General features: G+C 37.4%; 1 pseudogene across 1 annotated transcript; it reads right to left on the bottom strand.

Annotated features, from left to right (window-relative positions):
• Positions 1–21,476: 21,476 nt before the first annotated feature.
• Positions 21,477–53,528, bottom strand: LOC143434861 (E3 ubiquitin-protein ligase CCNB1IP1 pseudogene; annotated as a pseudogene). The gene is made up of 4 exons (XR_013104682.1): positions 53,367–53,528; positions 51,810–51,886; positions 28,887–28,973; positions 21,477–27,325 (listed from the first exon to the last, which is right to left on the bottom strand). The product of XR_013104682.1 is annotated as an E3 ubiquitin-protein ligase CCNB1IP1 pseudogene (transcript).
• Positions 53,529–72,089: the final 18,561 nt, after the last annotated feature.

Here is a 72,089-nt window from a genome sequence, read left to right as displayed (position 1 = left end):
CTATGTTTAGATATGGGCCTTGAATTCCTGATCTTTCCAAGACTTTTAACATGAAGGGATGTTGAATTTTGTCAAATGCTTTCTCAGCGTCTAGTGAGATGACCATGTGGTTTTTCTCTTTGAGTTTATGTAGTGGATTACATTGATGGATTTCCGAATATTGAACCATCCCTGCATTCCTGGGATAAAGCCTACTTGATCTTGATGAATAATTGTTTTGATGTGTTGTTGGATTCAGTTTGCGAGAATATTATTGAGTATTTTTGCATCAATATTCATAAGAGAAATTGGTCTGTAGTTCTCTTTCTTTGTTGGGTCTTTCTGTGGTTTAGGTATGAGTGTAATGGTAGCTTCATAGCATGAATTGGGTAGTGTTCCTTCTGTTTCTATTCCATGGAATAGATTGAAGAGGATTGGTATTAGGTCTTCCTTGAAGTTCTGGAAGAATTCTTCACTGAAACCATCTGGCCCCAGACATTTTTTGGTGGGAAGATTTTTAATGACTGTGTCTATTTCTTTAGGCATTATGGGACTGTTTAGATGGTTTATCTGCTCCTCGTTTAACTTTGGTACCTGGTATCTATCTAGAAAATTGTGCATTTCCTCCAGATTTTCCAATTTAGTTGAGTATAGGCCTTTGTAGTAGGATCTGATGATTTTTTTAATTTCCTCTGTTTCTGTTGTTATGTCTTCCTTTTCAGTTCTGATTTTATTGATTTGAATGCTGTCTCTGTGCCCTTTGGTTAGTCTGGCTAAGGGTTTGTCTATCTTGTTGATTTTCTCAAAGAACCAGCTCCTGGTTTTGTTGATATTTTGTATAGTTCTTTTTGTTTCGACTTGGTTGATTTCAGCCCTGAGTTTGATTATTTCCTGCCGTCTACTCCTCTTGGGTATATTAGCTTCTTTTTGTTCTAACTCTTTCAGGTGTGCTGTCAATTTTTTAATGTACGTTCTTTCCAGTTTCTTTTTGTGGGCACTTAGAGCTATGATTTTTCCTCTTAGTACTGCTTTCAATGAGTCCCACATGTTTTGATATGATGTGTCCTTATTTTCATTTAAATAAAAAAAGTCTTCAATTTCTTTCTTAATTTCTTCCTTGACCAAGTTATCATTGACTAGAGCATTGTTCAGTTGCCAAGTGTATGTGGGCTTTCTGTTGTTTTTGTCCATGTCAAAGACAAGTCTTAATCCATGGTGGTCTGATAAGGTACTAGGGATTATTTTTATCTTTTTGTATCTGTTGAGGTCTGTTTTGTGACCAATTATGTGGTCTATTTTGGAGAAGGTACCATGAGGTGCTGAGGATAAGGTATATTCTTTTGTTTTACGATGAAATGTTCTATAGATGTCAGTTCAGTCCAATTGGTTCATAACTTCTGTTAGTTTCATTGTGTCTTGGTTTAGTTTCTGTTTCCATGATCTGTCCATAGCTGAGAGTGGGGTGTTGAAATCTCCCACTATTATTGTGTAGGGTGCAATATATGCCTTAAGTTTCAGTAAAGTATCTTTTATGTATGTGGGTGCCCTTACATTTGGGGCATAGATGTTGAGAATTGCGAGTTCCTCTTGGTACATTTTTCCTTTGATGAATATGAAGTGTCCTTCTTTATCTTTTTTGATTACTTCTGGTTAAAAACTGATTTTATTTCATATTAGAATGGCTACTCCAGCTTGTTTCTTGGCACCATTTGCTTGGAAGATTGTTTTCCAACCTTTTACTCTGAGGTAGTGTCTGTCCTTTCCACAAAGGTGCGTTTCCTGAATGCAGCAAAATGTTGGGTCCTGTTTAAGTATCCAGTCTGATAGTCTATGTCTTTTTACTGGAGAATTGAGTCCATTGATATTAAGAGATATTAAGGAAAAATGAGTGTTGTTTCCTGTTATTTTTGTTGTTGGCAGTGGAGATATGGTTGTGTAGCTACCTTCTTTTACGGTTTTTGGAAGATTACTTTCCTGCTTTTTCTAGGTTGTAGTTTTCCTCCTTGTGATGGAGTTTTCCACCAATTATCCTTTGAAGTGCTGGGTTTGTGTTGAGATACTGTGTAAATTTGGATTTGTGATGGAATATTTGGTTTCTCCATCAATAATGATTGACAGTTTTGCTTGGTATAGTAGTCTGGGCTGACATTTATGTTCTTTTAGGGTCCGTATGATATCTGTCCAGGATCTTCTGGCTTTTATGGTCTCTGGTAAGAAGTCTGGTGTAATTCTTATAGGTCTGCCTTTATATGTTACTTTGCCTTTTTCCCTTACTGCTTTTAGTATTTTTTCTTTGTTTTGTACATTTGATGTTTTGACTATTATGTGGCAGGAATTATTTCTTTTCTGGTCTAAACTATTTGGAGTTCTGTAGGCTTCTTGCATATTTATGGACATCTCTTTCTTTAGGTTAGGGAAGTTTTCCTCTATAATTTTGTTGAGAATATTTACTGGTCCTTTAAGTTTGGAGTCTTCCCCCTCATCTATTCCTATTATCCTTAGGTTTGGCCTTCTCATTGTCTCTTGGATTTCTTGTGTATTTTGGGTTAGTAGATTTTTGTATTTTGCATTTTCTTTGACAGTTGTGTCAATGTTTTCCATGGTATCTTCTGCACATGAGATTCTCTCTTCCATCTCTTGTATTCTGTTGGTAATACTTGTGTCTATGACTCCTGATCGTTTTTTTAAGTTTTCTATCTCCAGGGTATTCTCCCTTTGTGATTTCTTTATTGTTTCTACTTCCATTTTTAGATCCTGCATGGTTTTGTTTAATTCCTTCTCCTGTTTGTTTGCATTTTCTTGCAATTCCTTAAGGGATTTTTGTGTTTCCTCTTTAAGGGTTTCTATCTGTTCTTTGAGAGTGTTATTTATGTCTTTCTTAAAGTCCTCTATCATCATCATGAGAAGTGATTTTAATTTTGAATCCTGGTTTTCTGGTGTGATGGGGTGTTCAGGGCTTGCTCTGATGGGGGAACTGGGTTCTGCTGATGCCATGTAACTTTGGTTTCTGTTGCTTGCGTTTCTGCGCTTGCCTTTTGCCATCTGGTTAAATCTAGTGCTGCCTGTACTTGCTGTCTCTGACTGAAGCCTGTCTTTCTAGTTATCTAGCTTGTGTTTGGTCTTCTAGAGGTCCAGATGTCTCTGTGATTTTTTCCAGCTGCACTGATTACTGTGGTATCTCTAGGATGCCTCAGGATATGGTGCCTCCAAGGTAGCAGTCCAGCTAGTTGTCTGATGTTCTGGGTGCAGAACAGCACAGATCCAGAGGTGTCTCCTCTTGGATATCTCCGGATATGTTGTCTGACACTCTGAGTTCAGTTGTTCCTCTGTGGCTCTGGGTTGAGTGGACCTTCTAGTATGTCTCAGGCGGAATCCAGTGTCCACACAATTGCAGACCTGGCAGAGGTCTGGTACAGGCCTCAGACCTGGGAGATGGGCAGAAGGGGGTGCTAGCAGGCAGGGGCGTGGGAGGGGTATCTGCTGGATTCTGAGCACTCAGGGCACCCAGGTATGAGCTCAGGGTAGTATGTGGGTTTTCCTACCTAAAGCTGGTTGTGGGATCTGTGGGTCCCCCAGAATGTGTCTCGCGGTATCCGGGGTACACTCACCAACAGGCCTCAGAGCAGAAGAGGGGCGAGCAGAGGAGGAAGGGGAGTGCTAGCGCTGGCTATGGGTTCTATGGATCCCCCAGAATGTGTCTGGTGGTATCCGGGGTGCACTCACAGGCTGGCTGGGCATAGGTCCGGCCCATGCCTCAGAGCAGAAGAGGGGCGAGCAGAGGAGGAAGGGGAGTGCTAACGCTGGCTATGGGTTCTATGGATCCCCCAGAATGTGTCTGGCGGTATCGGGGTGCACTCACCAACAGGCCTCAGAGCGGAAGGCAAAGCAGCCTTCTTAAGCTCTACTCCTTTCGATTTTTCTGCTTAACTTGTCCCAAAACCTGGAAATTTATAGTCTCTAAACTGAGAACTTATCCTTGTCCCACTTACCTGGGAACTTTATAGTCTCTTCCGAGAGCCTGACTTGTCCCATGAACCGGGAACCTACTTCCACTTTTAACTGTCACTTTCAACTGTCACTTTCAACTCTCACTTTCACTTTCAACTGTCACTTTCACTTTCAACTTTTCCCAATACCGGGAACTTATCTTGTCTCCTACCCGAGAACCTAACTTGTCCCACTTACCTGGGAACTTATCTTGTCTCCTACCTGAGAACCTAACTTGTCCCACTTACCTGGGAAATTACCCAGTCGACTGTCCTGAAGCTGCAAGAAGTTCTGAACAAGCCCCGAGAGGTTTCAATGAATCCCGGGTTTTGGCACCACTTGTTGCTACCCATGCCCGACCCGCAGAATAAGGCAATGGCAACCGTGTTCTTCTTCAAGTGGTTTATTCAGCTATCCCTGTACAGCAAGTTCCTTCTCTCTCCCTTCTTCTCTTGTCTCTCCTCCCCAGCTCCCACAGCCCCTTATAAGCATTGCCTTGATCCTATCAGCAACTGCCATGAAGTCACTGGTGATTGGCCATTCTCAATGATGTGAGGTAGGGTGATCAGGTAACCACACCTCTCAGTGCACACAACTCCATATATGGAGTAGTCTTTTCTCTCAAGCAATGCCTATGCCAAATGCGACCTTGTAATGGAGAGAGCGGAGCCGCTTCCCACAGTTGCCGCCAGACACTCCCACCGTGATTTTTTCCCACACATAAATATACACAATTTCACCACCAACATCAAAGTAAATGGAATTAACAACATTTGAACATTAGTATCTATCAACATTAATAGATTCAATGTTGGACCCTGCTCCTGATGGGTCCCACAAAGTCTCCAGCTTGGCAGAGGATAGGGTATAAACAGCCTGTTGTCTCTGTAGCTGCCCCTGCCCATGGGTGGTCCAGGGTAGAGTGTCAGCAGGGAAGGTCTGCTGCTGCCTGTTGCTCTCTCTGCAGCAGAGAGAGGAGAATGCCAAAGGCTCTGTGGGAGAGCTGGCATCTTCTGAAGTGTTACAGATCTTTGCTAAGCTGGGAAGTGCCAACTATGTAGCAGGGAAAGAGAGCAGATCTCTTGCCCAGTGTTAACAGCTCTGGAGCTGGTAAGAGGCCCCCCCGGCTAACTGGCGAAGAGGGGAGGGTCCACGACAGAAGCTCTAGATCAACACAGGATGATTCTTGCATGCGCCTTTACGTCTCAATTAGGCTCAATATATACAGTTTGGGGTGGGTGAAGGTTTTAGCAGCAGGTGATCGTATTGACTTGGTCTGAGGTTTTGGGGGATGCCTCATATGTATGAGGGGAGTCTGGGGCACTATTCCTATGTGACCCAATGGTCATAAACCTCTCTCTGTGAGAGGAGCTGTGAAGGGCAGAAGCTGAGAGAGCCAGGGGACCAGGAACAGAGTTGAATGCCTGCAGTCCCAAAGGGTATCTGGGGTTCAGAAGCTCATTCAACCAGGCGCCTGGTTGTCTCTCATAGCTCAGCGCCCCACAATTCAAATCCTCAATAAAAAGATACAAGTGAACAGATTGGATTCATTAACATCATCCTTCAGTCTACTGTATATAAGAGATATAAGGAATAAAAACCACATAGCAAAGCATAATAAAGGCAATATATGACAAGCAAATAGCTAATATCAAATTAGATGGATAGAAACTTATAGCTATTCTACTTATTTCTGGGATAAAATTGGGATATCCATTCTCATACTAATTCTCCAGTATAGTGTTTGAAGTTCTAAATAGAGAAATAAGACAACTAAAGTAAATCAAAGGGATACAAATTAGAAATAGATAAGTAAAAATATCAGAGTTGGCAGATGATATGACATTTTATACATCAGTGACTATTTAATTTTACTAGAGAATTTCTACAGCAGATAACTTCAGCAAAGTGATTGACTTATAATTTAACTAAAAGAATATTCAGTAGCTCTCCATTATTCAAGTGGCAATAGGAAGAAAAAAGAATTTGGGGAGACAATACACTTCACAATAGCTATAGATAATATAAAAATACCTTTCTTTGACTAAAAAAAAAGTAAAAGAAATATCTGTATGACAAGGACTTCAAAACTGTGAAGTAAGAAATTGAGAAAGATGTCAAAACATGAAAAGAACCCGCATGATCATGAGTAGGTAGGATAAATATAGTGAAAATGGCCATCTGACCAATTACCATCTACAGACTCAATGGAATCACCATCAAAACTCCAACACAATTTTTACAGGTCACGAAATAATACTTCATACCAATATGAAAAACCTAGAAACCCAGGATAGCTAAAACAATAAAAGAAATTCTAAAGGATTTACCACCTCTGACTTTAACAACAAGTACCTTGACAACAACTTATTCAAGTTTTGAGAGAACTCAATTGACTTGAATAAATATGAGCATCCAATAGTTTTTGAAAGAGTCAAGTTTTGTCATTGTTGCCTAACAAGAGTCCCTTGATTAGGCCATGCTAATGTACCTCACTGTTTCCAGTATTTGTTGTAGCAAAATAGTTCTTGAATATTCAAAGCAATGCATATGTTCTACAAGAATTGATATTACCAGATATGTTTGTCTTCAAACAATATTTTGTCATTGTGTGAATCAGCTATTATCTCATCAACATCATGCAAGTCATTTCTTATATTCTTGTGTCAAGAGCCATCATAGAATAAACTAATTACTAGGAGGTTATCTTCCTGAGATGGTCTTTATTAGATTATAATCTATAACAGATATTCCCCATTGGCTAGGACCGGAAGAAATTCATTTTTAAACATATTCCTGTTATTCACACAAATGTCTGTTTATATATATGTAATATATATGTGTAATATATATATATATATGTGTGTGTGTGTGTGTGTATGTGTCTGTGTGTGTGTGTGTGTGTGTGTGTGTGTGTGTGTGTGACCCAGCCAGCAGGTTCTAGATTATTCGTGAGGGACGAGGAGGATTACAACCTGGAAGAAGAACAGGCGAGAGAGAGAATAAACTCAAGGAAGCAAATGCTTGTCAAGAGTCATATATTTGGGCGCAAAGTGCTTATTTATAATACATTTTGTAAAGGGAGGGGTAAGAGGGATCCAGGTGATGGGAAAGTATAGAATCTTCTTGGTCTGTACCCTGAAACAATGGCGGTCTAACTGCTTACTCAAAAGATAAGGTACACTGCTTTAAGTCTATAAGTCTATCTGTAACTGTCAAGCCGAACCTTGTGGTTGCTAGGGAGATGAAGCTGCAGGGGACATTGTGCAGGTGGGGAGAAGTAGGGGGTGAGGGTAAGAGGCGAGGGTCCTGGCTTCTGACATGTGTGTGTATCACTAGGTATTAAACCACTATTTTGAGCAGATATCTGTAGATCTACAAAGATGTAGGATCTGATAATGATGCTATATAGACAAATAGATGATGACATAATTCTTAATGATTATCCTATAAGAATTACTGAAAATAAATCAGTGATTATTGACCTCTTTTATAGTAGGACTGCTATTAGATACTTTTCTGATTATAAGGAGAATGCAGAGTGGCATAACTTAGATACTGTAGGTAACATAAATACTAATAAATAATCTGTAGAATGCAGAGGAAAAGAGAAAAAGAGAAGAAGCTGCAGAGAGCAGGAGCAAGCAGGCTTCTCCATACCATGGGGCAGAATAGGTCTTTTCTTAATAGGAAGACAGGCTTAGATTCATTCAAGGAACAAAGCTTTCTTATTACATTCTTTGGTTTAATTTATTTAGAATTAAAATGGCAGAAGCATTTTTTTCTCACTATTCAATAAAGTTTGAAGCTCATTTTTCATCCAAAATGTGTGAGTTCTTTCTGAACTGGTATGTGGTCATTTGTTCCATATGCATATGTAAGTGTGGATGTGTGGGATGTGTGCTTGTAAGTCTATGATTGTGAGAATGTATGCATATGTGTGTGTCTAAGTATGCGATTATGACAATGCATATAAGATAGACACAACTGCATTGAATGGAAATGCATAAGTTTATATGCATGAATCTGTATATAAATTTATATGAGTTTATAAATGCTTATGTAAAAGGTTTTTCTTTTTCTTCTGGGAGCTTTATTCTCTTCTTCTGGTTCAATACAAGATTATTGCTCCAAACTTGCCCCTAGCCTGAAAATAAAGAGGCATTCTGCAAAAAAGGGAAAAGAACCTAGCAAGCAGTCCTTTACTTAATCTCCTGCTATGCAGTTTCTGGCCTCAGAAAAACACAGAAGTCAGGTGAGATACAGTACCAACGTAACTAAGACTTCGATAAGTAAATGTTCATTATTATACAGCATCCCTAAATATCACTTAAGACATAATCTTATCACCATATATCATAAGACAAAGTCTTTCTCTCCACCAATAGTCTTCCTTCTCCTCTCCCTCAAGATGATCTGACAGGAAATAAGATCCAGCTGGAGCTGGTCCCCTATATTTTGACAATCTACCAAGGCAGTTGGGTGATAAGCAGATGTAGTAAGTTTGTTCTGAGTCTGTTTCTGAACCAGAGGAAGAAAAAAGTATTTTAACAAGATTAGGAGTAAGAAATAAAAAACGTATCCAATTGTATTTGTATAGGATAAAATAGGATAAACAGAGGCTGTGAGCTTAAGACTAATGAACTCTAGACCTCCAAGGTACACTCATTTCCTGTTACCTAATGTCAATGAGAGTTTAATTCAAGGGATCATTCCAAGTTGTGGTCATTACTCACAACATTAACAGGAAAATTTTCACATATGTAGAGCAAATTTTCCAGGAATTTTCAACATCCAAATTTCTGATAGTAACACTAGAATATATTTTAGTCTATTTGAAAAAGTAAATTGATGTAGTGAAATGATATATTTTTGTTTTGTTTAGGTTAGTGACAGTAATATAAGTGATCAGCAATTTATGCATTACCCATAGAAATATCCATGTTTGTATCATATACAGAGATAGTACAATTCTCATAAATTGTCTGATATGAATCTAAGCTTAAATTTCAGCAACATTTTGGTGGCATATGAGTAAGTGCAATATTGAAGCTCTTGTAAAAACCATGGTACATTCATTATACATTTTCTGATATTTCAAGTTGAATTATTCACATAACAATGAAGAAATATTCATTTTCTTACATACATCTCATATATTTCAACATATATCTTCATGTAAATATACCTTCATATTTCTCAACATATGCTATGTCCTAATATGTCTAAATTTTTACTTATTTTATATTCCTATAACAGGAATTGTTAGAATGTGCTTAAATAAATAGACCAAACTCATAAATATCTTATAGAAAGAAATCATATACTACAGATATGTTACAGTCATTTCCTTTTATCTAAGCTAGCACTGTCATCCCAATTCCATTTCTATTAAACTCAAAATAAAATATAAATCAAATTTCTGTCAAAACTCAATATGAACTCATAGCAGGTAAGGTAATAATAATATTTTGGTCTTTGTAGGTAAAATATCTTCTTAAGTTTTAAATATTTCAAATGATAATTAGTAGACTATTTATTAGGAGAAAAAATTTAAGTATTATTGAGAATAATTCATAAAATACACCATTTTAACATGGTTCATATTTAGTGAACATAATATCAGCAGCCATATTTAAATTTTATATATGCTACACAGCAAAGTAGGATATATTTATCTCTTGATATTGAAGTAAATCCTTTATGCTAGAGTGGCTTTCCACCATGTATCATCTTTTGTTTTAATACTCTCTGTTTATAGCATTCTATACTACACATGATTAAGTGTGTCGAGGTTATGATTATGCAGGTAAAAACATACAAAGACCTTAAAAACACATAGTGTGAAGAACAACTGTAAGTTATGCTATTATTTTTACTAGCATCAAATTTCATTTTGCTCCTTCAGATGAAATTGTAAACATAATTGATTTTATTTGATTTAATATCATATAATCCATCCTTTGACATATGGGAGATTTCAAATTTTATTTAGATTAAAATATGCCTGTTCAATCTCACCTTGTTCATTCTCAGTTGTTACCAAATTGTACATCCTTTAGATGCTGGTAAAACTTCTTACTGTGGATACATTAGCATTCCTGCTGAAACTCACACAAAAGTTTTTCATCTAAATTGAAAGTGTAATACCTTATTTTGTATACGCTGTATATATTGTGCAATTTCAAAATATATTTTAAAATTGTTATTAGCTTCAAATTGTTATTAGTCTCAAAGTTAACACAGAGTAATTATCACCAACAACCTAGTATATTTTATATTTTGAATATCATTTACCCTTATTCTTTATTCAAACCCTTTCATATATTCCACAATACTTCCTTTCATACTGGTGCCTACTTTTTCTTTGAAAATTACGGCTAAAATTTTAGTCAGAACCTCTCCATGCATAACTGTAATATCATTTTCTCCCTTATACGTCATACAAGCAGATAACTACAAATGACATAAAAACATTCTGGTAAAACTGAATCATCTTACACTTATTGCCTATACCTTACAGAATAATGACATTAACTCCTCTACTCACTGGACCAATAAATAGGGAATTGCAAATAAGGCTTGTGTTTCCTTTGACACTTTAAGGTAAATACTATCTTCCTAGTATAGAGTACTAATGAAGAAATACATGGAAATTGAGTTTCTAGCAACCAGTGTGGTGGTGTGTTGCTACATATTACTTTCTACTTGACTAAGTTTCTATGTGAAGATAGCTGAGCAGTCCCATGACTTCCATGTAATTTCAAAGTCTGAGGCTCTCATGTGTCTCTAGCTACTGTATTGTTCGCATCTTAGCAACTGACATCTTATCATGAAATTTATTTATGTCCTAAATTCTTAACACTAATTGCTTGTTTCATATGCTTTCCATTCAGTTCAACTCATGTTTAAAGCTCCTTTGCTTCTGTAGTTCACTGGGTATTCTCTTTTCCTGGTGAAGGGGTGAGTTTTAGAGATGTTAAGTCAGATGTGGCTGTGCTACATTGTCTGCTCTTCTAAGCAAGTCATTTGATAGATGAGTTTCTCTTGAGTTCTGATTCTTGAGTATTAAACTATTGAAGAGTTGAGGTTGGATAGCAGCCCTGAGGACTGTCCCTCCATGTGACTGTTGTGTCAACAATCTACTGTTTGTTTTTACTTCTGGAGATTTCCATTTTATTCCTTTTCAATTAAGCAATAGGAGGAAGACTCATGTCTATTTTCACAGTGTAAGTTTACCGTTTCGATTCACAGATTTAGTTTTTTGTTGTTTTCTTCGTGCTCATATTAACCATATTAAAATATATATCTGTATTTTTTCCTGTTTCTTTATATGTTGTCTTCTTTTACTTTTGGTATCTTTTGTATTTTTTCTTCCCTTCACATTCCTAACAAATATTCTCCTCCCTCCTTTCCTCACAATCTTCTATTTCAATTTTCTGTCATTTTCCCTTTGACTTCTCCTCAGAGAAGTAGAAACAACACTTTGGTTACCACTCCACCCTGGAGCATCTAATTCCAGAAGGATTATACACATTCTCTCCCACTGTGTCCTAAAGACTGAGTCCAGGAGTCTGTGAGGGATTGAACAGAAATGAACATAGATATAGACTGCCTCACTCTGCTTGTTCGGGTTCCTAAGCAGAACATTATCAGTAAGTCTCTAGGAATCAGGTTCCAGCCTTTGCATGTTCATTGCTGATTGGTTCAGTCTGTATTTGCCCCTAGGGACAATAGTTAGTTGGCATTGTAAGTCTTTTTGTGTCTTGGAACCTAAGTTTTGCTCAGTACTATATCCCAAGAGATTGAGCCACCAACCAAAGAGTGCAGGCTGGTCCAAGGGCCCTGGCACATTTTTCAGATAAGACACTATTGCTTATTCTCAGTGGATCAGGATGTGTTAAATTTTTTATAGACATGATGCCCCAGGAAGGGAGAATTATTTGAGTACATCTTCTCAGAGGTGAAGGTGAGGGCACTGAGGGAAAAGCTATCCAAGTTTGTCAGAGTGTGGCAAGATATGATATGTAAATAAATTGAATAATAATAATAATGATAAAACATGTATAAATAAGAAACTGACTTCTCCAGTCATTTTTATTTTTTACTCATGTAGCAACCTAAGATAACAGTATATATCTACTGTGACCCCTGATGCCTGTGTGTATTTGATATAGAAAGATTTGACATGAATCAGGACTTTGAATATGTTTGCTCTCTTCTGAAAGTTAATTTATTTCACAGATGGCTCTATTCTTCAGGAGAAAATTAATCCATTTGATATCATATGAAGAACAGTGCAGGTATATAAACAAGGAAGAAGATGATGACTATTCTTAAAACAGTGTTCTTGTTATGAATATTTTTCTTTTTGCAATGTCAGACACACTGCAGTTTCACCAATTATTATTGACTCAGAGAGATCCAGTAAAAGGAATATAGCTTCTTCATCTGATACTGAACTTGTGTCAGGAATGTAATTTGGCGATTGTAAGGAGGAAGTGCTCTTGCCCGAATCTATGGATGAGTCTGTGGCAAGAAAACTATGGGATATCAGGGAAGTGATGGTTGGCATTTAAAAAAAATAAAGATAACCAGTCTATGTATAAGACTATCCATTATAATCATAGTCAGGAATGGTATGTTTGTGAGCATTAGCAAATTGAAAAGAGTTTTGAAATAATCCTGCTGAGAAATGCACATGGATATTTGAGGGCAGTGCTGTTATTTGGGGCTGAGACAAAGTTGACCAAAGATGCTATAAATATGGATCATAACTAGAATGTGCAAGAAAATTCTGTTTTAATAAATAGACTTTGGCAATTGTAACTGTTAAAGATACTAGTAACTTAATGTTGTGGCCAGAGCTGCCAAAAGCCTTGGGACTCAATTGTCCCACACTGTCCCAAGCAGCTCAGGTCCACAGCTCGGGGTTCAGCAAGAGAGGGTGTGAGGAGAAAATCGAAGAATGTAGACCAGACAGAGTGTGATTCAATACCATTTATTCTTCAGTCTCTCTTGTTAGTCTAAGTCCCAAGTTTTGAGTTCCTAGTCCCTAGTTCCTAGTCCCTAGTGCCTCCAAGTTCCAAGTTACTCCTTCCAAGTGCTAAGTGCCTAATGTCTCATAACTACTCCAAGTTGTTCTCTCCTAATGCCTAATTCCTACTCCAAGTTGTACTGTAAGTTGTACTCATAATGCCTAATTCTTACTTCCAAGTTGGACTGTCTAACATCTAATTCCTACTCCAAGTTGTTCCAAGTTGTTCTGTCTAACATCTAATTCCTACTCCCTAGTTGTACTGTAAGTTGTACTGTCTTAATGCCTAATTTCTACTTCCAAGTTGTACTGAGTTGTACTCTTCCAGGTGTCTAATGTCTACTACTTTCTTCTGTCTGCCTCACACCTTTTATAAGTCTCACTTCTAAGCCATGCCTTCAAGGCATGCCTTTAATCATGCCCTTGGGTCTTTTCTCTAAATCAGATCTCTAAGTCACACTCTTAAGTCACACACCTTTAAGTCTCACACACCCGAGGGAAAATCCTGGGTATCTAAAGCAAGATGTTATCAGAGTGTGGTCAGCTGTTGTAGGCTATTGCAATCAAATCTCTTATCAGAGTATATGGCTCAAGATGGCTGCAAGGATGATAGCCGCCTTTTGTAGGCTCTCCGCAACTTAAAAGTCATCTTAAGAGAGTTTTCAAAAAAAAAATTGAGTTTTATGGCACAAGTGTTCAGGACTAGAAAATAATCTGAGTGAAGTAACCCAGTTACAAAAAACATACATATTGTGTACTCACTGATAAGTGAATATTAGGCAAAAATTTTGGAATACCTACAATGCAACTCAAAGGCTTTATGAACCATAAAAAGTATTAAGTTCTAGGTCTGGGTGCTTTAGTACTACTTAGAATGGGGAAGAAAGAAATCAAGGGAAATAGATGGTTAGAGGGACTTGGCAGGAAGAGAGGAGGGAAAGGGGAAAAGAGGATCAGATTTTGGAGGAGACAGGAGAGATGTACAGAGTGACAGGAAACGGAACAGAGGTGTGTACAATGGGGGATGAAGAACTGAGAATATCCAACAAAAAGTCCCAAATGCCAAGAAAGAGAGAGGCTCTTGGGTCCCAATTGGGATGACAATAGCTAAAATACCCCCCCAAAAAAAGAGGAAAAAGAACCTGTAAAGACCATATCCAATGGTTAGACACAGGCCCTAGTTGACAGATGGAGCCATCCGCCCATCTGAATAATTTTAACCCAGAATTTGTTCTGTCTAAAGGAAATACAGGGACAAAGAATAGAGCAGAGACTGAAGGAAAAGCCATCCAGAGATTGCCCCCCTATGCAAGCCACTAAACAAAGACACTATTGCTGATGCCAAGAAGAACTTACTGACAGGATTATGATGTAGCTATCTCATGAGAGACCACGCCAGAGTCTTGTTGCGCGCACCTCTTCTGTGTCCCCTTCGCCCGCGAATAAGGACACAGAGGCAGTAATCGGGTATCACTACAGACGAGGCTTTACTTCTTGTAACAGCAAAAGCGGAAAAGACCCCAAGCCCGGGAAAGGCACTGCTATATATACCCTAGAGTGGCGTGTTTACTTCTGATTGGCTGTTCACTCATCACCCCATATTACGCCCCGGGATGGGCAGTGACTTTGGCGCGCCTTTTGCCTTTTGCACCTGCGCAGTCAGTTGTTTACAAGTGGGAGGACAGGATGTCCGCGCCATCTTAGCACTGCGGCTCCCAACATCTCCCCCTATCTATATATTTAAGATGGAACAGCCTATTGCCTATCAAGCGCGGCACCAACTCAGTGAGGGAAAGCAGAGGCCTGATCCCCTGTGCAAAATGAGATATTGTAATGGGTTTACTTCCCATACCCATCTCGATGCCTTTTGTCGGGGAAAGGGAGCCTCCACCCTGGGGCGCCACCAGGGGAGGTTTCTTGGCATCAAACCTTTGTGCAATCAGGCATACTTTCGGGAAATCTATCCATACTTGTGGAACATTCCCTGTCGAGTGCCCACTCGCAAACACCTCTAAATATTCAGGTACCAGTTATTCAGGCAAGGGCTGGCTGGACTTAGACCTCTCATTGACCCAGTGCAATGGGCTGAACCCTTGGGGTGCATCGACTGAGGGTCTCAGTCATCAGCTACTTTCTTGGCCCAGATAGCCAAATTTCAGGGGGAGATGCTTGCTCCAAGACTACTAGTGCTTGGGCGATAGCGACCTTGTCACGTTTTTGTTGGGCTCTGAGCTTACAGACCAACCATCATGAACACTAATCCACAACATAGGGCTGCACCAAGCAGGCCTATTCCCACCCTTTAAGAAAGAGAGAAAGAAAGAAGGAAAAGGCGGAGGTAGGCCAAGAAGTAAAATCACCAGGGGTAACAGGGTCCACTCGAGTTCCATCAAGGCTCGAAATCCGGATCTGCAATTGTTGTTGCACCTGGTCCAGCTCCCCAGTCCACTTTTCTTTTAAATAAGCAGAAAGATTATGGCTTTAAATAAATGTATCATTCACAAATCTCAGAGGTGTAATACCTGGATGTGGGGTTGCTGACACTCAGCTTATTTGAACCACATCTGTGAGCTGCTCCACATGGGCTTGGAGCAAATCAACTCTCTGATTGACCAAAGTTTCTTTTAAGTCTCCATAACGATGTACTGAGATGGGCACAAAGGTAGGCACATGCACAACCAAGGCTAGGTCTAGTGATCCATTCCAGCATTGTGCTAAAAAGCATGTAACATTCTTACAATCCAAGATATCAGAATTATGCTGAAAGTTGGATAACATAAAGAAAAATGAAGGGTCTACACACACCAACACCGATTGTGCAGATGTATTCCCAAAACACCTTATTAAATTTTTAATGTTATTTAAATGGCTAGAGATATTAAATCTTGTAGCTGAAACATTCTGCACTTCATGAAACATATTTAACAAGACAAAGGCAGATACACCCTTTTTTAACATTCTAAACAGTGGCTACAACACATAATTTAATTGTGTTGAAGCAGGGTAAACTCAAGAAAATACACATATGATCTAATTTAGGACTTACATCCCTTTGAAAACATCAAACAGAGGTTTAAATCCTCCTATGGTAAGCTTAAAATGAGGTTTTAGCCAAATAATATCTCTTAACAACTTTTAAAAATCACTAAGAGCAAATCAAGATTAAAAGTAAATTATTTTCTTTTTGCATGTACACTCACAAGCCAGAAGATGGCGTTAGATCCCCACCACAAATGGTTGTGAGCTACCATGTGGTTGCTGGGAGTTCAGCCTTTATTTTTTAAAAATCTAGCCTTTAACGGCTGACCCATCTCTCTAGCCCCAACTGATTAGGATATAATTGAGGTCTCAAATATTGAAAGACACTGTCTTTGAATCCTTTTTTGGAGTAACAAGTACTCTAAAAAATTTTAAAGCTCGTTATATTGGAGCAATGGCTTGCAGAAAAAAATTTCTTTAGAGAAATCCACTAATAAAGTATCACACAATGAATAATATACACTAAAAGATTTAACCTCTTAATTTTTTGTATTAAAGCAACAACAATATTTGTATATATAAAATGTAAAACGATTAACCATTTTCTGAAGCAATTATTTTTAACAAATATCGCTTCCTGGGCTCTTAAAAATTATGAATAAATTTACTAATTGTAAACCTTTTACCTTTACCAGAAATGTAAAGAGATGGTAAAAAACATCTTTTACATCTATAAAATTCTATAAGCATTCACTGAAATGGCAGCTGGAGTAGACAAGTTAGGCTGTATAAATCTTAAATTTGAACTTTATATTGGATTATTTTAATAACCAATCTTTTTTATCCAATGAATATATCGGATAAAAGCCAATCTTATTCTCTAATAATTGTTATACACATTAAAGGAATCCAAAGCATCTCATCCTCAACAATTCCAAATACAGAGGAATTAAAACAACCTGAACCATATTCTATCAGCAGGCACAGCTATACTCATGGAGGGAAGCAGGCATAATTTTAATTTCTGCAGTACAATCATAACCTTTAGCCCACAGACTGTTGTAAAATCTTTGGGTCTTAGGTTTACCCCTCCTCTCACAAGAAACAATGAGAACAAAAGACAAATTCCCTTAAGCACATTTCTAGGGCCTGGTCTAAAGACCCAGAACAAAAGGAGCTTTTAACACCTGAGCTTCTGCAGCTCAGTCTTAATTCAAATGTAAATGTAACCTCCCTCAGGCCTGTTCTCTGAGGCTTGGCTAAGCCGAATTGTGTATTTTGGCTTTAGCTTTGAACCTTAAATTTAAACTGTAAACCTTAAAAGACACATGTTGTATCTTTTCTCTATAAACATAGGCAAATCAAAAAACCAATCTTTAATGATGTAAGCAATTATTTTCTCTCAAATCAACACCAAGTGAATTACCTTTATGTTATAAAGTTTGCTGCCACAAAACAAAGTGTAAATTCTAATGGAAAACTTGTAGCATTTATGACCCAGGCTTTTGGCGGATCCGCCTGAGGCCAGGGCAACCAAGTAACTCTCAATAGCTTTGAACTAGGCAGTACTTCAGCATTTGAATATACTGGCAAGAGAACTGTTTAAGATCTGATGATGGCCCACAGTGGTATACTTATCACCAACTCAGAACCCTAATCTTGCAACCTAGCTTCATTCTTCACAATCTGCACCAGCCTCGTAGGGACCCAAATTGAATTGTTTTCACCTGTGGAATAAGCACAAACAGCCCCCCTCCCTGGGCCACAGCAGGCCCTTAGCCAATCTTGTAGCCTCTTGTTCTTACGAGGGACAATGGCTGCACGGCACCCAGCCATGACATCCTCAAAGATCATCTGTTCCATCACTGGCATTGCTTGCTCTGAGCTCGCGGGACACTCCCTGTGTGCCCGCTGCGCTTCCCAGGGCAGACTATCTCCCTCCTCTGCCTGCCTTTCCCGCCACGCTCTCTTGCTCTGCCTTGTTGCAAGCCTCTGCAGGTAGCAGAGCGCAGACGCCTCTGCAACTGGTCTGACCCAGGCCCCATCGCAGGGACTCTGTTCCCACAGCCCAAGGCCAGAAGCACGGCAGGGGACCCTCCAGCCCGAGCGAGCTGCTGACACCGGCCAAGGTTGGTGGGGCTGGGCTGAGTGACTTAAGATCTTTCTTAGTCTTATCTCAGAACGGCTATCCTTTGCACAAGCGGCTACTTCCTCTCTATGCTCTCCTCCTCGGAGCTGCCCAGTTCTATGGAGTCAGGCTCCTTAATGAAGTACAGGGGGGTCCTTTTGACCTCCGTTCTCTCTCCACCATCCGGTGGAGGGTCCTCAAGCTTAATGGACTCTGCAGTAGCCCTTGTTCCTTTTGAGTACTCTATCTCTCCAGGCTCTTTGGCCTGACCTCCAGGCTCCTTGGCCTGACTTCCAGGCTCCTTGGCCTGATTTCCAGGCTCCTTGGCCTGATGCCGGCTAACACTAACACACTCTGGTTCTGATAGCCTGGAGCTGACCTCTCTTGAAACCTCTTGACTTGCCCTAATAGCTGAAAGCAACACAATCAAGAAGCTAGCTATTGCTGCGGTGGCAATGGGTGAATATCCACCCGCAACGAAGGTTTCTACCCCAAGCATACCTTCCAAAGGTGTACCTCGTATCCTTTAGTTTTTTAACCCGCCCCAAAACTTGGGGGGTCTTCCGCGGTGCCGTGAAATTCCAGGGTTTCGGCTCCAGTTGTTGCACGCACCTCTTCTGTGTCCCCTTCGCCCGCGAATAAGGACACGGAGGCAGTAATCGGGTATCACTACAGACGAGGCTTTACTTCTTGTAACAGCAAAAGCGGAAAATACCCCAAGCCCAGGAAAGGCACTGCTATATATACCCTAGAGTGGTGTGTTCACTTCTGATTGGCTGTTCACTCATCACCCCATATTACGCCCCGGGATGGGCAGTGACTTTGGCGCGCCTTTTGCCTTTTGCACCTGCGCAGTCAGTTGTTTACAAGTGGGAGGACAGGATGTCCGCGCCATCTTATCACTGCGGCTCCCAACAGAGTCTGACAAATACAGATGTGGATTCTTGCAACAAACCAGTAGACTGACGAAAGGGACACCAATGGATGAGTTAGTGCAAGGAATGAATGTGCTGAAGGAGCTTGCAACCTCATAGGAAGAACAATAATGTCAACCAACTAGACCCTCCAAAGCACCCAGTACTAAGACACCAACCCAAAAATACACATGGAAGGACCCATGACTCCATAAGCATATGGAGAAGAGGATGGCCTTATCTGAGACTAGAGACCTTGGTCCTGTAAAATTCGATGTCCAACATTGGAGAATGTTATTGTGGTGAGATCAGAGTCTTTATGTAAGTTGAGGAGCACCTCATAGGATCATGGGTTGGGGAGGATATTATAGGAGTCTTGTGGAGGTTAAACACGGATAACATTTGTGATGTAAATAAATAAAATAATCAATAAAAAGAGTTTTGGCATGAGAAAGTATTGTTATTGTTGCCTAACATAAGTCCCTTGATTAAGCCAAGCTAATGAAGGTCTATTACTTGAAGTAACAACATAATTCTTGGATAATCAGGGCAATACATAAGTTCTACGAGCATTGAATATCATTAGGTAGGTTCCCAAACAATATTTCATCTTTGTTGGAGTCATATAATATCTCATCAACCTCTTGTAAATCATTTATTATACTCTAGTGTTAGGGGCCATTATAGGACAAGTTAATAAGTAGCAGGTGATCTGCCTGAGATGATCTGCTTTAGATCATAGTACACAACAGATATGCTCCATAGGCCTTGGATGAGGTAACTTCATTTAACCTGCCACCTTTAGTCATGTAGGACACAGGTATAGGGCTTGATTAACAAGTCTCTACCTCCAGAGATTTAAATATTAATGAATTATCAAAAGGCCAGGGGAGTAGCTAATTAAGTTATTCCCTCCCCTTTCTCCCTTCCCTATAAGATTGGTCTCCCCTGGCTTTTGGCGGGGGAAGCCCGTACCACCTGCATCCATTTACCATGTCATGAAAAATAAAGCTTTGGAAAACCGGACTCCACATGTTGCCTGATCTGCCACTGCCAGGTTCCCAGCCTTTGGAAAGTTGAGCCGCCCACCGCCAGCCCGCGGTGGCTGTATCAATGTGGGATCCTCCCCTGGCAGCGTGGGAAGCCCGCCCGGGACCCTGATGCCGGACTGCCCTGGGACCCTGCCACCAGACTCCCTCCCCCCGCCCGTGAGATTTCTTCCCCACATATACATATATATGATATTAAATGAATAATATTAAATGAATTAAACATGTTTCAAGAAGAAGAAAACTTTGTTCTTTTAATAAAAGTATGCCTTTCTAGTTATTAAGAAAAATAAGATGTGTCCCATGGTAAGGAGAAGCCTGCCTGCTCCTTCGGCTCTCTGCAACTTCTACTTTTCCCCCTTTCCTTCTACATTCTGCACTTTGCAATACATACACACACACACACACACATATGTGTGTGTGTGTGTGTGTGTGTGTGTGTGTGTGTGTGTGTGTTTGGGAGCCAAAATGTCTCGGACCCTTCTGTCAATGTCTGAACCCTCACTGCCAAAAGCCTTGGGGGCTAAATTGTCCCGCACTGCCCCAAGCAGCTCTGGTCTGCGGGTCAGTGTTCGGCAAGAGAGAGAGTGAGGATGTACTTGAGGAATGGAGACCAGACAGAGAGTGATTCAATCCTGTTTATTCTTCAGTCTCTCTCCTTCTCTCCAAGTGCCAAGTGCCTAATTCCTAATTCTCTGTTCCAAGTTGTACTCTAAGTTGTACTTTTCTGAAGTGTCTGATTCCTCTGATACACTCTTCTGTCTGCCTCTCACCTTTTATATATCTCACTTCTAAGCCACGCCTTCAAGTCATGCCTTTAATCATGCCCTTGGGTCTTGTCTCTAAATCAGATCTCTAAGTCATGCCCTTAAGTCACACACCATTAAGTCTCACACACCCAAGGGAAGATTCTGGGTATCTAAACCAAGATGTTATCAGAGTGTGCTCAGCTGTTATAGGCTATTGTAATCAAATCTCTTATCAGGGTATATGGCTCAAGATGGCTGAAAGGATGATAGCCACCTTCTGTCAGCTCCCCACATATATGTATGTGTATGTATACATATATATGTATGTATATAAACAACAATTATTATGGATTAGCCCTCCATTTTGAGCAAATCTATGCAGGTTTGCAGAGAAAGTCTGAATAGTAACCAGACTTTCTACCACTCAGCACAATCCAGAGATGGTAAAACAATTCCTCAAAGGTCATAAGAAAGTAACTAATGATCTCTTATAGGTGTTAGAAGACAAGATAAAATATTGACTGGGTTAATCTATGCAGAACTTTACTAATAACTTAGTTATTGTTTTCAGCTGTCAATGAACCTGTGGAGCTGTGACATTTGATGGATCTTTAGCCAGATAATTACTCTTTTTTTTAAGATAAAAAAGCAGTTTTATTTTTAAAATACCAATGAAATCAACAAATAACTTTATCAGTAGAAATTATTTTTAAATAGAAACAACACATATGAATCAAATTGCACTTTCATTTACTGGCATAAGTACACCCCCAAAACAATGTAATACAAATGAAAATACATGACTGTAAAATACATGCTAATAGCAAGCCAAAATTTTCCAAGACCATCATTTTTGGCCATCATTTTACAAGACCATAATTTTTACAGAAATATACTAGCCGAGAAAAATCAATGCATACAGTTAACATACACATGCTAGAATGAATCCAAATCTCCATGTAAACATAAAACTGGTGCTCACATGAGCATAAACAAAGATTGTTCTGAAATAGGATTTGTGCAACAATGTGACTGTGTGAGCAATGACAAACGTAGAGACTGAGATTCATGAAATGCCCATACCCCAATCAAACAGAGAAGAAACCAAACAAGAAGCCATACATCCTACTGCAAGACAATTTTTTCTAAGGTCAAAATGTGACGACAACTCAAGGATGCAGGAATGAACATTCTGCTAAATTCTTTTTTCTTTAAAGGCTCTGCTGCATACTTGCTGCTCTACTTCATGGCTTTGAGACGCAAAACTAAAGAAGTTGTTAATGGGTTCAGGTGCTGTGGGAGAACACATATAAAACAGTCTGAATTAAACATCTTCATTTCCACTATATTTATTTCCAGCTGGTGTGAGGTCTAAAGAAAACTTTGTTATTATTCCCTGATGGGAAGCCAAAGACTCCAAACTGTGGGATAATAGCTGGTTCCAGGGCACCTTCTTGGCTGGCAATAGTGATATTTCTTAGCCTAAGGCTATCATAAAGGCCTTGGAGCTTTTTGTACTGGTGGTTGTGCTCCATAAGTTTTTCAGAGATATCACTAAACATTTTCTTCTATTCTTCTAAAACTTTCTTCGTGGAGGTAACATCCCCTTTCATAGAGGTCAATTCTATATTTTTGCCCTGTATTTACTGTGTATATATCTTTTCCATATGTTTTAAGTGGTACTCAGCCTTGCTGAAATGATATTCTTGATAGAGACGTTTCTGGTGTACCTGGTATGTCCAGAAGGCCAATGCTCGAGAGCTAATATCCAAAACAACCTCTGGTTGAAGCCCTGCCAACACCATAGCTTTGTATTCCTCTGATTGGCTGAGTTCTGTTCAGGCAATATCTAGCTTTCCAGAAAGGATACTGTTGCAAGCAGGGAAGATAACTGGTGAACTACTAAACTCATCACTGCCATGCAGATCACAGAAGATGTGAGAGCAGGCAGTGACCCAAGCATAACCAGAGCTTGATACGACACTTCAGATAATTGCAAAGCAACATGTCTTCACACAAAGACATGATGAATCTCCACAAGAATACATTGACACTACAACTATCATTTTTCATAAAACTATGGTTTATAGCATGAACGTCCAGGCAGGAAATGTGACTGGTATCAACCTGCTATTCTCTCCTAAATGTTAAGTATTTGTACTTCTTGTATTTCATCCTTCATTTCTGTTGCCAAATGAAACCAGTTTAATCTAGGAATCCAAATTAAAATACTAGCGCCAACTGCTTATCATTATCTGCATTTATAGTCCCATCAGCCTTGAATCCTTCCTCCTGAGAATGTCCAAACCCACTTTATAGATATTCTGGAGTTTTCACAGGGCCTCTGGACCTGTGTTGGACTAGACTCAGCCACTGGACTGAATGCTACAGACCCAGCTCTTCCCTGGACACATTTCATCTTTAGCCTGAAACTGTATTAATCCCAGCACTCAAGAGTCAGAGAGGCTGATGTTTTGAGTTCTGAATGAAGCCAATCTGGTATACAGATTGAGTTCCAGAACAGCCATAATCCCTGTCAGACCACCAGAATCAAGAGATAGAGCCAGATAATTACTCCTAATGAATATGCATGTAAACATTCTCTGTTGTAAACTTTTATTTAATTTTATAATTTAAATTTTATGTGTGAACTTGTGACAAACTTTTCAATATGTGATCATGTATTCTGCAAGTATGTATAAGTGCAGAAGAAAAAGCAGAAATTCGAAGGAATTGAGGTGAGGAGAAATTTTTAGACAGAACACTGTTTAGATGAAATTGAACTCAAGAAGAACTTAGTAGTATAGTCATGGCATTGGAATAAAAGACATTGAGAGTAAGAGCATCATTGTGACATCAGAGCAGGAGAGAGCAAGATTAGAAGGAGTATGCAGAGTGGAATCACATAGAAACTGTAGATAATATAAAAAAACTAAAAGAGCAATGTGCAGAATGCAGAGGGAATGAAGGAAAAGTAGAACCTGCAGAGAGCAGAAGGAGCAGGCAGGCTTCTCCTTACCATGGGACAGAACAGGTCTTTTCTTAACAACAAGGAAGGTCTGGTCTTATTAAAAGAATAAAGTTATTTACTTACAAACTTGGGTTAAATTCATTTAGCATTAAAAGGGTAGAAGCTTTTGCTTTTGCTATGCAATAAAAATTGGTCTTTTGCTCCATATGCATATTTAAGTATGGATATGTGTGTGTAAGTAAGTAATTATGAGAATGTATGCAAGCTGTACCCAACTTCTTCGAATGGAAATGTATAAATATGCACTCATGAATCTGTATATGAATTTATATGAGTTTATTAATACTTGTTTATGTAAAATTTTTCCTTCTGTGCTCATTCTCTTCATCTGATTCAATAACATTTTATTGCTCCAAACTTTCCCATAATTAGACAATCAAGAGTCATCTAGACAAAAGGAAAAAGGCACTAGTAATTAATCCTTTCAATAATTTCCTGATGTTTTAAGATGAGGTGCTAAGAGCCTAATACTGCAGATTTTTGCCTCAGAGGAACACAGAAGGTAGGACAGCTACAGTAAAAAAGTACTTGCTATTTTTTTGTTTAATTTTCCTTCACTTTGCATTCCATTCAAAACCCACTCTTTCTTTTTATCACAATCTCCTCTTTCAATTCCTTCTCCTTTTTTTCCAATGACTGTTCCTTAGAGAATAAGAGCAAAATTTTGGGTACCACCACACAGTGAAGCATCTATTTGCAGAAGGAATATATACAATCTCTCCCACTGTCACCCAACCATGGAGTCCAGGGAGGAGAAAAGTGGTTGAAGAGCAGGCAACTCAGACACTCACTCTCTTTGTTATTGTTCCCATATGATGACCAAGCAGAACATTTGCTGCTAGATTGTAGGCAGTCACATTGCTGTCCTTGAATGATCATTGTTTGGTTGCTTAGTCTCTGTGACTCCCCCGTGGACACAAGTTAGTTGACACTATATCTTCTTGTGTGTCCTTGGACCTTAAGACTTGCTCAGTACTTTATCCATCTTTTCTACAAGACTCTCTAAGTTCTGCTTAGTGTTTGATTTTGGATGTAACTCTGCACCCATTCTTTGCTGAATAATGCCTCTGAAGAGAAAGTTATGTAAGGCTTTTGTGTGCAAGATTGCTGTGTATCATCAATAGTGTCAGAGGTTCGTTCTATCACATGTGATGGGTCACAAGTTGCACCAGTCATTATTGGACTGTTGCCACAGTCTCTGCACTGTCTTTATCCTTCACAACTTAAGGCATGAAAATTTTGGGTTGAAGAATTTGTGGATGTATTGATATCCTCAACTTTCTTCTGCAGATCTTGCCTAGCCAAATGCATTATTCGCTTCAGTCCCTATACCTCCTCTTATAGAACTCCCAGCTAGATTCACCCACATAGATTCTTTGTATTTTTTTTCCAGTCCCAGGCCTTTAACTATATCAAGAGATGCATCTGACAGGTTTCTATTATGACTCCCGGCCTTCTCATGCCACCCCTTTTCCCAAACCTAATCACCATCTCCTTTCCCCTTCTCACCTGTTCTCATACCCAGCTGTTTTTCTATCAAACACTGATGATGTATAAGTTTGACCTTCTTAGTTAGATTCAAACATTCTCATTTACATAGCCCCAACTTACTAACATGTTTCTTTGTGTTTGTGGATACTGGCATGTTTATCTTGCACTGCAAGGCTAATTACTATGTATATGTAAGTAGATACCATATCTGCATTTCTAGCTCTGTGTTACCTCACTCAAGATGTTATTAAAATTTTTGATTACTTTGTATTTATAGCTGAATAAGATTCCACTTTGCAGAAATACCACATCTTCTTTATCCGTACTTCAGTTATTGGACATCTTGTTTGTTTCAAGTTTCTGGCTACTACAAATAAAGCTGTTATGGACATAGATGAGAAAGTGATCACGTGGTATAATTGGGTATCTTATGGGTATATGCCCAGAACAGGTATAAATATGTCTAAAAGTAAAACAATTCCCAGTTTTCAGAGAAGGTACCAAACTGATTTTCAAACTGGTTGTACACGTTTGCACTTCCACTAATGGTAGAGGGTTGCTCCTTTGATCCAAATCAAATTCAACATGTGCTGTTACATGAATTCTTTAACTTAGTCATTCTGAGAGTTTTAAGATGGTATCACAAGATCATTTTATTTGCCTTATTCGAATTACGAAACAAATGGAATATTTATGTAAATGCTTTCTGGCCATTACTTATTACTCTCTTAATTATTATCTGATTACTTCTGTTCCCCCTTTTTAAATTGGGTTGTTTTGTTGAGTACTATGTTCACTTTTTAAATCATCCCATTTTTAGAAGTGATCTTAGTGAAGATATTTTCCCAATGTTAGGTAGTTATTTTGTCCTATTGATAGTGTCATTTGCCTTAAAGTAACTATTCATTTTCCTGTGGTTTAATTTGACAATTGTTGATCATACAGCATGAGCTATTTGTGTTGTGTTCAGAAAATTATCTCCTGTACCAATTCACTCAAGGCTATTCTCTATCTTCTCTTCTACTAGATTTTGTGTATCTGTTTTTATTTTTATATGTTTGATCCACTCGGGCTTGAGTTTTTTAGGGGTAATAATCATGAATGAATTTGCATTCTTCTACATGGAGACATTTAGTTAGAGTTGCTCCAATTTCTGAATATGCTTCCATTGTTTTCCATTGTATGCTATTGACTTCTTTGCCAAAATTCAAATATGCGTAGTTGTGGTGTGTGAGTTTATTTATTGGTCTTGATTCAAGTCCATTGAACAATCTGTTTGTGTCTGTACCAATAACATACAATTTTATTTCTATTGTTCTGAAGTACATTTTGAGTTGACAAATGATGATACTTCCGGATGCTCTTTTATTCTACAGGAATTATTTACTTATATATTTATTTATACTCCAGATTTTATTCCCTGGCACCATCAAGCCTCTGACTGTTTCATATTCAATACCTCTTCCTTAATCCCCTGTCTGCACGAGGAGGTCCCCATACCCCATCCCTCACCCCACCTCTAAACTCCCTGAGGCCTCCAGTCTCTTGAGAGTTAGGTGCATCATCTCTGATTGAACACAGACCCAGCAGTAGTCTGATGTATATGTGTTGGGGCACTCATATCAGCTGGTGTATGCTGCCTTTGTGGTGCTTCAGTATTTGAGAGATATCAGGGGTTCAGATTAACTAAGAATGCTGGTCCTCCTAAAGGGTTGACCTGCCCCTCAGCTTCTTTCAGCCTTTCTCTAATTTAACCACAGGGGTCAGCAGCTTTTGTTTATTGGTTAGTTGCAAATATTTGCATCTGTCTCCTTCACTTGCTTTTTGGGTCTTCCAGAGGTCTGTGGTGATAGTTACCATTTTGTGTGCATTCCATAGCCTCAGTAATAATGTCAGGCCATAGGATCTCACCTTGAGCTGGATCCCACTTTGGGTCTGTCACAGGACCTTCTTTTCCTCAGGCTCCTTTTTATTTCCATAGCTACAGTTTTCCAGAGAGGAAATATTTTGGGTCAGAGTTTTGACTGTGGAATAGAAACCTCTTCCCTCACTTGATGCCCTGTCTTCCTGCTGGAGTTGGGCTCTATAAGTTCTCTTTTCCTACTGTCAGGCATTTCATCTAAGGTCTTTATCTTTGAGTCCTGAGGGTCTCTCACTTCCCAGGTCTGTGATGCATTCTTGAGGGTCCCCCAACCCCATAAACTACCTAGGTTACCTGTTTCCATTTTTTCTGCTTCCCCTCAGGGCTTCAGTCCTTTTTCCTCACACAATACCAGATCAAGTTCCCCGCTCCCCCGAACCCTGTCCATGTTCCCTCCTAACTTTCTTTCTTCCTCCCTACTTGTGATTGATTTCTTCTCCTTCCACAGTCGGACAGAGGTGTCTTCACTGAGCCCTTTAACTTGTTGATCTTTTTGAGTTCTGTGGACTGTATCTTGGGTGTTACTTACTTCTATTTTTGGCTAATAGCCACTTATTAGTGAGTACATATCATGCATTTTCTTTTGAGTCTGGGTTACCTCAATCAGGATGATATTTTTATTGTATAAATGAACCACATTTTTTTGTATCTATTATTTTGTTGTGTGACATCTGGGTTGTTACCAGCTTGTGGTTATCACAAAGAGGGCCACTATGATGATAGTGGAACACGTGACCTTACGGCATGATGGAGCATTTTTATTCAAAATTAATTGTAGAAGATGAGTCAAATGTATTGTTTCTCAAATTACACATCCAAATTTCTGTTATTTTTGTCTCTTAATTTTTTTCATAGAAAACACAAAGATATCATTTCAGAGTCATGGTTCTCTTGATTTTTATATATTTTGAAAATTTAAAATTTTATTTTCATTTATAATCTCTCTGTGTCTGTCTATTTTTAATCAGGGAAATAATTTGCTTTTGAAACATAGGTTATGAAAACTGACCCAGTAGATAATAGATAACAGGTAAATAAATATTTTTTTCTGTTAACAATATCAGCATTTATTGATAAGCAGTGAATTATCAAACCAAATTATTTCCTATGCCACAATGACAAGTAGTCTCAATTTGAACCACAAGCAGAATCTGATTTAGATTCTTCTATTGCTGTGGTGAAACTCCATGAGGCCACAATAAAATCAGGCAGGAAAGGGTATATTTGCTTATATTTCTATTAACTACATCATTAAAGGAAGGTCAAACTAGAAAGCAAACAGAGAAGGAACCTGAAAGAAATAGCTATTGCAAAGGCATGGTGTAATGCTGATTACTTACTGGCTTGCTATACCTCTTTCTCAGACTGAAATCTTATGAAACTTGAAATGTCCGCTTAGTACAATGAACTAATACATCTCTCATCAATCAGTAACTAAGAGAAAGATTTACAGATAGATATTTTTGAAGCATTTTCTCAAGTGAGGTTCCCTCATTTCAGATAACTGAACAGGCATAACAATTTTGGAAATAGATATGGTGATTTGTCAGACAATTGGGAGTCTATCTATCTCAAGACCCAGCTATTCCATTTCTGCAAATATGCTTAAAAGAAACTTTACCATAATAGGAGGTTAGTTGGTCAATTATTTCCGTAGGGTCTTTATTGGTTATAGCCAGGAACTGAAAATATTCTACATCCACTTTATCTGAAAAATAGATAGAGAAAATGTGGTACATTTACACAGTGAATTCTTTCTCAGTTACCAAAAACAATAACATGATAAAATTTGCCAGCATGTGAATAGAACTAAAAAACTAAAAACTAAAAACACTTCAAGTGAGAGACATTTAAATCTCATTTAAAGTGGAAAGAGAATTGACATCATAGATAGATATGGGGAGTGGACTACATGTGGGTGGGGAGTGAGGAAAGGAAAAGAGGGAATCATGTGTAGGAATGATTGAGGGAGACACTACTGGGGAAGAAGTTTGGAATTTGGTCCCATTTCTTGGAAGAGCTAGAAACCTAGATCAAAAAGAAAAAATCTCAGTAATTGATGTGAGTTTTACTAGCTAAGACCCTTAGCTTTGGAGGATATGAAGTCTGCACTGTCCATTTCCTCTAACTAAGCAAGATGTTCATTAAAGGGATTGGAAGACCAACCCAAGTCAAAATGATTAGACTTACAGTTTGCTCTGCTTATAAGATGTGCTTGGATAAATGTGGCAATGAAATTGTGGGAGTGATCAATAAATTACTGTTCAATATTGAGAACCATTGCATGACTGGGACCCCACCCTGACACTGGTTAGTGAAAGAGTCAAAATATCCCAAAGACCAAAAATAGCAACAAACTTGAATGATAAAAATATGAAAGCCGGGCGGTGGTGGCGCACACCTTTAATCCTAGCAATTGGGAGTTAGAAGCAGGTGGATTTCTGAGTTCAAGCCAGTCTGGTTTACAGAGTGAGTTCCAGGACAGCCAGGGCTACACAGAGAAACTCAGTCTCAAAAAACAAAAACAACAACAACAAAAATACAAAAACAAAAACAAAAAAAATCAATGAAACGATTCCCAATGATTTTCTACTATACTTACAAAATGGTACTTAGCCTAATTGTTATCAAATAGACTTCACCCAACAACTGATGGAAAGAGATTCAAAGAAGTGAACAGATGCAGACAGCCATACTTTCAGTAGTACTTGGAGAATCTGCAGTAAAAAACAAAAACAAAGCCAACAGCAAACAACCTAAGCACCAAATGAAAACTCCACCACCAGTAGATTAGATTTAATTGAATTGCTTGTGAAAAAGAAACCATAGAAATTCCTACCAATCTAGAATATTTCTAAATAATCTATTCAAAGAGTTATGGTAAGTTCTTATTGCTATGGTGAACAGGAACGTATTTATTAAGCCCAGAGAATTTAATTTAGTGACCAACTAGAACTTCCCCACTGCTGACTGATGTTTATAGTACGTGAAGATATTCCACATGCTACTAGAGGAGAAAGAGAAACTGAAATACAGCTAGAAATTATTTGATTAATAACAAGTGGCCTGACAGCAAAATATTCTAGTGCAATAAAGATACAGACTGTGTAGGAATAATAAACAACTATTTAATTGGCTGTAAGGCACACTAAATAGATGGAACCCATGATTAACACCACACTGGTAGCCAAGAACTTGATATTTGAACTGTCATGAGACTTGGGTAAAACTTAACCACTTTCCTTCCATGAAAGAATATCAACAAAATATCAACTAATGAACTATAGTCATAGATTATTGTCTTACTCAATAATCATTAAAGAAGATTCATCCTACTGTAGATGGGAAAAAAAAGGAGAGATCAACAGCTGAAACAAGTGCAGAGAGTGGGAACTTTGGAACACTTAGTAATCAATTGAAAAATCTCCATCAAATCCCTATCCTCATTCATCAGGGAATGATGGCAGAGGGGGTTGAAACTGTGTGAGATCGAATAGGAATACAGCAACAGAAACTAGGCTCAATAGACAGTACCTCCTCTTTCTCTTTCTCCTCCTTCTTTTGTTAAGACACCCAAGATACTCAACCAATTCTAACTTGGATAAAACAAAAGGTATCTGGACTTCAGGTCTTGGCCTGAGTACTGAGTGGTTCACCTGAGGCAGCTCTGCATTCAACCTCACAAAACCCAGAGGAAGCAAGGATCCCAGGAGCTCTATCTTTGGCACTATCTCAGGTAAGGAAACAGCAACACTTGCCCCAATCAGGGAGTAAACAGGACACACAGAGAACCAGGAATTCCCTCCTGGCCTGGAGCACTGGTACCTTCCAGTCTGGGCCCAAGCATTCAGCAGATCCTGGGAAATAGCTATGCACCCAATCTCAGAGAACCCAGAGGAGGAGGGGCTCTCAGGAGATCTAATCAGAACAGTAACTTAGGTAAGGAAGCAGCAAAACTCACACCAAACACAGAGTAAATGGGACATAATGGGACCCAGGAATTCACTCCTGGGCCAGAGCAGTGTTTCCTTCCTGTCTGGGCCTGAGCACAGAGCAGATCCCAGGAGGCAGCTCTGTACCCAACCTCATAAAACCCAGAGGAGACAGGGCTCCCAGTAGCTCTTACCTGGACAGTGTCTCAGGTAAGGAGACACAACACTCAACCCAAACAGGGAGTAACTGGGCTCACAGGGACCCAAGAATTCACTCATGGCTTAGAGCACTGGTTCCTTCCTGTCTCTACCTGAGCACTGAACAGATCTTGGGCCAAAGCTCCAACCCCAGCAGCCACACATATCCCAAATAGTTCTGGAACAACCAAGACAATAAGAAAGACAGGCTCGAGTCAGAGACAGACCAGGTAGCACCAAGGAGATTCAGATGGTGAAAGGCAATCTCAAGAACACAAGCATCAGCAACTTAGGGTACTCAGCATCATCAGAACCTAGTTCTCCCACATTAGAAAGTCCTGAATTACCCATATCACCAGGAAAGCAAGAGTCAGATCTAAAATCACTTCTAATGACAATGATAGAGAACTTTAAGAAGGACATAAAAAACATCCTCAAAAGAAATTGAGGAGAACACGGGTAAACAGGTAGAAGCCCTTAAAGAGGAAACACAAAATTCCCTTAAAAAATTACAAGAGAACACAACCAAACAGGTGAAAGAATTGAACAAAACCATCCAGGACATAAAAATAGAAGTAGAAACAATCAAGAAATCACAAAGGGAGGCTATCAGGGATATAGAAAACCTAGGAAAGAAATTAGGAGTCATAGATGCAAGCATCACCAATAGAATACAAGAGATAAAAGAGAGAATTTCAGGTGCAGAAGATACCATAGAAAATATTAACACGAGTGTCAAAAAAAACCACAAATGCGAAAAGTTCTTAACACAAAACATCCAGGAAATTCAGGACTCAATGAGAAGACCAAACCTAAGGATAATAGGTAGAGAATAGAGTGAGGATTCCCACCTTAAAGGGCCAATAAATATCTTCAACAAAATTATAGAAGAAAACTTCCCTAATCTAAAGCATGAGATGCCCATAATCATACAAGAAGTCTACAGAATGCCAAATAGACTAGACCAGAAAAGAAATACCTCCCATCACATAATATTCAAAACAGAAAAATGCACAAAACAAAGAAAGAATTTTAAAAGCAGTAAGGGAAAAAGGCCAAGTGACATATAAAGGCAGACCTACAAGAATTGCAACAGACTTCTCCCTAAATACTATAAAGGCCAGAAGATTCTCGACAGATGTCATACTGACCCTATGATAACATAAATGCCAGCCCAGGATACTATACCCAGCAAAACTCTCAATTACCATAGATGGAGAAACCAAAATATTCCATGACAAAACCAAATTTATATGATATCTTTCCACCAACCAAGCACTACAAAGGATAATAGCAGGGAAGCTCCAATACAAGGAGGGCAATTATACCCCAGAAAGAGCAAAACTGTAATCCTCTTCCAACAAACCCCAAAAAAAGATAACCTCACAAATAATGCCTCCACTATTTACAAAAATAACAGGAAGCAACAATCTCTTCAGCTTAGTATCTCTTAACATCAATTGACTCAACTTTCCAATAAAAAGACATAGGCTAATAGACAGGATATGGAAACAAGACCCAGCATTTTGCTGCATACAGGAAACCCACCTCAGTAACAAAGACAGACACTACCTTAGAGTAAAAGACTGGAAAACAGTTTTTCAAGCAAATGGTCTTAAGAAACAAGCTGGAGTAGCCATTCTAATATCGAACAAAATCAACTTTCAACTTAAAGCTATCAAACAGGATAAGGAAGGACATTTCATACTCCTCAAAGAAAAGGACAGTTAACATGAACTCTCAATATTGAACATCTATGCGCCAAATGCAAGAGCACCCACTTTCATAAAAGAAACCTTACTAAAGCTCAAAGAACATATTGTACCTCACACATTAATAGTGGGAAATTTCAACACCCCACTTTCAGCAATAGACAGATCAAAGAAACAGAAATTAAACAGAGATACTTTGAAACTAACAGAAGTTATGAACCAAATGGATTTAACAGATATCTACAGAATATTTCACCTTAAAACAAAAGAATATACCTTTTTATCAGCACCTCATGATACCTTCTCCAAAATAGACCATATAATTGATTACAAAACAGGCCTCAACAGTAACAAAAAAATTGAAATAATCCCCCGCATCTTATCAATCACCATGGTCTAAGGGTGGAATTCAATAATGACAAAGACAATGGAAAGCCCACACTCACATGGAAATTGAACAATACTCTACTCAATGATAATGTAGTCAGGGAAGAAATAAAGAAAGAAATTAAATACTTTTTAGAATTTAATGAAAATGAAGGCACATCATAAAATAACCTATGGGATAAAATGAAAGCAGTGCTATGAGGAACCTCAGAGCTCTAAGTGCTTCCAAAAAGAAACTAGAGAGAGCATACACTAGCAGGTTGATAACACACCTGAAAGATCTAGAACAAAAAGAAGCAAATACACCCAAAAGGGGTAGATGGGAAGAAATAATTAAACTGAAATCAACCAAATGGAAACAAAAAGAACTATACAAAGAATCAATAAAACAAGGATCTGGGTCTTGGCGAAAATCAACAAGATAGATAAACCCTTAGCCAGACTAACCAAAGGGCACTGAGACAGTATTCAAATTAATAAAATCAGGACTGAATAGGGTGACATAACAACAGAAAATGAGGTGATTAAAAAAATCATCAGATCCTATTACAAAAGCCTATACTCAACAAAATTGGGCCCGGTCTGCTATTGTGTGGACCCTGGATTCTGCCCGAGACATTCTGGCGGCTCCACGGATCCCACAGCCAGCATTAGGTAGGAAAACCCATATACTGCCCTGAACCCATAGCTGGGTGCTGTGAGTATTCAGATTCTAACAGATACCCCTGCTCCCTGCCCCTGCAGACAGGCACTCCCCTTCTGCCCCTCTCCCGGATCTGAGGCCTAGACCAGACCTCTACCTGGTATGCTGTTGTGTGGACACCAGATTCCACCTGAGACATACTGGAAGGTCCACTCAATCCAGAGCCACAGAGGAACAACTGAACTCAGAGCATCAGACAACATATCCGGAGATATCCTAGAGGAGACACTGCACCCAGAACAGCAGACACCTAGCTGGACTGCTACCTTGGAGGCACCATATCCTGAGGCATTCTAGAGGTACCACTGTAATCAGTGCAGCTAGAAAAGATCACAGAGACATCTGGACCCCTAGGAGAGCAGACACAAGCGAGATAACTGAGAAGGCACGCTTCAGTCAGTGATAGCAAGTACAGGCAGTACTAGAGTTAACCAGATGGTGAAAGGCAAGCACAAGAAAGTAAGAAACAAAAACCAAAGTTACATGGCATCATCAGAACTCAGTTCCTCCATCATAGCAAGCCCTGAACACCCCATCACACCAGAAAAGCAGGATTCAGATTTAAAATCACTTCTCATGATGATGATAGAGGACTTTAAGAAAGACATGAATAACACTCTCAAAGAACTTAAGGAGAACACTGGTAGACTGATAGAAACCCTTAAAGAGGAAACACAAAAATCCCTTAAGGAATTGCAAGAAAATGCAAACAAACAGGAGAAGGAATTAAACAAAACCATGCAGGATCTAAAAATGGAAGTAGAAACAATAAAGAAATCACAAAAGGAGACGACCCTGGAGATAGAAAACCTAAAAAAAACAATCAGGAGTCATAGACACAAGTATCACCAACAGAATACATGAGATGGAAGAGAGAATCTCATGTGCAGAAGATACCATGGAAAACATTGACACAACTGTCAAAGAAAATGCAAAATACAAAAAGCTACTAACCCAAAATATACAAGAAATCTAAGATACAATGAGAAGGCCAAACCTAAGGATAATGGGAATAGATGAGGGGGAAGACTCCAAACTTAAAGGACCAGTAAATATCCTCAACAAAATTATAGAGGAAAACTTTCCTAACCTAAAGAAAGAGCTGTCCATAAATATACAAGAAGCCTACAGAAGTCCAAATAGTTTAGACCAGAAAAGAAATACTTCCTGCCACATAATAGTCAAAGCATCAAATGTACAAAACAAAGAAAAAATACTAAAAGCAGTAAGGGAAAAAGGCAAAGTAACATATAAAGGCAGACCTATAAGAATTACACCAGACTTCTCACCAGAGACCATAAAAGCCAGAAGATCATGGACCGATATCATACAGACCCTAAGAGAACACAAATGCCAGCCCAGACTACTATACCCAGCAAAACTGTCAATCATTATTGATGGAGAAACCAAAATATTCCATGACAAATCCAAATTTACACAGCATCTCAACACAAATCCAGCACTTCAAAGGATAATTGGCGGAAAACTCCAACACAAGGAGGGAAAGTACAACCAAGAAAGTAATCTTCCAAAAACCATAAAAGAAGGTAGCTACACAAACATATCTCCAATGCCAATAACAAAAATAACAGGAAACAGGGTGCAATGTATGCTTTAAGCTTTTTTTCCTTAATATCTCTTAATATCAATGGACTCAATTCTCTAATAAAAAGAAATGGACTATCAGACTGGATACGCAACCATGACCCAACATTCTGCTGCATACAGGAAACACACCTTTGTGAAAAAGACAGACACTACCTCAGAGTAAAAGGTTGGAAAACAATCTTCCAAACAAATGGCCCCAAGAAACAAGCTGGAGTAGCAATTCTATTATCAAATAAAATTGTTTTTCAACCAAAAGTAATCAAAAAAGATAAAGAAGGACACTTCCTGTTCATCAAAGGAAAAATGTACCAAGAGGAACGTGCAATTCTCAACATCTATGCCCCAAATGCAAGGGCACCCACATACATAAAAGAAACTTTACTAAAGCTTAAAGCATACATTGCACCCTACACAATAATAGTGGGAGATTTCAACACCCCACTCTCAGCTATGGACAGATCATGGAAACAGAAACTAAACCAAGACACAATGAAACTAACAGAAGTTATGAACCAATTGGACTGAACTGACATCTATAGAACATTTCATCCTAAAACAAAAGAATATACCTTGTTCTCAGCACCTCATGGTACCTTCTCCAAAATAGACCATATAATTGGTCAAAAAACAGGCCTCAACAGATATAAAATGATTGAAACAATCCCTAGTACCTTAAAAGACCACCTTGGACTAAGACTCGTCTTTGACATGGACAAAAACAACAGAAAGCCCACATACATTGGCAACTGAACAATGCTCTAGTCAATGATAACTTGGTCAAGGAAGAAATAAAGAAATAAATTAAAGACTTTTTAGAATTAAATAAAAATGAGGACACATCATATCAAAACTTGTAGGACTCACTGAAAGCAGTACTAAGAGGAAAAATCATAGCTCTAAGTGCTCACAAAAAGAAATTGGAAAGAGCATACATTGACAACTTGACAGCAAACCTGAAAGCATTAGAACAAAAAGAAGCTAATATACCCAAGAGGAGTAGATGGCAGGAAACAATCAAACTCAGGGCTAAAATCAACCAAGTTGAAACAAAAAGAATAATACAAAATATCAACAAAACCAGGAGCTGGTTCTTTGAGACAATCAACAAGATAGACAAACCCTTAGCCAGAATAACCAAAGGGCACAGAGACAGTATTCAAATTAATAAAATCAGAAACTGAAAAGGGAGACATAACAACAGAAACAGAGGAAATTAAAAAAAATCATCAGAGCCTACTACAAAGGCCTATAGTCAACAAAATTGGAAAATCTGGATGAAATGGACAATTTTGTAGACAGATACCAGGTACCTAAGTTAAAGGAGGAGCAGATAAACCATCTAAACAGTCGCATAACTCCTAAAGTCATGAAAAATCTTCCCACCAAAAAATGTCTGGGGCCAGATGGTTTCAGTGCAGAATTCTTTCAGAACTTCAAGGAAGACCTAATACCAATGCTCTTCAAGCTATTCCATCTAATAGAAACAGAAGGAACAATACCCAATTTGTTCTATGAAGCTAAAATTATGCTCATAATTTTATTGGCCTCATAATTTTAATGTTCGGCCTCAAAAAGATCCAACAAAGAAAGAGAACTACAGACCAATCTCTCTTATAAATATTGATGCAAAAATACTCAATAAAATTCTCGCAAACTGAATCCAACAACACATCAAAACAATTATCCATCAAGATCAAGTAGGCTTTATCCCAGGAATGCAGGGATGGTTCAATATTCAGAAATACATCAATGTAATCTACTACATAAATAAGCTCAAAGAAAAAAAAAAAACACATGGTCATCTCACTAGATGCTGAGAAAGCATTTGGCAAGATTCAACATCCCTTCATGTTAGAAGTCTTGGAAAGATCAGGAATTCAAGGCCCATATCTAAACATAATAAACACACAAAAAAACCACATGGTCATCTCATTAGACGCTGAGAAAGCATTTGACAAAATTCAACATCCCTTCATGTTAAAAGTATTGGAAAGATCAGGAATTCAAGGCCCATAACTAAACATAGTAAAACCAATATACAGCAAGCCAGTAGCCAACATCAAACTAAATGGAGAGAAACTTGAAGCAATCCCACTAAGATCAGGGACTAGGCAAGGCTGCCCACTCTCACCTTACCTATTCAATATAGTACTGGAAGTCTTAGCTAGAGCAATTAGACAACAAAAGGAAGTCAAAGGGATACAGATAGGAAAGTAAGAAGTCAAACTTTCACTATTTGCAGATGATATGATAGTATACTTAAGTGAACCTAAAACTTCCTCCAGAGAACTCCTAAACAACTTTAGCAAAGTGGCTAGATATAAAATCAACTTGAACAAATCAGTAACCTTCCTCTATTCAAAGGATAAACAGGCTGAGAAAGAAATTAGGGAAATGACACCCTTCACAATAGCCACAAATAAAATAAAATATCTTGGAGTGAATCAAATCAAGCAAGTGAAAGATCTGTATGACAAGAACTTCAAGTATCTGAAGAAAGAAATTGAAGAAGATCTCAGAAGATGGAAAGATCTCCCATGCTCCTGGATTGGCAAGATTAACTTCGTAAAAATAGCTATCCTGCCAAAAGCAATCTACAGATTCAATGCAATACCCATCAAAATTCCAAATCAATTCTTCATAGAGATAGAAAGAGCAATTTACAAATTCATTTGGAATAACAAAAAACCTAGGATAGTGAGAACTATTCTCAACATTAAAAGAACTTCTGGGAGAATCACCATTCCGGACCTCAAACTGTACTACAGAGCAGTAGTGATAAAAACTGCATGGTATTTGTACAGAGACAGACAGGATGATCAATGGAATAGAATTGAAGACCCAGAAATGAACCCGAACACCTATGGTCACTTGATTTTTGACAAGGGAGCTAAATCCATCTAGTGGAAAAAGGACAGCATTTTCAACAAGTGGTGCTGGCTCAACTGGAGGTCAACATGTAGAAGGATGCAATTTAATCCATTCTTATCCTCTTGTACAAAGCTCAACTCCAAATGGAAAAAGGACCTTCACATAAAGCCAGATACACTGAAACTAATAGATGAGAAGGTGGTGAAGACCCTCGAATACCTAGGCACAGGGGAAAAGTTCCTGAACAGAACACAAATGGCTTATGCTCTAAGATAAAGAATTGACAAATGGGACCTCATCAAATTGCAAAGTTTCTGTAAGGCAAAGGACACTGTCAACAGGACAAAATGGCAACTAACAGATTGGGAAAAGATCATTACCAATCCTAGATCTGATAGAGGGCTAATATCGAATATATACAAAGAACTCAAGAAATTAGACGCCAAAAAAAAAAAAATAACCCCATTAAAAATGGGGTACAAAACTAAACAAAGAATTCTGAACTGAGGAAACACGAATGGCCGAGAAGCACCTTAAGAAATGCTCAACATCCTTAGTCATCAGGGAAATGCAAATCAAAACAACACTGAGATACCACCTGACACAAGTCAGAATGGCTAAGTTCAAAAATTCAGGTGATAGTAGATGCTGGCGACGATGTGAAGAAAGAGGAACACTCCTTCACTGTTGGTGGGGTTTCAAGCTGGTACAACCACTCTGGAAGTCAGTCTGGCGGTTCCTCAGAAAATTGGACATAGCACTACCTGAGGACCCAGCTATACCACTCCTGGGCATATACCCAGAAAATGCTCCAACATATAACAAAGACATGTGCTCCACTATGTTCATAGCAGCCTTATTTATAATAGCCAGAAGCTGGAAAGAATCCAGGTGCCCTTCAACAGAGGAATGGATACAAAAATATGGTACATTTACACAATGGAATATTACTCAGCTATTAAAAATAATGAATTTGAGAAATTCTTAGGTAAATGGATGGAACTAGAAAATATCATCCTGAGTGAGGTAACCCAATCACAAAAGAACATACATGGTATTTACTGGATGATGAGTGGAGATTAGCCTAAAAGTTTGAAACAACAAAGATTCAACTACCAGAAAGATTCAACTACCAGACATGAAGCTCATGAAGAAGAAAGAACAAGTGAGGATGCCTAGGTCTTTCTTAGAAGGAGTAACTAAATCCCCAAGGGTGCAAATATGGAGACAAAGTGTGGGACAGAATCTGAAGGAGAGGTTGTATGGAGACCATTCCACCTGGGTATTCATTCCATGTGCAGTCATCAAAAATAGAGGCTGATATGGATGTCAGGAAGGGAAAGCTAACAGCAGCCTGATAAGGCTGTCTCCTTAGAGGTCCCCCAGAGTCTGACATACCCAGTGGCAGATACTCTCAGCTAACCATTAATCTGATCAAAGGTTCCCAATGGATAAGTTAGAGAGTAAACTGAAGGAACAAAAGGGTTGGTGGCCCCATGAGGAGAGCAAAAATACCAACCAGCCAGAGCTTCCCAGGATCTAAACCACCAGCCTAGGAGCACATATGGAGAGACACATGATTCCAGCTGTATATGTAGTGGAGGATGGACTTGTTGGGCATAGGTGGGAGACTAGGTCTTTGGGGGGAATCTGAGGGTAGGGAGGGGTAGTGGGGGTAGGTGTGTAAACACCCTAATAGAAGGAGGAGGAGAGGGGATGGGATAAGGGATTCCTGGCTGGTGCGGTAAGGGGATAAAATTTGAAATATAAATATTATGTCTAATAAAAGAAGGGAAAAAAGAAAAGTGGTTAGAACCAACATCCTTAATAAAATGTCAGCCCTCTTAAAAAAAAAAAAAACTATCTTGATACTAAAATTTGTTTTGAGAATTGTATATTGCAGAATGATCAGCCTTGGTATATCTACTCAAGAAGCAAGCTGGGCAGACCTGCTCAAACCTCTGAGGTCCGGGAATTCCATCTGGAGGCAGTGAAGACACAGCATCAGAGTCTTATCAATTTGCCCTTCCCCCCCCCCACTCCTCTTCTAATATCTCAACGCCCATAATCAGCTTGAAGAAGCTAATGAAGAGTCAGCGCCCCTATTCCCTGGGCTTGGGGACTAAGGTGGTAAATGTTGGGCTGTCTTTCTAGGGAAAAGTAGTGGTTTTGTGGGAATAGAGAATATTAGCTAGGATTTATTGCATGGCCATAACCTATTAGTTGAAATCTGTACAATTATCAAGATGAAGATATAATTTCTTAAATGGCAACAATTCACTTTGGTTACAAATTTTAAGGTTTTCATTGGTATGAGCTTCTTATTGATATAAAAGTGAGATGAATACTGTTACTCTCATTGGCATTGTACCAGTATAACACATTTAGGCTTAGACCAAGTCCTTCTTTAACTTTTTTAACTGATTTGAGATGGACAGCCTGTGAGTTAACGGACTATAGCAAATTCGTGGCTTGGAGTTTATTGTTAGGGTGTTTTCCTTTCCATATTTTATTTAGAAATAGCTGAGAGGAGTTAACAGACAGCAGTCCAGATTACCTTACATGGATAGTTGGTTTTCAAAACATCAGAAATCCACAGAATTGACGTAACAAACATTTCAGTATTAATGTTCATTTTGATTAGAGACCTGTCTGCTCCTGACAGCTTCCTATATTGAATTCTAAGAAGAAATTGAGCATCTTTGGAGTTACTCCAGTTGTGGTGAGACAGCCACTAGACAATAATTGCCTCTTCCCATCTACAGACAAATTACTGTCCAGAAAAGGACACACTTGCAGAATCGTTGACTGATTATATCTGCCTAGACAGAGTAATCAGCCCTTAATAATTCTGCATCACTAAGGTCTGTCAAATGATCCTGGGCCAGAAGGCAGAAGAACGGATGCTCCAACATTTTGAAGTAGAGGGAGTGTCCAGGTGATCAGAGGTCTCTATAAATTGGCTAGTTTTAGAAGCTATGCTTTGTGCTTCCCACAATTATAGTTAACTCAGTCATTCTGGATTTCTGATGGGGTTGAAAACTTATAGCCTCATAGCGAATCCTGGCTATTTACCTTGAGAGAAAAGATTTCAGTGGATGGTCATCAGCTGACATTCATCTTAAAGCCAGGTTCAGAACTGAATGTTTTAGTTAGGATAGATGACAGAGGTGCTGGTTAGTCAACAAAATGATGGATGGGGTATTAGAACTATCTTTTACCTCACTGGTACACATTGGCATAATTATGCTCTAATTGTATTTTGAGAGAAAAGTTTCATTTTAACAGGAAGGGTGGTATGTAGGAGGAGCTAAGTTGGGAGGAGTACTGAGAGGAAGAGAAGGAGTAAGAAGAGGAGGAGAAGAAAGAGAGGAAAAGCTAGGTGATGAAAGAGAGAAAGAGGGGGGATACAGGGAGGCCGATGTTCATGTATCTCCACCAGTCAAAGAGAGTTGATATATCTAGGTTGGGTAGTGGGTTACACCTCTGATTGAACAATACCAAACTTATAAAGCCTATGATTAACATTTTTAAAAAAATGTATAAACGCAAAAAGGAAAAGGGGGCATGGGATAGGGATTTTCTAAGGGGGGGGGAAGGGTGAAAGGGGATGGCATCTGAGTGTAAATAAAATATCTAATAAAAATGGGAAAAAAGGAAATAAAGGTAATATAAAAATAAACAAACAAAAAATCATAATAAATTCATACATTTAGAGAATGACTTTACTACTTTAATAATAAGAAACTAATGAAATAAGAAAGGTGGAACCATCAGTTTTGAGAGGGAGATTTGGTCAAGGTTTTCTCTTGTATTTTTTTTTACTTTCATATTTTTGTATTTCATGCTGTTTTAAAATCTGCAATAAATGACTACAAAATCTGGAAAACAAAAAAAATTGGAAAATCTGTATAAAATGGACAATTTTCTAGATGAATACCAGTTACCAATGTTAAATCAGGAGAAGATAAACCATATAAGCAGTAACCTGAAAGAAATAGGAGCAGTCATTAAAAGTGTACCTACCAAAATAAAGTCCAGGGCCAGATGGTTTTAGTGCAGAATTCTATCAGAACTTCAAGGAAGACCTAATACCAATACTTTTCAAACTATTCTAGAAAATAGAAACAGAAGGAACACTACCCAACTCATTCTATGAAGCCACAATTATGCTCCTACCTAAGAGCCAATAAAGAAAGAGAACTTCAGACCAATCTTCCTAATGAATATTAATACAAAAATACTCAACAAAATTCTCACAAACAGAATCTAAAAACACATCAAAATAATCATCCATCATGATCAAGTAGGCTTTAACCCTGGAATTCAAGGTTGGTTAAATATAATGAAATCCATCAATGTAATCTACTATACAAACAAACTGAAATTTAAAAAAAACACATGATTATCTCACTAAATGCAAGAAAGAATTTTGTTTAGTGGCAAAATTCAACATTCCTTCATGATAAAAGTCTTGGGAAGATCAAGAATTCAAGGTTTATATCTAAACATAATGAAAGCAATATACAGAAAACCAGTAGCCAACATCAAACTAAATGGAGAGAAACCTGAAGCAATTCCACTAAAATCAGGGACTAGACAAGATTACCCACTCTCCCCCTACCTACTCAATATAGTACTGGAAGTCCTAGCCAGAGCAATTAAGCAACAAAAGGAGGTCAAAGGGATACAAATTGGAAAGGAAGAAGTCAAAATTTTACTATTTGCAGATGATAAGATAGTATACATAAGTGACCCCAAAACTTCCACCAGAGAACTCCTAAACCTGATAAATAATGTTAGTAAAGTGGCTGGGCATAAAATTAACTCAAACAAATAAGTAGGCTTCATCTACTCAAAAGGATAAACTGACTGAAAAATAAATTATGGAAGCCATGCCCTTCACAATAGTCAAATAATATAAAATACCTTGGTGTGAATCTAACCAAGCAAGTAAAAGACCTGTATGACAAAAACTTCAAGCCCCTGAATAAAAAATTGAAACAGATCTCAGAGTATCAAAAGATCTCCCATGATCCTGAATTGGCAGGATTAAGACAGTAAAACTGGCCATCTTGCTGAAAACAATCTACAGATTTAATGAAATCCCTATCAAAATTCCTACAGAATTCTTCACAGAGATAGAAAGAGCAATCTTAAAATTCATTTGGAATAACAGAAAACCCAGGATAGTGAAAACTACTCTCAACAATAAAAGAACTTCTTGGGGAATCACCATCCATGATTTCAGGCAATACTACAAAGCAATAGTGTTAAAAACTGCATGGTATTGGAACAGAGAGAGGCAGGAGGATCAATGGAATAAAATCAAGGATGCAGAAATAAACCCCCATACCTATGGTCACCTGATCTTTGGCAAAGGAGTTAAAATCATCCAGTGGAAAAAAAACAGCATTTTCAACAAAAGGTGCTGGTCCTACTGGAGGTCAGCATGGAGAAGAATGCAAATTGATCCATGCTTATCTCCTTGTAGAAAGCTGAATTCCAAGTGGATCAAGGACCTCCACATAAAACCAGCTACACTGAAACTAATACAAGAGAAAATGGGGAAAAACCTTGAACACATGGGAACAGGGAAAAAGTTCCTGAACAGAACACCAATGGCTTATCCTCTAAGATCAAGAATTGACAAATGGGACCTCATAACTCTGCAAGGCTTCTGTAAAACAAATGACACCATCAATAAGACAATGCAGCAACCAATGGATTGGGAAAAGATCTTTACCAATCCTACATCTGATAGAGGGATAATATTCAAGGTATACAAAGAACTGAAGAAATTAGAATTTAGACTATCAAATAACCCTATTAAAATGGGGTACAGAGCTGAACAAAGAATTCTCAACTGAGGACACTTGAACTGTTGAGAAGCACCAAAGAAGTGTTCAACATCCCTAGTCACCAAGGACATGCAAATGAAAACAACACTGAGATTCCACCTCACACCAGTCAGAATGGCTAAGATTGAAAACACAGGTGACAGCAGATGCTGTTGAGGATGTGGAGAAAGAGGAACACTACTTCATTGTTGGTGGGATTGTAAGCTGGTACAACCACTATGAAAGGCAGTCTGGGGGTACCTCAGAAAACTGAACATAGCGTTACCTGAGGACCCAGCTATACCACTCCTGCGCATATACCCAAAAGATATTTCAACACACAACAGGGACACATGCTTCACTATGTTCATAGCAGCCTTATTTATAATACCCAGAAGTTGGAAAGAACCCAGATGTCCTTCAACAGAGGAATGGATACAGAAAATGTGGTACATTTACACAACTCAGTTATTAAAAACAATGAGTTCATGAAATTCTTAGGCAAAAGGATGGAGCTTGAGAATATCATCCTGAGTGAGGTAACTCAATCACAAAAGAACATACATGGTATGCACTCACTGATAATTAGATATTAGCCAAAACGCTCAGAAAGAATACCTAACACACAATGCATAGACCACATGAAACTCAAGATATGAAGGAAGACCAAAATTTGGGTGCTTTGGTCCTTTTTAGAAGGAGTATCAAAATACTCAACCAGTGCTCCCAGATTCTAAACCTCCAGCCTGAGAACACTAAGGGAGTGACTCATGGCTCCACCTGTATAGGTAATTGGGGGTGGTCTTGTTAGGCATCAGTGGAAGTCATTGTCCCCGAAAGTTTGGATCCCTAGTTTTGGGGAATGCAAGAGCAGGGAGGTGGGACTGGGAGGATGGTGGCAGGACACCCTCATAAAAATAGAAAGAGGCAGTATGAGACAAGGGGTTTTGGGGGAGAATGGAAGAGGAGATAACAGTGAAAGGTAAATACATAAATTATTCAATAAAAAAACCAGATAATGGGTCTGGCAAAAAAAGATAGTTTACTTATTTCAAATTATTTTCAAAAGTTTCCAGGAGATGCTTATTGGCTAAGATCTTATTTTAAGCTGTTCACAAAAGAATTTAAGTCTCTGTTTAATAGTCTCAAGAGAGATGCAAATCCTAATTTCCCTCAACAATTAATTGATAAAGAGGAGTAATTTTTCAAAAAGTAGAAGAAGCTATCATTAATAGATATATTATATAGACTGATTAATTGTTGGGCTGTTTTATAATTGATAAAAGAGATTATTAATAAAGATTTATATTTCTTTAAATAGTGCCTTCATGATTCTCTGAGGGTGGAAGAAGCGGCTGTTGGCACTCCTGCCCTGATTTTACAAGATCTCTGAAAAATTGGTTTTAAAAACAAAAGAGGGGAAACTGTACCCCCAGAATGAGTCTCCCAAAAATATTCTCCATCATGTCTTGTTCAGTTTTAACTTTCTGAAACCGAAAGATCATGGAAAATCTGCTGCTGACTGCCTTTAGCATGTCTGAGACCAATAAAAACTATGCCACAGATAGGTGAAAGGACCCTTTTACCCTTATATGGAATAGCCAGGACCCAGTTCTCATATGAGGCCGAAGATTGAGATGCCTGTTTGATACCACAGAAGGTACAGCCAAATGGTTGCACAAAAGATTAATGAAATAAATAGATACCACCACAAAACCAGGCCCAATTATAAATAAGATGAATAACAATTGACATCCAGGGATGAGAAATCTCCATGAGAATTCCATTCTTTTTCCTTTCCAGGTAAAAATGAATCACCTGTGGTTTCTGCTGTTAGAAGTTCTAATCCTGATGCTGGCTTCCAGACTATACTACTCAGATCTTTGAAGGGCCTTTGACAAGGACATCAAACAGCTAGAGATTGACATCACTAATCAGAAGAAATTCCTTTTTTCGCTATTTGAAGTGATCTCCAAAAATTTAAAGGACTCGATTTACTCTTTTACAATAGAAAAGACTGTGTACAACTCTAGACTGTGTACAGCCCTTAAAGAAGAATGTTGCTTTTACATAGACAAAACAGGGATGAATAAAGAAAGCAAGAAAAAGTTCAGAGAAAGTCTTGAGAAAAGACAGAGAGAGTAAGAGAAAGATGAGAGCTGGTACAAGAATTGGTTTTCAACCTCTTCATGGTTGTCAACCATATTTCCTTCCATCTTGGAATCATTAATTGGGTTGTTTTTGCTCATTTATTTTTGGTCCCTGGTCCTTAAATAGGCTGACTAACTTTGTGAAACAACAGATAGATAATCTGATAGTAAAATCTATTCAGATATATTAACATAAGTTAGCTAAGGAGGACCACGAGACTCAAGATGAGATTGTTAGTCTATCCATGGTGTTCCCAAATCCCATCTCTACCCAACCTAAAAGAAGGGACTTCCACCCTTAGACCAAGCAGAAAGGGGCCACACAGAAACCCCTCTGTCTGGTGATCTGAATTCCTGCTTAGGCTCTGAAGCTAAGCACTTCAAGGGAATATAAATAAAAGTTAAAAATATGTTTCTGGGTTCCCTGAGGGACAAGTCTGACTGCATAGGGGTTGATGTCAAAAGTATCCCCTCTCCAGGAAAAATACATCTGGATGGGTATGGCCCTCATGCCTCACTGGACAATGACAAGAGGACTGGCGCCATTTCAAGGACCCCTTTAATTACTGGATGTCAGGCCTCTATCCCTGCCTTTGCAAAATTAGAATCATCATGGCCCTTCTATACTTGGAGAAGGGAGAATATGTCAGGGGAAGCCCTGCTTATACACTGAAGGCTTAAAATCAGCCATAAGCCTAAAATCAGCAATAGGCCTGACATACATGACTGCTAACACAAAGTCTTGGGTCTCTGTGGAAAAACACTGAAACAGATGGCTATAAGCTATTGTAAGCAGGCAGCTTTTGTGGAAATTTACCAGCCTGAGTAGTCTTAGACCTTGTAAATTGGTAGCCTTGGCAGATAGTACCAACTTAGATAAGGACAAGTGAATCATAGGCAGAGTCATAGTGACCTGTCCCCTAAACCTTCATCCAGCCAATACCCTGTTTTGAAAGATATCTGTACTATCCCTGAACACCTATGCTCCTCACATCCTGCCTTTTGTGTTTATAACCCCTGTTTTAAAAAGTAAAAATTATGATTTGATTTAAAAAATAAATAAAATAATTTCACAGACCAAAAAACAGAATAGAATCATTAATATTGTCTTTCATGTCATTTATATAATATATCTAATAAACTAATATTTTAACTAAGATAACTATAGACTTAAAAATATAATAACATTATATATAATAACTCCAAACATACAAACATGTAAATGTTTCTCAATAACTGAATGAAATAAGATGAAACAAAAAGGACAGGTTGAGATTATTTTAAGGAAGAAAATATTAGACTATTAATTTTGTAGTGATGCTATTTCTTAGCTTCCTGCTGCATACTTATATTATTTAGAAATATTTTTTCTGCCTCTACATGGAGAGAATAATTTTGTTAGTATATCAAATTTATTTACATCCTCCATATTTTGTCTGTGTGGTTAAGTAAAGAAGATGTAACCATGATAGAGAATATAATAAGGGAAACAGTATTTAGAAAACTAGGACCCTACTATTTCATTTTGAAAAGACTGAGTATTCACGAACTTCAAGTATTTGCCAAAATATTGTTTTGATTGAAAGACAAAAGGTTTTTAGGGTATTTTATTTATTTATATTTCAGATATCAACCCCTTTCCTCATTCCCCTTCCCTAGAACCCCCATATTCCATTCCCCCTCCCACTATTTGATTTTATACCATTTGAATTTCATGCAAGTGTTAAGGTCAGTTCTAGGTTGAGGGACTAGCAATACAATAGATGCACATACTCAAGGAACAAGCAAAACAATAAACAAATTTTTATAAACACTCCCGTGATCACTGTTTCTAAGGACTTATCACGATGACCAAAATATCTGAGCCAACTTCCCTGACCTAGTCCAAAATCATTTTCATGTCTAAAGCCTACTTCCTTGTTCTAGCCTAAAATTTAGATTCCTGCCTAAAATTTCTTCTTTGTTCTAGCCTAATATCAGATTCCTGCCTGATGCCTACATCCTTGTCCTTGGCCAATGTCATATTTCTTCCAAGCAGCCCATTTCCTTGTCCTTGGCCCATGTCAGATTATTGCCAATCAGCCCCAAAGGCTCTCAACCTCTCCCCCTTTTTATTTCATTGACAAGACTGAGCATGTCTTAGGTTGTTCTGACAAGAATGCCTTTCTTACCCATCCTGGAATATGCATTATTATTTCCTAACACAAGTCCTTTGATTTAGGTTATAAAAATAAAGCTTACTGGGTACATGACATGGAGTAACAATATAATTCCTGGATATTCAAGGCAATACACAAATTCTACAAGTTGATATCATTAGGTATATTTTCAAACACTATTTCATCTTCATTGGAATAAATTAATATCTCATGAATATCTTTTAAGTCATATTTTTTATTTTGGTGTCAAGAGCCATCATAGAATAAGATAATAACTATCAGGTGATCTTCTTGAGATGGTCTGCTTTAGATTATTAGCTGCAACAGATTTGTTCTGTAGGCAAGACCCAGAAAAAAATTATTTTATGAAATGTTCCTGTGATTCTTATAATATATATATATATATATATATATATATATATATATATATATATTCACTGATAAGTGGATGTTAGCCAAAAAGAAGATCAGGATACCCAAGATACAACTCACAGACCATATAAAACTCAAAATGAAATAAGTGGATGCTTCAGTTCTACTCACAAGAAGGAGGAAAATAATCTAGGAAGTAGTGGAAGAAAGGGATCCAGGAGGAAGAGAGGAGAGGGAAGGGGGAAAAGGGCAGGCTGGTTCAAATACAGGAAGAGATAGTGGAGAAAACTAGAGTTAAGATATTGAAAGGAGGTGAGTAGCGGTGGAGGAGAGTGAACTGGTGTAGCAACTAGAAATTCCCAAATGCTTGGGACCTAAGAGGTTCCCAGAACCAACCAGAGAAGACATAATCTGAAATACAAATGAAAGGAGAGATAGAAACTGTAAAGACATATCCAGTGGCTAGGATTGGCCCTCAGTTGAGGGATGGGGCCACCCTCATACCTCAAAAATATCAATCCAGAATTTCTCTACTCAAAAGGAAATGCATGGACAAAGAGTGGAGTAGAGACTTAAAAAAAGTCATCCAGAGACTGTCCCACTCAGGGTTTCATCCGATCTGTGGGCACCAAATTAGACACTATTGCTGATGCCAAAAGTGATGCCTGATATAACTGTCTCCTAAGAGGCTATGTCAGATCCTGACCAATACAGACGCAGATGTACGCAGCCAGTCACCCGGAGTGAGCACAGGGATACCAATGTAAAGTTAAGGCAAGGACTGACGATGTGGATGGGGTTTGTAACCTCCACCACCACTCTTCCTCCTCCATTTCCTCATGGAGATCTGACAAGTAATAAGACCCCTTATGTTCTGGCTCTCAAGATTTTGGCAATCCACCACGAGAGTCTGGTGATCCGCAGATATGGTGGGTTCATTATGAGTCAGTGTCAGAACCTAAGGTTGAAAAAATTATTTTAACAAAGTTTACTGTAAAAAACATAAAACTTATGAAGTTTTATTTGTATAGTATGAAAAAATAATAAAAAGACACTATGAGCTCAAGACTAATTCTAGACCTCAACTGTGCACTCATCTCCTGTCACACAAAACTCAATAAGGTTTAACTCAAGAGATAACTCCAAAGGGAGGTCCTTAATCAGGACTCTAATGGGACTGTTTCACATATTTGAAGCAAATTTTCCAGAAATTCTCAATATCCAACTTTCTTATATTAAGAAAAACATGTATAATTTTGGCTATTGAAGAAAAGTAAATTGATGTAGTAAAATGATTGATTTTTGTTTTGTTTTGTTAGTGATAATAACATAACTGATAACCAAAAAGCAATGGTTCATATATATATATATATATATATATATATATATATATATATATCTTTTAGAAATATGCATGTGGGGATCAAGTTCATGGGTAGAAGGTTGCTTGTAAAGTGTCAGAGCTAAATCTAAGCTTGAATTTTAGCAATATTTTGGTGGAAAATGAGTAAGAGAATATCTAAGCTCATGTAAAAGACATTGTGCCATTGTATATTTTCTCTGATATTTTAGGTTGAGTTATTCATTTGACCATGAACAAAGATTGATTTTATTACAGTTTATAGTTCTCATACATTGTATGTTATGGCTAAATTTGTCTATATTTCTTACCTATTTTATATTCCCAGGAACAGGTATTATTAGACATTGTTTCAATTTATAGACCCACCTCATTTACCAATTACTTATAGAAAGAAAGGAATGCTACAATCTGTAGTAGTCATTTCATTTTATCTATGCCAAAATTTTCATTCCCATTCTATTTCCATTAAACTGAGAATGAAATGTAACCTAATTCCCTTCAAAATTCAAAATGAGTCTTCATAGGAGAAAAAGTCATAATAAATTTCTGCTTCTTATACTCTCTTTTTTGGTAGGTAATATTTCTTAAAGTTTTAAGTATTTATAATGACAGTCTTTATTAGGAGAAAAATTTTAAAAATTACTGTGAATAATTCATAAGATATACCATATTAACACAGTTCATATTTAGTGAACATTATATAGCAATCCTATTTCAAACTATCTATATGCTACACGTCAAGGTAAGCTGTATTTACCCTTGACATTCAAGCAGATTTCTTATGATACAGAGGTTAATGGATAATTTTGACAACTGGTCCTCACAATCTGATTTATTTAAAATGAAGTTATTGGTATACTACTGTATTTTTCTGTCCTACATTACATTTCACATCAAGTACATTCTAACAGAAGATATGTTTCATATCTGAACTCAACTTTTCATCCTTTGTAAGTGACATGCATCACAAACAGCTTAGTATCTACTCGGAGTTCTGGCAAGCACAGGATAATTTTAGTGCATCTACATTGTCATTTGACAAATTGACACCTGCCATTGGTGGCTCTTATATCTGACAGTGGCGGAGTGTACAAAATTACTCTGTTATGACCATAGAACTTTAATGTGCTTCAAGACTCCCTCAAAATACTGTTCTCTATCAAACCCTTTAGATTTTACTACTCTCAAGATGTGTGCAAATTCACAAATTTGTTAGGTATATATAAAACAATTATCCATTTTAACTTACCAGTTCTTCTGTGACCTTTGATGGTAACAGCAGAATGATGAGAAAATACATCACTCTGAATGAAGCCATGACTGAAACTAATCAAAGAAGATATCATAGTTAAAGCAAGAAGTATATGAGACACAGAAGGAAAACAAAATATTGATAGATGTTATTCCCATGCAACTATGTGTGACAAATTCTCTAACAATATACCAAAGGAAGAAATATCCAGTAGTGTCTGTCACTAGATTTATTGTGCCAGCCTTGCCTCTAATAGGTTGAAATATAAGCTAGATAGCTTTCCTGATGTCTCAGGTGTATATTTACAAAAGGAGAAGAATTTTAATTTCTTTCAGAACATTTCTATTACTGTCATTGAAATAGAAATTTTACAAAAAATTTCAATTTTGAAAGTTGCTTTTCATTGTGTATAATTTATTGTTTTACCACTCTCTGTTTTTAACATTCTATTCTAGACATGACATGAATAGGTGTGCCAGGGCTGTGATTATTCTGGCAGAAACATATAAACATCATAGAAACACATTGTGCCAAGAACAATTGTATATTGTTATATTTTTATTATTTAATAAAATTTCATATTACTTCTTCAGTAGAAAATGTAATCACAATTAATGAATTATAAATTTGTTCTATTTGATGTTATTCAATCCATGCTTTGACAGACAGAAGATTTCATATTTTTATTACAGTTTAAACATACCTATTCAATCTCACAGCATTTATTCTCAGTAGTTGGCCAATTCTGCACTCTTTAGATGCTGATAAAAGTTTTTAAGTATGGATACAATTTTTTTCTGTTGGAACTCAGAAATAGATCATCCTGTAAATTGAATATGTAGTACCTTATTTTTACTCTGTATATATTCTGGAACTTCAAATTTTTTTTTAAATTATGTTATGTGCTTCAAATTGTTATCTGGCTCAAAAATAATGAAGGGTCAATATCACCAGGCATCTACTTAATTTTGCATTTTGAGTATCATTTATACATTTTCTCTATTCAAACCCTTCCATATGCTTCATAATATTTTCTATCAAATCAGTACATAATTTTTCTTGGAATTCATGCCTAAAATTTGAGTCCAAACCTTCCCCTACATATTTGTAATATCATTTTCTCCATTTTATTTCATACACACAGATAACTACAAATGACCTACAACATCTTCTTGGTAATAATGAATCATCATACACTCCTTGCCTATACCTTGTAAAGACATTAACTTCTCTACTTGATGGACTAATAAATAAGAAATTACAAGTAAAGCTTGTGTTCTTTTTGACACTTTAAGGAAGTTATTGTCTTCCTATTATCATGTATAAAGGAAGAAAAGCATTGAAATTGAGTTTTCTAGCCATCATTGTGGGTGTGTTTCTATGTATTACTTCCTATTTGACCAGGTTTATACATGAAGATTGCTGGGCAGTCCCATACATTTCATGTGTATTTCCAAGTCTGAGGGTCTGTTGTGTGTCTAGCCACTGTCATCTTAGTATTGTAACAACTATCACCTTATCTTACAACTTACTTTTCATGCTCTACAGTCTTACCTCGAACTGCTTGTTCCATAGGATTTCAGTTCAAATCAGCTGCTGTCCTGTGCTTTTGTGGTTCTCTGGGTTTCTTCTTTTTTTGATAAAGAGGTAAGTTATAGAGCTATGTAGTTAGATGCAGCTGTGCTGCCCTTTCTGGTCTTCCAAGCAAAGTGAATTGATTGAAGAGTTTTTCTTGGGTTCTGATCCCTGAGCATCAGACAATTTAAGACAGTCACATTGGATAAAAGCCATGAGTACTTTCCTTCCACATGATTGTTGTGGCAACAATCCATTGTTTTTCTTTACCCCTGGAGATTTCCTTTTTTCCTTTTTATTCTTTTTTAATTTATTTTTATTAAAAATGGTTTTATTTAATTTTATTTAATCTTTTTTTGTTGGCTTTGTTCTTTTCTCAAGCAAGATACAGGAAGAAGAGACTCATGTCTATTTTTACACTATAGTTAGACTATTTTAGTTCACAGGTTTTATTTTGTTTGTGTACATATTAACCATAATACCAAATATTTCTGTATTTTACACACTCTTTCCTATTTCTTGTTATCTTGTCTTCCCTTACTCTTGGTATTTCTTGTTTATTTTTCTACGTATTACATTCTGATCAGAGCCCCCTCCCTCCTTTCCTTACAATCTCCTATTTCAATTCCACCTTCTTTTTTACATTACCTTCTAATCAGAGAAGAGGGGGCAATACTTTGGGTACCAACCAACCTTGGAGCATCTATCACAGAAGAAGTATCCACATTCTGTTCCACTGAGAGACAACCATGGAGTCCAGGTAGGAAGAAAGTCATTCAACAGCAGGGAATATAGACACAGACTGCCCCACTCTGCTTGTTGAGGTTCCTGTATGAAGACCAAGCAAATACTTTGCTCTAAGTGTCTAGGAGATCAGGATCCAGGCCCTGTATGATCATTGTGTGGTGGTCTAGTCTCCATATGCCCCCATGGATATAGGTTAGTTGACATTGTAAGCCTTCTTGTGGTGTCCTTGGACTCTAAAGCTTGCTCATTACTATATCCCACACTTCCATAAGACTCTCTGACTTCTGACTGATGTTTGATTGTGGGTGTACATCTGCCTCCATTCTCTGTGGAATGGCACCTCTGAAGAGATAGTTATGCCATGCTTTTGTTTGCAAAATAGCTGAGTATCATTAATAGTGTCAGAAATTGCTTTTTCACATGGGGTTGGTCTCAAGTTGAGCTAGTCATTGACTCTTGTCACAGTCTCTACTCTATCTTTATCTTTTCTCAACTTGTAGGCAAGAAAATTTTGGGTTTTATAGGTTTTGTAGGTCCCATTCCTCCTATAAGAGTCTTGCCTGGATACATGGTTAAGCCACTTCAGGCTCTATATCCCATCTTGTAGGCATCTCAGCTAGGCTCACCCATGTAGATGTCCTGTATTCACCCCAGTCCCAGGACTCCAGCTAGAACAAGATATGTTTCACACTTTTTTCCATTCTGACTTCCAGCCTTCTCCTCTTTACTGGAGGTAGATCTACATTTTCACTGTGTTATTCAGTCACTTTCCTGAAAGTCTGTATCACCTATGGGATTCCTCTGGTAGAATTTTGGGGTTGCTTATGTATACTATCATATCATATGCAATTAGTGATACCATGACTTTTTCCTTTCAATTTGTATCCCATGGGTCTCCTTTAGTTGTCTTATTGTCCTAACTAGAACTTCAAGTACATTGTTGAATAGACAGTAAAAGAATATGGTGCTTTGTCTTATCTCTGATTTAGTGATATTGCTTTAAGGTATTTTTTCAATTTAATTTAATATTTGTAATTGAAGTCATGTATTTTGCTTTTATTATGTTTAGATATGCACCTTGTGTCATTGTTTGAAGACTTTTAAAATGAAATGATGTTAGAATTCCTCAAAGGCTCCTTAAGCACCTAATAAAATAATTGTGTGATTTTTTTCTTTCTGAATGTCTACATTGTGGATTATATTGATGAAATTTTTGTATAATGAACCATCCTTACATCCCTGCTCTGAAGCCTTATTGATCATAATGGATGATGATTTAATGTGTTCTTGGATTCAGTTGTGAACTTTATATTTAATACTTTTGCATCTATATTCATGAGGGTCTATGTTCAAAACTGGTCTGAAATTCTCTTTTATTGTTCAAGACCAAGCATGGCACTGAAGTTTGGGAATCCTAGAAAATTGTTAGTGGAGAGACAGAAGGAACTGAATAGAATGGCAACCCCATAAGCAAACCAACAGTGTAAGATAACCTAGACCTCTGGGAGCTCCCAGAGACTGAGCTACCAACCAAAGCGCATACATGGGCTGGTCCAAGGCCCCTGCCACATTTTAGAATATGATGGTCTTGTCTGGTCTCAGTTGAAGAGGATGTGTCAAACTCTTTAGAGACTTGATTTTCTAGGAAAGGGAGATTTTGGGGGGGGGCACACCTTCAGAGGTGAAGGTGAGGGTGATGAGAAAATAATTATCCAAGGATTTGAGGGTGTGACAAGACATGAAATGTAAATAAATTAAATAATAATTATTAATAATAATAAAACATGTATTAATATGAAATTGACTCTTCTATTTTTTTATTCATGTAACAACCTAGGATAATATCTAGAGTAACCTCTGATGCAAGTATGTAGTTAATAAAGAATAGCTTTACATGAATGAATATTTGAAAGTTTCAATAATGACTTTCATGAAGAGTAAGGACAAGTTTGATCTATCATAAGGAATAGTTCATTCTTTTAACAGATGGTTCTGTGATTTAGAAGGAAATTAACCCATTTGATGTGTTATGACGAACAGTGCAGCTATATAAACATGGAAGAAGATGATGAGTGCTTTTAAAACAAAGTGTCCTTGTTATGAATTTGTTTCTTTTTGCATGGTTGGAAACACTGCAATGCCAGCCAACACAATATTTGTTAACTCAGAGAGATTAAAATAAAGTAATACAATCTCTTCACCTGATATAGAGCTGATGATTGTCAGCTAGGTACTTTGGTGATTGTAAGAAGGAAGAACTCTTGCTCAAAGTTATAGATTTGTCAGTTACAAGAAAAGTGTGGGGTATCAATGAAGTGATGGGTGGCATTATAAAATAGGAATAAAGATAACAGGAATATATATAATATGATCCATAAAACCTTTTATCAGGAATGGTATGTTGTGAGGATGTGCTACCTGAAAACAGTCTTGCAGTAATCCTGCTCAGAGGTGCACATGGATATTTGAAGACACTGCTGTTATTTTGTGGCTAAGACAATGTTCAGTGAATATGCTATATATGTGGATCATAACTAGAATATATAAAAATTTCTGCTTATTAAATAGAATTGGGAAATTACAACTGCTGAAGATACTGGTAATTCAATAGATATCTGAGAAGGTTTTCAAAATTTTTATGTTTCATGGCAAAAACGTTAAAAATACTTTACAACAATTCTTGTTTGTAGAAAACACTAAGCCAAGTCTATTCTCATTAATCATCACTTGAAATAAGTGTATAATATAGGCTTCAAAACAAAAATGAAGGAGTATGTAAAATATACCTATGTAGTTATCTACACTATGTCCTGCTCCATGATTATTAGGTACACTGTAAAACTTGAAGTAAAGGAAGACTTTTCAATTCAAATTTAATTGTAGAATATGAGTTAAATGCACTCCTTCTTAATTCAAACATCCAAATTTCTGAGATTTTTTTTTAGTCTGTTTTATTTTTCATAGAAAACACAAGGTATTCATTTGGGAGTCACTGTTTTCTTGATTTTGGTATGTTCTCAAAGTCTAAAATTTAACTTTTATTTATAATTAGTCCATAATATTTTGATTCAGCTTTACCCTTTATTTTTATTAGATTTCCTCCTTCATTTAAAGCAATATATATGTATATATTTTCTTTAATTAAAACAATTTAAGGTGATGAGTACATTCATTTAGAAGAATGACTTCGTTAATACATATTATAGAGCTTTGTAAATCACACATCCATGTTCATCTATTTTGAAATTCCCAAGAAGAATTTGCTTTTGGAGCATAACTGATGAGAAAATATCCACTTATGTATATATTGAACCAGTAAAATAGGAAGATATTTTTTTCTGTTAAAAATATCAGAATTTCTTGATTAGGAACAAAGTACCAAACCAAATTATTTCATAGGCCACAATGATAAGCATTTCTCAATTTGAATCATATTAGCATATTATTTAGGTCTTCTATTGGTGGAGTAAAATTCCATGGGGCCAGAATCAAGTCAGGCAGAAAAGTGTTTATTTGCTTTTACTTTCATTAACTGTACACCATCAAAGGAAGGCCAGACAGGAAAAAAACCTGTAGGAAATAGCTGATGCTGACACATGGAGTAAGGCTGATTACTGGCTTGCTTCACCTGTATTGCACAGCACATCTTATGCAACCTAAGATGCCCACTCCCCACATAGATCTGATAACTCTCATATCAATGAGTAATTAAAAAAGATTTACAGATGGATATTTTTGATTCATTTTCTCGACTAAGGGTCCTTCATTTCAGATAACTACAATGTGTGCCATGTTGACATAAGACTCGCTTGCAAAACTGATCCCTTGTTCACTTAAGGCTGCTATTTATCCCTCCTTTTCCTTTATAATTCATCTCCCAAATTTTACATTTTTATTGGATATTTTATTTTATTTATTGGTTATTTTAAATGTTTTCCACCTTCCTAGTTTCTTCTCTGCAAATACTTTATCCCATAACCCCTCGACCTGCTTCTATGAGGGTGTTACCAAACCCACCTATCCACTCTAGAGTCATTACCCTAGCAATTCCCTACACTGGGGCATCAAGCCTTCACAGGGCCAAGGGCCTCCCCTCCCTTTATGTCACAAATGGAAATCCTCTGCTACACATGCATCCTGAGTCATGGGTCCCTGCTTTTTTATTCTTTGGTTGGTGGTTTAGTCCTTAAAAGCTTAGGAGATCTGGTTGGTTTATATTGTTGTTCTGACTATGGGATTGCAATCTCCTTCATCTCCTTCAGTCCTTCCCCTGACTCTTTCACTCAGGTCCTGGTGCTCAGTTTGATTGTTGACAGCAAGCATCCTCATTTGTTGATGAGATTCTGGTAGAGCCTCTCAGGAGACAGCTACATAAGGCTCCTGTCAGCAAACAATTCCTGGCATCAGCAATCATGCCTATGTTTGATGTCTGAATATGAGATGAATCCCCAGGTAATGTGGTCTCTGTATGACCTTTCCTTCAGTCTCTGCTCCACTCTTTGTCCCTGCCTTTTTTTTTTAGACATTAGAAATTCTGCTTTAATATTTTTGAGATGGGAGAATGAGCCCATCCCTCAATCAGGGGTCATGCCCAACCTTTGGATATGGTCTCCACAGGTTCTCTCTCCTCTTTGTTGGGTATTTCAGCTAATGTCATCCCTTTTGTGTCCTGGAGCCATTTGTTTCTCTGGCATCTGACACTTTCTTGTAGCTACCTTCAGTTCTCCATGCCCTACTGCTACACAACTCTGTTCAATTTCCTGACCCTCTGTATATCTCTCCTTTCTCCTCCTATACCTGATTCTGGCCCCCTTTTTTCCTCCTCCTCCTTTCTTCTTCCCAAGTCCTTCCTTCCCTCTACTTCCCATGATTGTCTTGTTCCCCCTTCTAACTAGGACTGAAGCAATGTCTGTTCCATTTTGAAAATCATTGCTTGATTTCGATCCCATCTTTGATGTTGCTAAGTGCAAGAATCTGGATATCCCCAAGACAAAATATAGCAACAAACATAAACGAAAAATATGTCAATGAAGTGATTCGCAATGATATTCTGCTATACTCAAGATTGGTGCATAGCCTAATTGTCATCAGAGAGATTTCACCCCACAACTGATGGAAACAGATACATAGAAGGTAAACATATGCAGGCAGATAAATTTTCAGTAGGATGTGGATAATCCACAGGAAAAAAACACTCAAACAAACAGACAAAAATTAAAACTTTAATGACAGTAGTAGGTTATATTTAGTTGAGTTGTTATGAATAGTTTGGTATTTATACCAAAAACTTATGGTAAGGCACTATGGTTAAGGTCAACATGTACACATTCATTAAAAGTGGACAATTTATGTTGGTGACTATCTAGAGCTTCACCACTACTGACTATTGTTCATGACACTGGAAAGTGTTCTATGTTCTACTAGAGGAGAAAGAGAAACTCCTCCAAAGGTACAAATCCTTTGATCTGTAACAAGTGGCCTGATTGCAAGACATTCTGATATAATAAAATTACAGACATTAACCACCAACTATTTGGTTGGGTATAAGGCACACTGAATGAGATGAACCCATGATTAACATCACACTGGTAGCCAAGAACCTGAGACTAGAACTGCCATGGGACCTTTGGTAAAACCTTTATACTACTGATCTGCCATAGGCGAATACCAACAACATATCTCCTAATGACATTCCACTAAAATCATAGATTAGTATCTTAGTCAAACATCATTAAAAGGCTCATCCTATGGTAGATAGAAACAGAGGGAAAGACAAGTAGCACAAACAGGTACTGATAGTGAAAACCTTGGATACTCAGTTCTCAATGGAAAATTTCTATCAAATTCCTCACTTCCCAGGAAATAGCAAGAGAGGAGTGTGAAATTGTGTGAGATCTAATAGGGATATATCAATAGAAACAAGGCTGGCTAGTCACTACAGGGCAGAAACATATATGATCTCAGAATGACTGTAGCTACCTTAGCATGGGCTAAAAGTTCAAAGCTAGACTTCCAAATACTGAGATAGGACTTTAGAACATTCAGCAGTTCCTAATCCATTAGATACCACCAGTTGTTTTCCATGTCAAAATGAAGAATTTCCCCAAGAGTCTCAAAGGTTATACAAACTACATTTAAAACCAGACTCCATAACCAGAAGTAGATGTCTAACATACATGAACTCAGTAATACATTTGGAGGGTTATTTTATTTATAACACATTCTTTGATCATTTTTAAACCAATATTGATGAGAAAACCTCAAACATTTAGACATGATGTAAGAAAGAGGTCTATCACTTAAAGAAAAAATAAGTTAAACAACTCCTGCCACACATGCTTCAGGAAATATTACGCACCATGAACAGACTAAATATAAGATTATTAGGAATCGAGGGTGAATTGAAAGTTTTTGTTTTCTTTGGAAATTCAATTTACTCACTTGATGATTATTTTTTTGTGAAGCTGTCTTGTGAGGTGCTGTTTTGCTGAAACAGACACTTGAGGGGATTTTTTTTTTTTTACTGGAATAGTTGCTTGAGAGATCACATGCATTTTGGAAATTATATAAGTAGAACTCCATAGACAGTGAAAGGGTTTGGTTTCATAGCTACATCATGTAAGTCTTTACTGGTCTTTGCTGGACATACATAGTTTTTTACACCTCACTTGTCTTCACTTCTTAGAGAAAATCATGCCAAAGAACTTCTTGGAGTACTAAGGCTGACTCTTTCCACTTTCACTGCCTCATGCAGATCAATTGAAACATTGTGGATTCCATTGAATGGAACCAGTGCTACTGATCCATGTTTGGTGTTTGTTATTGGACTGGACTGTTAATATCCTAATAATGAACACTTGAATTGCCCCAATTAACTATTTCTAAACACTCTCACATCTGCTTGTCCTATTAACCATCTTTCTGTTTGAGATACTGTTCAGACTTCCTTTGATGAGTTAAAGTGAAAGAAAGTCTAAGTCAAATAAATCCTTTTTTTTTCCAATCTTGGTCATGGAGTTTCATTGCTGCAACAGAAACCCCGAACTTATATTCCATTTATAGTCCAAACTGAGACTGCTTGGCATTGGAACTTATTAATCTAATTTGCCTTAAAATTTTTTTGGTTAAGAATAAATTCTGATGTTTTAGATGGAATAATACCTACTTTTCTGCTCCCAATTGCACAGAAAGGAAATGTTTTTCTTTACTTAAGCTGTCATTGTCTGATCATCAAATTCTTCACAGAAAAGCCAAAATATACACACACAAATATGCTTAACAAATCTCCTGAATGTTCCCACATGATTGATTCTTCCAACTAGAGGAATTCATCACACTAAATGGTTTTTTTTTCTTTCCTTATTTTTTTTTTTAGAACCGTACTATATACCCAGTGCTTTAACTGAAGTGAAAAGGCTAGTGGAAATAAAAGATAAAGCTGAGTCAAAGATTATGGAGTAATGGAGTATAAAAATCAATTTTGTAGAATTTTTAAAAATTAAAATCATGGAACTGTGACTCTCAAAGGATTACTTATGGTTTCTTTGGAAAAAAAACCTAAATGTTGGCAGTGCAAATGAAGAACCACTGTATTTGACTAATTTTCCACAAAATAAATTCTAACTCTTTTCTTTGTTTTAAACTTACTGTGTCTTTAAATTCACAAACATGGCATATAGTAGATAACAGTGAAGATGTATTTCATATACTTATTTATCTTAATCTTTCTGATGCATAATAATGGTGCTGAGTGTTATTATGATGTTTCCACCCATGCAAAAGAAAATCATATTAATAAGTAAGAAACTGTGTGTTCAGAGCAGTCATCTTCTTCCTTGTTTACACAGCTGCACTCTTGTTCATAACAAGCCAAGCAAAATGAAACTTTTCTTTTTTGTAAAACATAGACCAATCTGTGGATTAAATTAAATATGTTCTAAGAGCACTTTAAAACTTTGTTTATTGGTCAATTTACTCAGTACTCAAACTTCCAAGTTTTTCAAAAGCCAGTCTTTACAGACTAAACAGAGGCAGCCAAGGATACAGTAAGACATATCATACAGCTGCCATTCAAGGGTATTACAGAAGTACAATATAGTAAGAAATAAAGGATCTTCTTTCTTTGTGAAAAATACAGTTGTTCTGTGATATTTGAAAAGATTAAAGGCATCCTGCCCTATAACTAGGATTAAAACTGCCTTTCTGCTCTTCTTCCTCCAAAAATCTTTATGCTCATTATGTCATGATGTTTCCTGATATGTGGTGGATTGGTGTTGTATACATACAATCTGTGGCTAGAATCCAAAAAAATATCTTGATCCCTGTACTGAATACAGTTGTGGTAACCTGTAATAGTCTCCATTTGGTACATGAAAATCTTCTTTGATAAGGAATGAGAGTTATACTTTTCATTGAGTATAAGAGTACGGGTTAGAATGCAGTAAGAAAGTAGATGTACTAGATTATTTCCTAAGTTCAAGGCAATAATAGCCCTGGAATATTGTTTAAGATTTTAGTACTAGTCATGAATTCACTAATGTTGAGGGGGACTTAAGTACAATTATACAAATGATGACCATCACCAATATGGAATTGTGAGTTATTTGACATTTATAAACATTTAGTCCTGCTGATAATAACTTTGATTTATAGATACTGCTGTAGCTGTGTAGGACTATCAGTACTTAATCTCCCTAAAAAGTTGCACAGTATTTTCATGAGCTGTGGTAGCTAGACTGCAGTAAGAGGGCTTACACGCTTGATCCAAATCATATTACCTGAATTCTATGTCTTATATGTCTTCTAAAATAGTATCTAACATTGATCTCAAAAAGAAAAACTAGAGATTTAGATAGTGTCACATAGGTCCACCTGTCTTTGTATATTAAAGAGGATTTCTTAAAATAATGTACCACAACTGCCTGGCTTGGACCTTTATTCTTATAGACATGGTAAGCTAAAATAGCATCATATAATCAACCAAGTAAACAGTGAAATAAAAATACTTGCAATTTTGAAGTAAAGTGTTGGCAAATACCCTGTAATCAAAGACTACTCAACAAAATGTTCACAAATCTATATACAAAAAACCACAAAGATATGAAACCCAGAAACTCATGTCATTACATATGTTAGACTTAATAAAAGGGAAGAAAATAAATAAATATAAAAGGCTGAATAAAATAAAAATATTTAAAATTGCAGTTATAATGGACACAAAAATATGACATAAGTTTCTAGACAACAGGATTTATAAAAGAAACATTGCTAAATCTTAACTGCCACATTGAACTTGAGACATCAATAGCAGGAGACTTCAATACTCTCACCATTTGAAATGTCAGCCAGACAAAATCAACAGAAATATTTTGAAATCATTGTGAATCAAATGGCTCTAAGATACATTCATAGAATATTTCTTTCAAACACAAAAGAATATTTCTTCTTTTCAGGTAATCATGAATCCTTCTCTAAAATTGGTCATATAGTTGGTCACAATCCAAGCCTTTTTGTGACTCCTTGTACTGTATCAGACCAGATTAAAGCTGAACATGAACAAGAACAGAAACACCAGAAAGCCTACATACTCAAGAAATTTGAGCAACTTTCTAGTCATTGATCTCTGGGTTAGGGAAGATGGAAAGAATTAAAGAAATTAAAGACATTTTAGAATACGATGAAAATGAAGACAACATACCCAAATTTATGTGGCACAATGAAATCAGTGCAAATAAGAAAGCTGATAAAACTAAACACCTCTATAAATAAATAAGAAGGTTCACATACAAGCAATTTAAGAATAGATCGGAAAGCTCTAGAAAAAAAATTAAGGAATCACTACAAATAAAAGTGTTAAGTCAGGAAATAATCAAAATCAAGTGTGAAATCAGTTAGCAACAACAACAATAAAGAACAAAGAATCAAGGAAAACAAGAGCTGATTCTTTGAGAAAAATCAACAACATAGACAAGTCATTAGCTAAACTAACAAAAAGACAGAGAGACTGTCCAAATAAACAATATCAGTAATGAAAAGGGAGTCATAACAGACTCTGAAGACATATAACTAACCCTTTTTGCATCTGGGAAAATTCTGACCCACACAATCATTTACTACCTCTTGCCCTTACAATCATTTATCCAGTTCCTTTGTTTGGATCACAGAGTCTTTAATCCAAAGTATAGCATTCCCTGCACAGTGTACATGTATGGCATTGTGTTTATTATCATCAAATACAAGAAGATCCTCTGTTGAGGGATAAATGAATCACTAATATATGGGTATAGATAGTGCTGTGTCATTAGGAGTTTTCCCTCTAGTGCTTCTGTAGTAGTGGATTTCTTGCTAGATATTGCCTTCATTTTATCATTGAATATTTTATTTTCTCCATCTATGGTTATTGTAACTTTTAATGTGTGTGGTAGACTGGGCTCACATCTATGGTCTCTTAGAGTCTGTACTATATTTGTCCATGGCTTTCTGACTTTTATAATCTCTAGTGAAAAATAAATTATAATTCGAGTAAGTATGCCTTTGTATGCTACTTGGATTTTTTCCTTGCAGGTTTAATAGTTCTCCATTGTTCTTTATGATTAATACTTTGACTAAAAAGTGTCAAGGCACTTTCTTTTCTTTTTCAGTCTATTTTGTGATCTGTATGATTATAGACTGTGATATGAATTTCCTTCCATTAGAGAAATATCTTCTATGATTTGTTGAAAATATTTAATGTATCATTGACCTGGTGTCTTCTTCCTTCATTCCTTTTATCCATATATTTTGACTTTCATAGTGGTCCATGTTTCCTGCAGGTTTTGTAGCAGTACTTGATTACATTTGTATTTCCTCTGACTGATAGATCCATTTCTTCTATCATGTTTAACTGTCTGAGATTCTCTCTTCCACCTCTGGTGTTCTATTTGTGAGGATTGTCATTGTAGTTCTGTTCTATGTTGTAAGCTTTACATTGCATATTTCCTGGTGTTTGAGTTTTCTAATTTTATTTATTTCTATTTTCAGTTCTGAAACTATCTTAATCACTTGGTTCTAGTTTTCTATTGCTGTGAAGAGACACCATGACCTAACCATTCTTGTAAGGGAAAACATTCAAGATCTTACATCAGTGGGGGAATCACCATTCCTGACCTCAAGGTTTACTACTGAGCAATTATGATTAAATTTGCATTTGTATTGATACAGAGATGGACACTGATCTTTGACAAATAGCCACAACCATACAGTGGAAAAGTGAAAGCATGTTCAACAAAATGCTGCTGGTCTAACTGGCAGTCTGCATGTAGAAGAACACAAATCAATTTATGTTTACCACCTTGCACAAAGCTTAAGTCCAAGTGGATCATGGACTTCAATATGAAACCAGATACATTGAATCTGAAAGAAGAGAAAAAGGAAAATAATCACTGAATGCATTGTCACACGGAAAAATATTATTAACAGAATACCAAAGACTCAGACTCTAAAATAAATGATTGATGAATAGATCCTCATGAAACTGAAAAGCTTCTGTAAGGCAAATGACACAATCAGTAGAAAGAAAACCCAACAACCTACAGTTTGAGAAAATATCTTCACTAAACCTACTTCTGATAGAGGGTTTATACTCAAACTATATAAAGAACTAAAGAAGTTAAAGTCCAGAAACAAACAAATTAAAAAAAAAACAAATAACCCAATTAAGTAAGAAATAGTGTGTAGAGCTAAACAAAAAATTCTCAACAGTGAAACCTCAATTGGCTGAGACGTACTTAAAGAGATGGTCAACATCCTTATTCATCAGGGATATACAAATTAAAACAACTGACAGATTCCTCCTAACAACAATCAGAATGGCTATGATCAAGAACTAAAGAGACAACAAATGTTGCGGAGGATGTGAAAAAGAGAAACACTCCTCCATCACTGGTAGGATTGCAACTGCAACGTAGTGCAACTACTCTGGAAGTCAATCTGAAGGTTCCTCAGAAAATTGCTAATAGTTCTACACGAAGAGCCAGCTATTGTGCTCCTGAGCATATAACCAAAAGATGTTCTACCACAACAAAAGGACACTTGTTTGACTATGTTCATGGCACTTATTCTTATTAACAAGAAACTGGAAGCAATTCAGAAATCCCTCAATGGAAGGATGAATGTAAAAAATACGATTCATTTACATAATGGAATACTATTCAGTTATTAAACAAAAGGACCTCATAAATTTTATAGACAAATGGATGGGAATAGAAAATATCACCCTTACTGCAATAACCCATACCAAAAAGGATATACATGGTATATACTAACTGATAAGTCAATATGAAGCTAAAAGTACAGAATGCTCAGGATATACTCCATTGACCATAAAAATTTTAACAAGAAGGAAAGCCTAAATGAGGATGCTTTAATCCTATTTAGAAACAAGAAAAATCTAACCACTGGAGGCAGATGGAGGTGGGGATTTGTTTGGGAGTGGGGAGGAGAAAGAAAAAAGTTGGCTTTAGGGGACACAGGCCAGGAGAATGAACAGAAATATGCTGCTGGCTGACTAGGGCTGCAAGTGGGAGGAACATCTAGAAAGTCCAAGAGACCTGGTATATGATAGGCCCCCAGATGTCAATGAAGGTAATCTTACCTGGAATGCCCAACTGTATGGAGATGGAACCTAAAGAAACCACCTCTGGTAGAGAGAAAAAGCTCCCAGTAAAGAGATTGGGTCAGGAGATCAGCTTCAGAATTTTTTGATCCAGATTTGTACATGTGTAATAAAAATGCAGAGAAACAAATGGAGTAGAGACTGAAGGAAATGCTTCCAGGGAACAGGCCAATGTGAGATCCATCACATGGGCAGGCACCAAAGCTGGTACTATTGCTGATACTATGTTGTGCTTATAGACAAGAGCCTAGTATAGCTGTACTCTTAGAGGGACTACCAGCAGCTGTAAATGCAAATACTTACAGGTAACCATTTGACCAAGATCAGGGATCCCTATAGAAGAGTTAGAGGAATGATTAAAGGAACTCAACGGAATGACAACTCCATTGAGAGAACAGCAGTTTCAACTAATCTGGACACCTGGAAGCTCCCAGAGACTAAGCCACCAACCAAAGATCATACATAGTCTAGTCTGAGGACCTTGAAGATATGAAGTAGAGGACCTTGTCTGGACTTGTGTTGGAGAGGATGAAAAAAATTCTATAGAGACTTGATGCCTCAGGGAAGGGGAACTGGTGAGAGGAGGGAGGCAATATCTTTCTCTAGAGGCAAAAAGGGAAGAAAATGGGGTAAATAACTCTTCAAAGGCAGTCCAGGGGGCAAAATTTGGATAGAAATAAATAAAATATTTATTTAAATAAATAAAAGGGAAAAATGCTTGCATCTTATCAGATCATCATGGATTAAAGCTGGAATTTAACAACAACTGAAACAACAAAAACCCAACAAACTAAACAACTCTATGGAAACTAAACAACTCTCCCCTAAATGACCACTGAGTCAAGGAAAAGGGAATGAAAGAAATTATGTACTTTCTAAAATTCAATAAAAACAATTACATATCATACACAAATATATAAGACACAATGTGAATAGGGCTAATTGGAAAGTTTATGGCGATAAGGGCCTTCATATAGGAACTGGTGAGATCTCATAATACCAATTTAAAAGCATACCTGAAGGCTCAAGGGAAAAGAAAGCAAAGACATGCAAGAGGAGTAGATTGCCAGAAATAGTCAAACTCAGGGAAAAAAAATCTATAAATTAGAATCAAAGAGAACAGTCCAAAGAATCAGTAAATTCAAGAGCTTGTTCTTTGAGAAAATCAACAAGATTGACAAACTCTTAGCCAAACAAAAGACAGGTAGACAATTTCAAAATTAATAAAATAAAAATAGAAATGGGGGGGGGCATACAACAAACTGTGAGAAAAAACTTTAGGTCTTACATCAAACGCCTGTGCTCCATAAATCTGGAAAGGCTGAATGAAATGCACAATTTTTTGATAGAAACAACTTAGCAAATGTAGTCCAAGATCCTATAAACAATCTAAGTAGAACTATATCACTTAGTGAAATAGAAGCAGTCCATTTCTCCATGTTGAAATTATAATACGTCTGACTTGATTATTCATATGCACAAGTCAGTTAAGATCTTAAAATACTTGAATAATGGGCTGGTAATTTACTTGTCCTTGAAGATTGGCATTTGAAAATAGAACAGCCTTCACTCTGGCATTTCAAAATAGCTGGCCACCTCACCAACACCAAATTATCCCAGCGGCCTTGTAGGTTTATTTTGTTTTAAGCACTCACTGTTTATACTTCATAGACAATTTGAAGATAACTGTAAAAGTTTCAGAGACTTCCTCAGAGAATAGATTACCCTGACACTTTCGTCAAAGGAAGACTTCAAAGCAAATATAGGATTCATAGTTTTTGTTGGTTCAAATAGAACTTCTGATGTTGGATTCTTGCTGATTAAATTTATTGTTGCCTACATCTTGTGCCCAATTCTTAGGCAGTGATTTGCCATGGTTGAATGCCTTTTAATTTTAGTTTTTTCCAACTCTACTGGGGAGGATAAAATATCACCTACTAAGCCTTATGATACAATAGATGACAATAATTTTTACTTGGTAATTTAAATGGCAGTTAAATACACCAAAGACATTCACATTTTATTTTATTTCAGGAAACTAAATGAAAAATAAAATTAAAGATTGTAAATTTGCTAAGACAGTCTCTACAAATAAATATGGTACAAAACATGTTTTATCCATAAGATTAAATTACACATGTACTTCTCACCCTATAGTGTAACTCACGTGATCTACATTGCACAGATTTTTCACTTTTTATCTAAATATAACTCAGTCTCTCAACTTCAAATTCAATAACAGGGGGATGATCTGTAGCACTATTTTGTCTGAACTGCTGTGATATTCATGTTTCCTATAAAGGCATGAGCTACTTTAATTCTTCTACATGAAAATGTATGATTACTTATTCTAGGATCCATTCCCTTTTGTATAAAACTAAAGTCCTCTTTCAAAGTAAAATTTATATCCCTGGTCTTTGTTTTATTCTATTTTGCTTTACTTGTATTACTAGATTTTCTGTTTGTATTTTTTTCTTTATTTATTTTTATTATTTTTTACTTACTCACTTTACATCACAGTCACATACATTCTTCCTGCCACAGCCATCCATAATGGGTGACCCCTCTCCCACCTCCCCTTCTTACATCAGAGGGTGGGGATTTTCACTGGGTAAAACCCCTGGCTCATCAAGTCTCTCTGAGGCAAAGGGTGGTCTCTCCCACTGAGACCATACAAGGCATCTCAGCTAGAATAACACATCTCAGATATATGCAGTACATTTGGGGATATATACTTTCACTAGCTGATCAGGACCCACATATAAAGACCAAGCTACACATCTCCTAAATATGTGCATGGACACCTAGCTCCAGATTATGAATGTTCTTTGGTTGGTACTTCGGTCTCTGAGAACCCCAGGGGTCCATGTTAGTTGATTTTCTTGATCTTTCTGTGGAGTTTCTATCCCCTTAGATGCTGCAATCCTTCCTCCTGTTTTTCAATAAAAGTCCCTAAGCTCCATCACTGTTTGGCTCTGGGTGACTGCATCTCTCTGAGATGTTAGAGTCAGGCCCCTACTAGAGGTAAAAGATTGGGGGTTGGTGATGGGGGAGGGGTCATGTGAGTGGGAGGATGTGAGGAGAAGGGACTGTAAATACAAATTAATATAAATTAATGAATGAATGGATGAATAAATAAAATAGATCATCTCAGAGAACAGACATCATAGACTACTGTGTGCAAGCATAACAGAATACAAATAATAGTGTTAGGGATTGGTGCTTGGCCATGGGATGGGTCTCAAGTTGGTCTACTTATTGGTTAACCATTTCCTCAGACTCTCCTTCATCCCCCATCCATGCATTTTTTTGTAAATAGGATAAATTTAGGGTCAAATATTTTGTGGGTAAATTGATGCCTGTCTGACTCTATTGGACCTGTTCTGGTTTCATATCCTCAATGCTGTGAGTCACAGCTAAGGTCACCCCTATTGATTCTTGGGTACCTTCCTTGTCCCATGTTCCTGTCTTTACCAAGAGATCCCTCTACCTCTCCACCCCTGCCTGATGAATTGGGAATAGTTCTACCTCAATTCAAGATATACTATGCCTGGCCATATACCCAAAAGATGCTCCACCATCCCACAAGAATATCTCCTCAACTCTATTCATACTAGCTTTATTTTTGATAGAGAGAAACTAGCAACAACTTAGATACCCCTCAGCTGAAGAACAGATAAAGAAAATTTGCTATATCAACACAATTTGACACTAATCAGTGTTGGGAGCAGACCTTTTTGGCACTCAGTTAGAGGCAGAGGGAACCAGAGAACCAGTGAGGGACTTTAGGAGAACATTAGGACTTTAGGAACTAGAGACCCAGTTAGGACATAAGAAGGATCTTCTGATTGCCTCAGGAATCTGCCACGTCGAGAAAGGTAAACTGAAAATGGGGCAAGAAATAAGTCAGCCTGAACTTAACTCTGTTTTTGTTTTGTTGTTTGCTGTTCATGTGTGTAAATTGCCTGCTTTTGATTTGCTGTTTGAATGCTGTCTTTGTGGTTCAAAAGAAAAAGAAACATATATATCAGAAATTAGAATCCAAAAAACAACTAAAGGTTGATGACAATTTGTCAGAGCCAGATTGTGCCAACCTAGAGGAAGAGGCAGTTAAATATTATGACTCTGAAAGGCCCTCTCCCAGTGCACCTCCACTTCCAGAAACTCCCATTGTGGAGACAGTGGTTGTAGAACCCAGAAAGGAGTTACAGGATAAAATTTCTATTCTTAAACAACTAATAGAGTTGGAAAAAGAGTATCAGGACTTAATTAATCAGCTACAAAAATTAAGGACAGGGAAGAGGTCTTGAGAGGCCAACTGTGAAAATTCCCCGGATTTTCTTGTTCCTCAACCTGGTGTCCAAAGGCAGCCCCTATCCTCTAGCTTTAGTTCAACTACAGATCAGCCAGAGGAGGGAGACGCTAAGGCTTTTCCTGTATCAGAGACCAGAGATGCTCAAGGGGTTGCTTGGAGACACCACACAGGGTTTAATTTTCAAATTATTAAAGAATTAAAAAATGCTTTATCTCAATACGGTGCCACAGCTCCCCTTACTCTTGCAATTTTAGAGTTTGTGGCAGAGGAGTGGATGACTCCTAGTGATTGGAATATGTTAGTGAGAGCAATTCTTAGTGGTGGTGACTATCTTATTTGGAAATCAGAGTATCATGAGAATTGTAAAGAGACAGCTAGGAGAAACATTCAGGCAGGCAATGGTTGGTCCTTTGATGCCTTAGTAGGAGAAGGGCAATTTGCTTCTAGTGATAACCAGATGCAATATGATCCAGGCTTATATGCTCAAATTCAAAATGAAGCCATGAAGACTTGGCATAAACGTCCAGTAAAGGGAGACCTTGGTGCATCTTTAAGAACAGTCAGGCAAGGGCCTGATGAATGATTTTCTGACTTTGTTCATCGATTAATGATAACAGCAGGGAGGATTTTTGGTAATGCAGAGGCAGGTGTAGACTATGTGAAACAACTTGCATATGAAAATGCCAATTCTGCCTGCCAAGCGGCCATTAGATCTTACAGGAAAAAGACAGATCTTACAGGGTATATTAGACTCTGTTCTGACATAGGTCCCTCCTACCAACAGGGCTTAGCTATGGCAGCTGCCATGCAAGGACAATCAGTAAGAGAATTTTTGGCAAGAAGAGATAAAAAGGCCTGTTTTAAATGTGGCAAACCTAGGCACTTTGCAAGAGATTGCAAGGCAGAAAATGAGTTAAGCCAGAGACAGCCCAGCAAACAGCTCTGCCCACATTGCAAACGTGGAAGGCATTGGGCTAGTGAATGTAGG

This window comes from Arvicanthis niloticus, chromosome 17 (genome assembly GCF_011762505.2).
Source record: "Arvicanthis niloticus isolate mArvNil1 chromosome 17, mArvNil1.pat.X, whole genome shotgun sequence".
Classification (NCBI taxonomy): Eukaryota; Metazoa; Chordata; class Mammalia; order Rodentia; family Muridae; genus Arvicanthis; species Arvicanthis niloticus.
This window is presented reverse-complemented; position numbering and strand designations above follow the sequence as displayed.